The 72,089-nt window shown below is 36.8% G+C and overlaps 1 protein-coding gene across 1 annotated transcript; it reads right to left on the bottom strand.

The window, feature by feature from the left end:
• Positions 1-50,777: 50,777 nt before the first annotated feature.
• Positions 50,778-51,037, bottom strand: COX7B2 (cytochrome c oxidase subunit 7B2; the record flags this gene model as incomplete). The annotated part of the gene is made up of 1 exon (XM_084898510.1): positions 50,778-51,037. The coding sequence occupies one exon, from the start codon at positions 51,035-51,037 to the stop codon at positions 50,795-50,797; it is 243 nt and encodes an 80-aa protein (XP_084754636.1). The 3' UTR covers positions 50,778-50,794.
• Between the last annotated feature and the right edge of the window lie 21,052 nt (positions 51,038-72,089).

Below are 72,089 nucleotides of genomic sequence, written 5' to 3'. Positions count from 1 at the left end.
CTCAGTGTTTATTAAAAATACATTTTACTTTCAATATTGAGCTATCAGCTGTTAAAGTATGTATATATTTTTTAATGTATTTACTTTTTTTTTTCTTTATTGATTAAGTGTTACATATGTGTCCTTATCCCCCCATTGACCTCCTAACCCCCCACTCATGCCTTCACCACCCTGTCTATGTCCATTGGTTAGGCTTATATGCATGCATACAAGTAATTTGATTGATCATTTCCCTTTACCCCCATCCTCTCCTGCCTTCCCTCTGAGGTTTGATGATTTGACCGATGCTTCTCTGTCTCTGGATCTGTTTTTGTTCATCAGTTTATGTTGTTCATTATATTCCACAAATGAGTGAGATCATGTGATATTTATCTTTCTCTGGCTGGCTTATTTCCCTTAGCATAATGCTCTCCAGTTCCAAATGGTAAGAATTCCTTCTTTTTTACTGCAGCATAGTATTCCATTGTGTAGATGTACCACAGTTTTCTAATCACTCATCTGCTGATGGGCACTTAGGCTGTTTCCAAATCTTAGCTATGACAAATTGTGCCACTATGAACATAGGGGTGCATATATCCTTTCTGATTGGTGGTTTTGGTTTCTTGGGATTTATTCCTAGAAGTGGGATCACTGAGACAAATGGAGTTCCATTTTTAGTTTTTTGAAGAAACTCTATACTGTTCTCTACAGTGGCTGCACCAGTTTGGATTCCCATCAGCAGTACACAGAGGTTCCTTTTTCTCCTCATCCTCACCAGCACTTGTCCTTTGTTGATTTGATGATGATAGCCATTCTGATAGGTGTGAGACATATGCTGAAGTGATATCTTCACAGATACAGCTCCTACGGCAATGGAAACTAAAGAGGAAATAAACAAATGATTATAACTACAACAAAATAAAAAGCTTCTGTATAGCAAAAGAAACAACAAGAAAGCCCACTGCATGGGAGAACATATTTGCCAATGTTATCACCGATAAGTGTTTAATCTCCAACATTTACAGGGCACTCATATAACTTAATAAAAGAAAGATAAACAAACCAATGGACCTAAATAAGATATTTTTCAAAAGAGGACATAAAGAAGACCAAGAGACACATGAAAACATGCTCAAAATCACTAATCATCTGAGGGATGCATATCAAAACGACAATACGGTACCATCTCACACCTGTCAGAAAGTGTGTATATATATTTTTGGGGATATCCTGTATATGTCAAACACATTAAATTGTCTATGATAATTGGACAGCAAATAATCTCTTTCTTGATAATAGCCATTAAATTCAGGGATTGGGAACCAGAAATCCCTCGCATCAAAACAATCTGTAGTTAAAGTACAAAACCAGCAGTACGTCAAGCAAAAGTTATGGGGCTGTCTTTAACTAAGATTTATTCATGCTTGAGAGCATTTTTCTATTTCCAATCTATTTCTGGAAGTTTCAGTTGGAGAGCTTTAGCATCCCAGTACTTCTGAGATTAATTTTGACAAGTGCTTCCAAGAACACCTTCCCAAGAACATTTGGTCAGTTAAGCTATCAGCTAAGGGATACACAAGAGAAGTGTACTTGATTCTGGAATCCCCATACACTTGACTGTGAAGCTACTCATTTAAGACCTTTACTTTCCACCCTAATCAAAATCATGACTCCTCTTCTTTATAGTTGTTTTTGTTGTTGTTGTAATTGTTGTTTTGTGTGTTTGTTTGTTTGTTAGTTTGTTTTAGAAAAAAAGGACAGTACACTTTTTCTGCATTCAGATAATAAAGTCTTAGCATAATATGGTTCTTTTGAAGATGCTTAGGTTGCGCTAAGCTATAGTTTCATTACACAAGCTTACGATGCCTTGGTTTTCAAAAAAAAAAAAAAAGAGGCATACTTAAAAGCCATTTCTAATTGGTTGACTATGACTGTCCATTGGGCTATTTCTGTATCCAGCTCTCTGTCCTCACTGTGTAACTGTGTCAGATTATTTTTCTTCACATGATTACCCTTCGTTTTTTATTTCCTGCCTAGATGTATAAGTTCTAAGTCCTTCCTGCTCACTTTCTCCTTCAGTAAGTACAAGAAACTTCTATTTCTTACTGTTTTCTATACCTGCCAATTTCTGAATGGAAAGACAGGATGTCGCATGTCAAATATAAGCCCAACTTCAGAGCAAAAGCACCCCAGCATTCCAGGCCATAGTATTTTAAGCTTTAAATTATTTTCAGTGGCACCGTGCCTAAATTCAAGTTCATTTGGTCCATAATTTACATTACACAGCTTCAAAAAACATTACTGAAATTTCAATGCAAATGGTGCTTAAAGCGTCAATGATTAATTTGGTTACATCGGTATGTTTGCATCTTCAATATTAATTACTAATAACAAAGATGGGGAATTTAAAGAAGAGAGAAAGGCCCTACAGTGAGTTTACATGTAGGATTGGAATTGGTGAAAATTGATACATCTTCTTGGTAAAGAACATATTTTTTTATATTATATTGTTGGGAGAAGATATGGAATGATATTCAGCACTCCTATGAATAGCCCTCCTTTGTGTGAATGTTTGTCTGTAAGATTTGTACTAAGGTACTGCTTCTCTCAGGCTCACCCTCACCCCTGACTAATGGAAATCCTAAATCACCCATAAGAGGAAAATTTTATCAGGAACTTAATGTTCACAAGTTGAATTATAAACTGGCTTTGACTTTCCCCACATGCATCAAACTCTGCTTGCATGCACAGAGTTGTTATGGGTCAACTAGGACAATGATCATTATAATTCAATTATTAATCATAAGAGCAATCCATAAGGATGATAGTATAATAATTACAATATGCATTAAAAAACATAGTGGCAACAGACTAATGGCTAACCTATGGTCTGGCTCAATTATCAAGGAGAGTAATAAAGGCAGAAGGAGTGGACTATATGTACTGAGAGTATCTGCAGATTGGTTTATTTGTATTTGCATTTATATGGGATGAAATGGGTTGAAAATTAAGTTTACTGATTAACAAATGACCATAGAGTTTTTGCCTTAAGAAAACCAAAGGCACCCTTACTGATTTGATAAGGGTTTCTAATTCACTAGGTCTTAGATACAGCAACAAATTAGAGAAACCACATGTCTGACTGAGTATTGACCTTTGACAATGGAAAGAATTTTCACCTCAGCTACACCAGATCAGTTCATTTGTAAATGCAACATCTTCAACTCAAGCTCAAATGTTTGAACCTTGCCTGACAATAATTAATCACAAAGATAGGAGAGATCCGGTCAAGAATCTTAGACTTCAACAAGAGGATTCTAAGAAAAAATTACTTGGAGATACTTCATCCACATCCACACTGAAGTTAAGATGTTCCTCCTCTTAGCAATGCACAGAGAGGGCCACCTGAAACATATTTTGTAACTATAAACTGTTGGCACAGAAAGATGCCCATGTGCCCATGTGAGCATAACTGAATTTTAGTCTCTTGAAAATTAGATTACTCTGTCCTGTACTATGTATAAACCTAAATTATCTTTTCTAAGTTTTCTTCTTAGGGGCAGAAATAATAATCATGTTCTGTTAACCATGGTTGTTCTATTCTGAGTAGAGAAAAGCATATTCTAGCTTGGCTGAGAGTTGTAAGCCCCAGGACATGGGAGTTAACCTGGGAATGTGGTCCATTCATCTGAGAATTGCATATCATCATGGAAGATTAACAACTTCTTTGCTAAAACAATATGGTCCCTGAGGCACCCACTAGCCCCTATTGCCTATAATCGGTAACCATTATATCTTGCCTACTTCCCCATGCCTATAATTTCTACTTTCCACTATAATATTTGTGTTTCTACTCAATATGATCAGCTGCCTTATAGGGAAGGATAGAACATTTTCCTTGATGACCTGCTGCTCTCCCATACTGCCAGCATTATTGGAATAAACCCTCATGTATTGGCTCAGGTAATGACAGATAACCTGGACCCACCCATTGGTTGCCCAGTTTCATCCTCAATTATAAAACTATTTCGCTTATATTTTACATAACCACTTACTTTGTGTCTTCAATTGTTCATTTGCTTTAATCCTCCATGATCTCCTTCTCTGGCTTTGGCTTTTTGTTCAGTTTCTGAGCAGCTTGTGTTTAGTCTGATGCACTGCACTCCTGGTAGCCTGCCTCCTCAGCTTAGCATCTCTCCACCCACATCATTATTGGGAGTTATTAGCCCTATAGAAAACTGTGTGGTACATAATAAGACTCTGTCATTCTCTGTCATTCTACCTACCTCCCAGGCCTTCAAAAATTTATCTTTTCAAAATCTACACCAATATATGATTTGCCCATCATTTTTATTGGATAGAATGAAAAGTAGGTAGGTAAGTAGAAAAATATAGTTTATATTTGTATTATATATATATATATGTGTTAAACTTTCACATTTTTATAATTTCTGTATTCAAAGTATATCAAGAACTAGAGGAATAGATCAAGAAAAAGAATTTAGATATAAACTGAACTCAGCAGTACTATATTCTCTGAAAGTTTGACTCATTCTAGCCAAGACAGAAGCAGATGATAAAGAGCCTGAAGGACTCAGTGGTGTTTATGCTGGTGAGACTCCTAAGAATACTAATCAGTGCTTCTCATGGACCACATTATGCTGATCCTCAGAGACCAGTTGGAATTCATATTGTTTTAAGCATTACCTTCATGAGATTTTTATTTTTTATTTATTTTTTTTTGTCTAGCGTCCGACCAAAATGAAGAAATTTAAAAAGGGGAAGGGGACAGTAATGAGGCAGGTGAAGAATTTAAAATAAATAATTAAATAATATTTAAAGTGGTAGTGTGAAAGCTACAACTACAGCAGAAAAATACTACTCTCCCATTTTTTTTTTGCTTCTTTCCTTCAATAAACCTGTACATTAACAAGCAGAAAGAACATTTAATAGCTGCCAATAGTCTACAGAGAACTAAAGTTGTTTTGTTAAAAACCTTCACTGTTAATTACCTATGAATTACCAAAAATCTATAGAATTTTTCTTTTCTTTATCCTCTATTACGTTTGTAACATTTTATTCTTGTGACATTCATACACCACATTTTCCAAGTCTAAGCATATGATAGTACTAATTTTTCTTTATTGTTTCATATATGCAATCAGAATATACTGTCATGAATGGATCTTATCCATCCTAATGGCTTTAAATAGTATATACTGATCAATAAAAAAATTTATTGTACCAGCTCCTACCATTCCTTGAGACACCAGGTGACAGTTTCATAAAATCTTGTGTCGTGATAAACCGCAATCTCCAGTTGTTTCCTTCTTTATTTGATACCTACAATGAGGCTGCTGAGCCAAGTCACAAATTTTAGTGTTTTCTTATACCCTGTTTCCCTGAAAATAAGACAGTGTCTTATATTAATTTTTCTCCCAAAGTTGCGCTAGGTCTTATTTTCAGGGGATGTCTTATTTTCCGGGAAACACGGTAGTAGCAGCCCCCCCCCTCTTCTGATATAAATCTCTATATTAGTTAGTGTAACCTAGCTACTGTAATAAATAAGCACTGAATTTCAGGGTTTAACAGAGTACGAAGGTATTTCCCAATCATGTAGCAGTTCTACTAGATAGTACACGTATGTTCCTTCACATAGTGGATCAAGCACTCAGGTTACTTCCATGTTATGGCTCTCTGTCTCCTAGACATTACAGTTCTCTGCCTCAGTCTGGTGGATATGTTACAGGATTCCAGGGCAGAGGAATAGGGAAACTGATGCAGGAAAGTTAAAATAAGGCCAAACAGTGTGCAATTTGCAGCCAGCTGGTAACTAACAAGCCATTATCTTCCCCAGCCAAGGATACAGAGAAATGGTTTAAAACACACCCACACACACACACACACACACACACACACACACACACACACGCACACACAAAAATCACCTCCCTAATGAGAGCATGCAGAAAGGGAGGGGGTAAAGGAGAAGGGGAAAGGAAAAAAGAGCTATTATACTCCCTGAGCAGAGAAGCCAGCAGTCTCAAGGCCTGGCAGGATAAAACTGTCAGGTGCTTTTCATGAATTCTGGGAAGGTCACGACTTATAAAAAAAGGGACCTTGAGAATTAATCTGTACCAAAATGGTCAGCAGAGGAATTCTGAGGCCTATAGTCAGGAAGGTATATGATGCCTCAGATCCCCGCCCAGCTTGCCCTTCAGATGAGCTGAGAGCCCAGCTGTGCTCCGTAAGCCCCACGCACAGGTTTGCTGCTTTCTTTGCTTTTTCCATAAAGGTGCGTGCTTTCATGAATCGGCTCTTCACAAAGCAGTCAAGGCCTCTCGTATGATTTCATTTATATGACAAGGATTGTGGCTGGGGACAGCCCTCTCCCACTGACTCACGGGGCTGTCCAGTGACACCGCTCTGGTGTCAGTGAGAAGTGCCTGTAACACACATGTGTCAAACACAAGGCCCGCGGGCCAAATCCAGCCCGCCAGGCCTTGCAATGTGGCCCGCACCGCGCTGTCATCACTGCACTCCGCTGTCAGTTTATGACATTGTCAGTTTATGACTGTTCAGTAAACCATTCGGCCCGCGATTTAGGCTGGATTTTAGATTTTGGCCCCTTCTCTGATTGAGTTCGACACCCCTACAGTGTAACAGATAGACAAGGAGTATGAGAACTATGTATCTGAGGACAAAGAGCTCATCTTTATAACATCTATTAAATCTTATATAATAAAAGACTAATTAATATGCTAAGTGTCTGGTCGGCCATTCAACCAACGAAAGTGTAGTATGCTAATGATATGCTAAGGACGCTCAACCACTGGTTATGATGTGCATTGATCACCAGGAGGCAGACAGTGTACTAGTTGACCAGTTGCTATGATGTGCACTGACCACCAGCGGGAAGACGCTATCACCAGTAGGTGAGCTTGCTGCTGAGATCCAACTGTTTGGGACTGAGTGAGACAGGCCAGACATGCCCTGGAGCCCTCCCGTGTTCAGTTTCAGCCCGATCCCACAGGCCAGGCCAAGGGACCATACTGGTGCACTAATTTGTGCACTGGACCTGTAGTTGTTAACAACAGCATAAAGCTTGATGTCACATTATCATTTTTATAGTAGGCTCACATTCTATCATTTTTTCTTAATGTTTAATCCTATTTGCTATCATTGTTACTTCTTTTTGATAAATAATAAGTTAAACACTGGTATCTCAGTGTTGGCCTTTCTCTGCTGCTATAAGGGTTCAAAATATCTGGAGAAGGGTCTGATGTAAATTAATAAAGACACTAGAAATATAATATAAATTTATAATCCATGGGGGAGTCAAAGGAACTTAGCTGTAGGAACCAAGTTCTCTCTGTCTCAGGACCCCTCAGCTCTTTATTAACACAAATTGTCCTAAAGCAAAGTAGATATACATATCAAAAAACAAGGTTTAATATAAAGAGGCGTTGTTGGACTTGGGGAACTGCCTTTGGCTGTTGAGGTGTTTGGCCAGCAGGAGGCAATAACATGTAGCCCTCAGCTATCTGGTAACAGGCAATAATATATATGAAAATCTGTAGGTGTGGGGAAATGCCCTTCAGCCATTCCAGTAGGTAATAGCATGTATTCAGCCTTGCTGAATAAGCCCCAAGATCCATCAACCTTTTTTTTAAAAAAAAAAAAAATATATATATATATATATATATATATATATATATATATATATATATATATATATATATATTATTGATTTTTTATAAAGAGGAAGAGAGAGGGATAGAGATTTAGAAACATCGATGAGAGAGAAACATTGATCAGCTGTCTCCTTCATACCCCCTCCTGCCCACAACCAAGGTACATGCCCTTGACCGGAATTGAACCAGGGACCCTTCAGTCTGCAGGCAGATGCTCTATCCACTGAGCCAAACTGGTTTCAGCATCCATCAACTTTCTGATGAAACTTCTTACATTTATGACATGCTGGAATTAGCTTCCGGCACATTAGGCTGTCGTCAGTTTTTCCTCCTGACAACTTAAACTGGCACATCAAATATTTCTAGGTCTTAAAGAAAACCTCTTCCCAACACTGGACTTTCCCATGTGCCTCTCGTTTGCCTGCGCCTTACCTCAACATCAGCCCCAACCTAAGACCCTTATTTCCGGAAATGTTTTTACATTTACTTTTACTAAAACTTGGCAACTTACATATGTACCAAATGCCCAGCTTTTCTTATCTTCCACTCTCTCTTTGCACATAAAATTCTGTGACTCACCACTACTTTCCCTGGCTTTCTGCCTGCCATATATTTTTAAACTTTGATATCTTTATGTCAGAGTTCTGCTCAAGGTCAGTCCGTCTTATAAAAAATCAGAGATGATAGCCTTTCTTCAAACCACTCACTTATGATCAATAACCTTTCTACAATAATTCATATTGTCTTCCATTTGGCAACTTTTGAATCTATCTGATTTATCAAGAAAACATCAATTTGTATCATCCTATCTGTACTAGAACATAAATTTTTATCATGCATGGAGAATGGAACTTAAAGAAATTGGTAATCAGAAAGCCAAAGAATACCACTCAGAAAGAAAGAAACCTAAACACCTAAATGTGCCACTGTGCCTTTGAACCATACTCCAATGGTGACATCGTGAGAATTAATATCCTTGTGAGGCATTACATACTTATGAGTAAATTATCACACACACACACACACACACACACACACACACACACACACACACACGGTCCCAATGATCTAGATGAGTATTCCCTGAGTCTGTCAGTGCCTACTGTTTTCGCTGGGGTGTTTCAGAGAAATAACTCTTTTCAGAAATGCAAACTGGATCAAATACAGTTCCAAAAGCGTCAGCTCTGGGGGGGAAAGTACAGAACCCAAGCATACGTAGAGATTTCAGAGGCCCTGCAGCCCATCTCTTAGACTTTACAGACGTGATCTAGAATTTTGCCACCCAGAGTGTGGCCCACAAACAGCAGGTGGGCGCTGTTAAAAATCTAGAATTGCAAGCTCCACTCCTTTTCTGGTGGAAAGGAACCCACATTTTCACAAGATCCATGGTTATGTATAAGCATAATAAAGTCTAAGAAACGCTGGCCTATAGACCGATTCTAGACTGGCAGCTGGCATCAGAGATGGTCAGGACTCGGGCATTAGGTCTCCCAGGCCAGAACCTTACCGTCATGGCCCACTGTCCCCGGGGCTGGCTCCTGGGTCTTCACTTTCCACCACGGTGGGTTTGTGCAACCTCTGTGATTACTGGTCGGCTTCCTGATGTGAGACCATGACTGTCAGAGAAGCTGAAACAACATACCGAGCACAACTCGGCTAAGTGCATCAGAAACCAGCTTACAAGAAAGGAGTGGACTTCCCCGGTGCCTATTCACACAGCTCCTGAGGACCAGCATGCATGCCTCTTTCCCTAAGATGAGTTCTACCTGTTTACAGGGCCTGACCTAATGGAACTGAAATAATTAATGGCTGGATGTGAGCAAAAAAGCAGGCAATGCCTGGAGGGAGTAATCCCGCAGAGGGACAATGTAATTTAAAGAGTTCCTACCAGGAGAAAGAGGCAGGTCAAAAATTAGACTCTAGTACACGCAGAAATGGAATTAATATAGGTAGCAGATCGGTTAGAAATAAATAAGGATTCCTAAGCAAGCTTGATGGATGAGTTAACATTAAAATCTAATTTTAAAGTTAGATTAAACAGGACTGTGAACCACTTCTGTTCTCTGAGATGTTCCAAATGAGCCACTTACACCAAACAAACAACAACTGTGAGTTTAGTGCTGATTTCAGAGCTCATGAGGATATCACCTATCACGTGAGAATAAACTGTATCTCTACCTTGGTTGGGGTCACCCATTGGTGGTCCTTCGTTGCACGCTTGAGATAAGAGCAAGGAGAGTTACACTGTTCAAGATCTGGCTGACTTTTCCTTTTATGCCTCTCCCGTCCTTATGGACTACTGTTTGGCATCACAAAAGAGGCAAATATTTTTATGTACCTGGCATCAGTACAGTTCTGTCAGGAAACCCGCATGGTTTCAACCTCTTGTTTTCACAACCTCACCTACCACACACTGTGTACAGATGTAAAGGAAGTGATACCAAAACAATGTTTTTTGCAGAATTTTTTTCTCAGAATAAAATATTCTATACACTAAAAATATTATGGAGTTTAAACGTTTTAAGCATTTAAACAAGCAACCAAATCAGACATGACCTTTTCCTCATGAGTTTAATATTCTATTATTTTCATTGAATTTATTGAAGTTACACTGGTTAATAAAATTATATAGGTTTCCAGTGTACAATTCTGTAATACATCATTTGTATATTGTATTGTGTGTTCACCACCCAAAATGTTGTCTCCCTCTATTTATCTCTTCCTTTAACCTCTTCCATCTCCCCATCCTCCTTTGCCTGTGGTAATCACCATATTGATGGCTGTGTCTGTGAGCTCTATGAGTTGATTTTGTTTTATTTTTGCTTAATCCCTTCACCTTTTTCACCCAGACCTCTAACACCCACCCACCCCACAGCTGTCAGTCAGTTCTCTGTATCCATGAGTCTGTTTGTATTTTGTTTGCTTATAACACTTGCTCATTCTATACTCAGCTGAGCTGGTATAAGACCATTTTTTTCTCATCTTAATAATACATAGATGTTTTATTGTTCCACCCATCCAAAGCAGTCTTAAATACAGTAGAGAAGGAAATTGTATATTCTTATCACCTAATGTGCACACTGTTTGTAACCATATGTCATGTGTCTAAGCATTAAATTGAAGTTATTTTTTAAGTTGCTTTTGCAGAAGCACTATTTTTTTTTTTAAATTCTCTTTAGAGTAATCCAAATTCTAGGGTTGTTGTTGTTGTTTTTTTTAATTAAAAATAAAACTTCTCAGCTCATTCCCTTTTAAATTACCCTTAAACAATAACAAAGGATCCATTTTTCCACTCAGTTACCCTAGGAACTTAACATTATATTTAAGATATCTTGTAGAACGCTTGTCTCTCACTTGGGTTTGAAACAGTACAAAATTCGCAAACTATTCAATGCAACTGAAGCTTTTACTCAATTGTTTATTTAAAGTGTAGCTTTTTTCCATAATAGCTAAAGACTTGAAAATTGTTCAAAATGATTTCCTTTATAATTTCAAACCCCAAATAATTGCTTTTTTTGTCTTCCAAATGTATTTCAAAATTGGCTGTGTGTTGATGTGTTGAGTGGAGTCAGAGTACTGACTGTAGTAAAATTGACTAGACCTTTGCATAAACACATGATTTTTGTAATTAGAAATCTAATTCCACTTTCCCTTTGTCATTATCCTCCAGCAGCAATACATTTTTATCACTTCATAACCTTTGTCCCAAGATGTGTGGCCTCCATCTCAAATCCTATCTCAATTTATTTTTTACTGGTAAAATGTTTTTATTTTTCTTTCATGCTAAATTCTAATTAGTGCTATTTCTTTCCTTTAAAGAAAAATCTATTTCCAAGAACCCTTGTCATATGCCTGGCAACTCTTTGCTCCAGCTCCATAATTTGGTCTTCTGGCAATCTATTAGTGACAGTCCTGGCACGCTCCTTTTCATGTGCTCAAGCCCTCCTTTGATCATTGCTCTTGAAAACCTTAGCCCCTTCAATTATGCTGCTTTCTTTGTGGAACAAAGTCATGTTGCACATCTCAGTCATATTTTATCAAAGCATCGAGTACCTGACTTGTGCCTTCCTCCATCCCTTATTGATTATTTTTTTCACATAGCAAAAGAGGCAACATCTTTTGATGTGCCTGGTTTCAATAAAATTCTGTCAGGAAAAGGGCATAGTTGAAGACTTCTCTTAAGTTCTAGTACCGTGATCTGAGTAGCTTGTGTCCTTGGTAGCACGGCTCAAGGATCTACCTGATTCCCAAGACAGCTTAGTGAATAACTCAAAGGGATGTCAAGTTAAGTGTCAAAATGCCATACTGTGGTAGTTTTTTATGGAAGCATTTACTTTCCCTTCCAGTGTCTCACAAAACAATCTCTTCAGTCAAGGTAAAAAGATAGTTTCAGAGAAAGTAATCATAGGATACACAGAGGCACTGGCTTTAAGTAAGCTTCAGTCACACGAAATTAGGCAAGTTGCAAAATCTACGTTTTATTGTTTGCCCCACAGGATTGGAAGTTTCCTAATCATTATGTATCTCTAGGTAAAGAAGACCCAACCGCCCATAGCAAATGGACAGATGCAATTTTCCACCACCAGTTTGGGAATTTTTGAAGTAAGGAACCATGTCATATTCACTTCCACCTTAGTTCCTGGCAGAGTACCACACAAAACATGTCGGTTGAATTCAAGCTAAAGTCCTCTTGACACATAGCTGGATATTTGTCCAGAAAAATTAGTTTACTCCAGAACAACAAAGAATTGCAATTCAGCATATGCTATCTAATGGTGAACTACAGAGAAGTCCAAAGAAACAAATGAAAGGAATGCTTTTTTATGGATTTGGGAGGGAATGTTAACAATGAATCCATTCTTAAAGTCAAAAGAATAGTGACTTTTCATTGGCTGAGCTATGGCAGCCTCCCATTGGCTGAGCCTTTAATGGGCAAGAGGGAAATATTTTCTCTTTCTGCTGAGGTAATGTAGTATCACTTCCTATTGGAAATGCAAGGTACATCTCTTCCCATTAGGGTCAGTTGTGTGCCTTGAGTGAGGTATATGAGAGTTCTCCCTTCTAACCTCCCTGATTCCATTTTAAATGAGTTTCTTTTTGTTTAATAACTTTCACATTACTTAAATCTTTAAATTAATGATCCCATAACTTAGATAATTTGATTTTTTTTTTACAAATATTGATATGTTTGGAAATTTGTGCTACCATTGCTGCACATAATTCCCAGTTGTTTTTAACATCATAAATTCATGGTGCAAGTAAGAAAGCAATGGAGAGCAAGACAGATGGAGCAGATGTTTTGGTAAACAGTTCTTAACTTAGAGAAATACATGACAAGTGAGATCTTAAAATTATGAAATTACTAGTATGTGACTTTAAACAATTACACTCAACTGAAAGATCAGTGTTCAGCCAAAATTTTGAAGTACTTCTATGAAAACTAAAAGAGGTTGTTATTTTACAGTAATTCTATTTGAGAAGTCAGTACAAGAATAGCATCTTTCTTCTTAGTCACTCTTCCATATTTTTACCACAATATATTTTAGATATCACATGAAACACTTGCCTTGGTATTTGAGCATGTTTGAAAGGTTTTAAGCCTCAGTAAATTTTCTCAGTGTTTTTTAAAATGGAAATCTTTTATATAGAATGGAAATCTTTTCTTTCAGCAGTTTGAATGATGCAGCAATAACAGTCTCCATGGGAGAGTTGAAGAAGCAATGAACTGCAAAGCATGAACTCAGATGGTTGGATGTGGAAATCAGAAGAGCTCAGATTTCAAATGAACAAGATCTACACATATTCTAGTTCAAATAAAAATGTAGAAAGTCTGAGATTACTAGATGTGTTTTAATTAAGCTACATATAATGCAAATATGCATAGACAGACTCTCGATGTTAGGTTTTTTTTTAGGATTTACCTCATTCAATAATCCCCAAACTGGGAAGAAAGTATAGTTTAAAGAGGTCAGGTATTTTAATGGAAGGTACCTAGCCAATGATAACAGAGGTGAGACATAATTTTAGACATGACTCAAAAATGGAGCCGTTTCTCCTGTCTCATGCTATCTCTCAATGAAGACAGAACAATTATCATAAATTTTGCATTTTCCACTCTCCATAAAAGGCTTGCCCTGAATTCAGGAACGATGAACTGCAATAAGGGCTCTGACAGAATTTGTTTGACACTGAGCTTAACATCTTACAGTTAGTTTCCTCATCTAAAATTTGAAAATCTGCACTAGGAACTTTGAAGATCTTTCATGTCCAACAGTATGTACTATAATATTTGGGAGGTAAGATAATAATAAATAAGTAGAAGTAAATATAGATACTTTATAATGCAATTAAAATTAAGTTTTCAGGGAAAACAATATACTTAATTCTATTCACTAATCCATATTTTTAAAAAACCAGAAAATTTAACTTTTAAGCATTTTAATACTTTTATATAATATTTATGCTTATAACTCAAGGAACTCATACTCATTGTAAAAAAAATAGAAAATTCAACAGAAGGTGTTGATTACCTCAATTTATTCATTTACTCCATCAGCATAAACACATTAATAGGTTCCTAAAAGTATGACAAGCTGAATTCTCCCTCTATTGGGCATTTTCTAGAATGGATGTAATAATTCTATTTGAGAAGTCAATATTTTTGTCCTCAAGAATTCTATTTAAGGATTGCAAAGGATCTATTGTGTTAATTGCCAGAATCATTGGTGTCAGATGTGCACATTACTATAATTATGATTTTTGTAGTAATTAACTTGGTCCTGCCCAAAAAGATTTTTTGCTTTAGTCCTGGGATTCTAGGAGGCAACCTCTTAAATTCTTGGAATTTCTGAAGTGATAGGAATGCACTACTGTTCCTTGTGGGACCCTCAGATTATACCTGATAGTTTGTGCTAATAAACCAATCATAACGTGATTAAAGCAGCACTTATGTATCATTCTTATGACTCTCTGCCTTAAATGAAATTTTCAATTGATTTATTGTCTTTCATCATGAGTGTATTAAATAAGAAAGCTTCCATACCAGAGAAATCCAACCCTATCCTCAAAATTAAAAAAATAAATGTAAAAAGCCATCATCATTTCAGTACCTAGAGGAAAAAAATGTTAACATTTGGGTAGAGAAAGACAGAGACAAAGAAGAAAAAGGAACAGAGTGATTGACTTGAATATTTAAATTTGAGTCTAGACTATATCCCAGTATTTTAATGGATATACTAAATTTACCCTAATTATCCATGAGCTCATCCTCTGAATGCTATATGAAAGGCAATTTATTTGGCATCTGGGGCTTTTGAAGATGAATAAGATTAAGTACCTTATTTTAAGATGCAAATAGAATCTAATATCAAAGATATTTTGTTAAAATACATTTTATTCTTTTAATAAAATTTATTAAACATGTGCTATGCAATTCATCTATTTTATCATTGCAGATGGGCCAATAAATAAGAGAGGCAGACATGATCCTCAGAATAATGGAGCATTTATCTTATTGAAGGATATAAGAAGAGACATAAATAAATAATAATATCTCATAGTGGCTAATCCTCTGAATTAAAAAATAGTGAAAATAAACAGTAATAAGAAAGAGTGACTGGCTTGCTTTTCTAGATTGGTGATGAGGGAAGGTACTTATAAGGCTTACTTTTATATTGAGTTCTGAATGATAAGAATCCATCAGCCAGACCCAAAATTGGGAGGAGCATTCCAGGCAGAATAAATAATTAGTGCTAATGCCTTAGTGTAGGAATAAGCTTAACATGTTTGATTAAAAAAAAAACATCAATAATGCTAGATAGTGTGTTGTCAGCCAGTAGGCGGATGTATGAGATCAAGTGTGAGAAGTAAGAGAACAAGATCAGGTAGAGAGTTTAGCTGATAGGTATGATGGGAAGCCATTAAAAGTTATGGGGGTATGGATAAAGGTTACTAGTATATAAGGGCAAGAGCCAAAGTCACAAGTCAGTTAGGGACCAGGGAAGAGTCCAGGGGAGAGCCTAGAGTGCCTTAGTGTAGGGGGACGGGATGAAGATAAGCAAGTCCATTTACTCTTTGGTTTTAGGGCCCAGAATTGCTGATGATTCAGATTTGGATTTGTTGAGTAAATGAAAAGCAACATGTGTATTTTCTGTGATATCCTCAATGAAACAATGTCTGACTTACAGTAAGCACTCAGTAAATATCTGTTGAATCATTGAACTTCTTCCTTCTAATGCTCATTGACATTGTCCTGATTTAGATTCTCACCAACTCATTCTTAGCCATCTGCAACCATTTTCTAACTTGTCTTTTTTTGTGTGTGTTATCCTCCTAGCATTAATAATTTTTCTAAAGTTATCTTTCTGGATCATAGCTCTGCTCATATTTCATGCTCAAAAACCTTCACTAACCTGTACTGGCAAAGATGGTTGTGTGTGTGTTGTTTTTTTTTTCAAATACCAGAGTACAACAGCATCATTTGATTCTGCAACCTTAAAGATCTTATTTAAAACCTAAAGAATTTTTAGAATGAGGCCATGATACCTAAAATATTTTAAAATAAAATAAAATGTGAGGATCATAAAACCTTAGGAAAGTCTCCAAACTTAGGAAAGCCGGAGGGTGGGTGGGGTGTAAGAAATTTGACCTCAACTTACCTTTCTAGTTTTCTCTCTTTCTTTGCTCACTGTCTCCAATGCATGAGAATGTGTAATAGCTAAATAATGTGTGGCATCATATTAGAGGGTGAGATTGTCACATATGAGAAAGGCAGTATATATAAGCTGGTTAAGGAAAGTAACAGGAAAGGGCACTTTGTTTTTCAGAGAATGGAAAATTGTCCATGATCTTTAATATTTAATGTTCCTAACTAAATCAATAACTCTAAAGGAACTGTTAGGTTAAAAAAATTCCACTTGGTGAAAAAACATGTTTCCAATACAACTTATAATTACAGTCAATATAGAGGATTGGTTAAAATCGACTTATTTTAAAATGAAATAAAAAAAATGTATTAATTACAACTAAATAATTAAATTTTGTATTATAAAAATACAAATGGAAAAATATATCATTTATTTTATTTCTTCTATCATTAAAAATTGGTTATTGATAACATGAATTTGAAGCTAATTTTCAGATAAAAAAATCTCTATATTTATAAATTTGAAAATTTCTATAGTAAATATAAAGCAGATAACAATATATTTATAACCAGATGATATTACAAAGCTTATACATGGAAGGTTTAAATTATTCATTCTATAATAGAGTTATTAAAGCTGTAACAATATTACTATGAACTATAAAGGTAAGATATCCATCATAAAACTCAAGGCATTTCTAGTGGACTTGAGTATATTTGGTTTCTCCTAAGAAGTTCTTTCTACTTCCTTCCATATGAAATACTCCTTCTCTGCAGAAAATATTTGCTCCCGCCATGTATTCTGTACTTTGTTTCCTGTTACTTGTGATTTCATCAGTTTATGTGTTTAAATTTTAATCCCATTCTCAACAGGCCATTTACTTCCCATTAGTATTCCTCTATAATCTGGTACTCTTGTCAGCATATGAATCAGCAGCTCTACTTATAGTGCAATGGCTCAGCCAATCTGGCTTCCTCTAAGAATCTTTTTAAAAATTCATTTGCTTATAGTATCCATCTAGCCTTCATATTGTAACTGTACTATGCCAGAATCCCTGGAAGAGATCTTTCCAAATAATATGTGACTGATATATAACCAGAGATAGCTGAAAAACTGAAACCTTGAATCAAGATGATCTAATCCACAGACAGGGTCTCCCATACATTTCTTTACTAGGAATTTGGGATTTGAATACTGAAGGACTGAGACATTAATTATAAAATGGGGTGGGGGTGGGGGTGGGGGTGGGGCAGGGAAGGAGGAGCAGTAAGCATAGATAAGTGAAAATAAAATAAGAGAAACTAGAGTGAGGATCTATAAAAGCCAGTTGCTGGGCACTTAGAGCTAAACTCAATTCTTGACTTTCTAAAGCCTAGTTTTTCATCCTTTGTGGATCTCTATGAGATTTTTTGTATCCTTTCTCTTTATTTGATCAATGCTAAGTGGATTTCTGTTCATAATCAACCAAAATATCCCAAAGACCAAAATACCACATATTCATTAATCCTGCTATGTATGTGTATGTGCAATTTGTGTGAATTTTTCTGTTTTGTTATGTTTTATGTGATTATCTATATTTTCAAAAAATATATAATTATTATATTGAATTAAACTGAGCAGAGTATGTTATTGCTTTGGTTTTGTTTGTTGATTATTTTGCTTTCAGAAATTTGTGCTTTAGTATTTGATGCATTTTCTTAACATATTAAAATATTTTTCAAAAACTGTGAATTTCTCCCTAACTAGAGGGTTAAATGGTTTGTTTTTTATGCCAATTTCTCCATCCTTTATGTATCTCTCAAGCAATCAAAATAGCCTGACCGCAAAGCCCATACCATCTTTAACAGACACCAGGTGATAGTTTATAATGGAAAACACAGTACTTCAAAAAAGTAAGGAAATGCTTATAATCAAATCCTGAAATCAAACTTTCCCTGCTGTCAGAAAGCCTTGACCAACTTCTTATAAATCAAGAATATTTCAAAGCAGATCTTAGGGTGGCATAGAAACTATATAAGCATCACTTATTTTAAAATTATAATTTCTTTGCTGTTATAATTAGCTCACTAATATTAATAATAGGAAGAGAGCAAAGGGGGGGCCAGACAGCTTCACCAGGAAGAGAAAGATGGGTGCATGCACAATAAAGTCAGGTGACATAGGGGCGGCGCTTGTCTGTCAGTCTCCTCTGGAGAACAATGGGTTAGGTAGGGGGTGGACTGCATCAGAATCCCACCAATCTTGGAGAGTTAATTGGTTAGCTTGAAGAAGCTTCTGGTTACATTCCCCAGACAAAGTGTTCCCTTGCTCTGGCTCTTTCTTGTTTTCTCTGGCTTCATGAACCACACTCCCTGTGCCCTTGCTGCTCTCTCTCCAGAGTCCTGTGGCCTTAAGTGCTGCATGGCCCATGGCTGTGTGCACCGCACATGCAGTGGGCTGAGCGTGGGAAACACAAGCTAAGCTAGCAGATGCTCAACTGGACTGGACTTTCATATGGAACAGAAACCATGGGCTGTGGCCTTTATTCTGTCCCTGCTGAAGACAAGATTGGACTTTTTCCATGGCAAGACACACAGAGATGGGACCTCATCCTTCTGGGAGAGCCTCAGGAATTTTTTTTCCTCATGGCACCCCAAAAATTCCACTTCCACCAATAAAAATGTCAACAACAACTTCATTAGAAATATAACCTCACACCCAACAAGTATATCTGAACACTGACAAAGGTGCAATATAAGGTAAAGTGACTGTCTACATGATACCAAATATCTAGATATTTAAGATTAGGTATAGAAAACATCTAATTAAATAATAACACTGTCATTTTTTATTCAGAGTATTAAATAAAAAATATTTCCATTTACACTGAGATTGTAAAAAGAAAGTAGTTCAAATGTAGAGATAATCCTGTTGCTTAACCCATTTATCCTTCAATTATCACTCTAAGAAAATGTTTTTCAGTGTGTGGTTGCTTGAGGATCTGAATATCACCCAAGAACTAGTTCCAAGTGAATTTCTCAGTCCCCAAACTTACTGTATTAGAACCTATGGGGCAGAGTCCAGGAACCTCGACTTCTAGTAGTTATAATGCAGCTAACATTTGAGGAGCATTGCTCTGGGAAAGGATTGCTGAGTGTGCACATTGTACCAGATGAAGAAAATCAAATAATTTACAACAGAATATATGGTCATACTATAAAAGATATTGTCACTGTCCCCTCATTTCAAAAAAATCATTTAAATACATTTTGTCACTGGAAAGGGACCAGGCTGAGGCAGGTCTGCTCCATCATGGTCTGCAATGTGTAAACCATTTGCTCCTAACTGTCCTTGGTTAGGGAAGATAAGCTGGCTGTAAATTGCTTGGCTTCTGTTCAGCTATCTGTCTCAGTTTCCCCATTCCACTTGCCAAGGAGTTTTCTTAACTTCCTATCCTTCCTCTATTTGATGTCAACATGTTTAGACTGAGTGTTTCTCCAATGCATAACTCAAAGAGGAACCCTTGACATCATAATCTACGTGACTGGCCCTCCTACACTCCCACTGACAAAGCACTTTACAAACTCCATTCTCACCTCTCTGTATATTCATGAGGGGCAATATTAAAAACAAAACACACACACACACACACACACACATACACACACACACATACACACACACACACACACACACACGATAAATGTGACAGCATCATGTCATTCTTTTGTTTTAAAATTTGCATGTTAAGCCTCTTTTACTTTTGAGTCTATGCATCTTAATTTATGTTCAAATCTTCTCTCAAGTATGTGTGCTCTTTGTGTGTTCCTCATGCATGAATTTAAAAGAACATTTTTTTCGTTTTTGGACATTTGGTAAAAATCAGAAGAAAAAAAAAGCTTCACGTGGCTATTTCTGTTTTTGGGATATTCTAAAAAGAATCAACTTGAGGAATTGGCTACCTGAGTATATCACAACCATCTAGCATTCAAAATCAGCCTTGGAATTTCTACTTTCTCTCAATAACAGTTTGGTAAGGACAGGATTTGGCTGCAGTCTCAGGAACTCCATATGTTTGATTTAGAATATTTTCCATGTTGTCACTATTTTTTCACAGATGCACAGATGAGAGGCAATGTGGATGAAGCTGCCATAAAATACTAGGCTGTATTTTACAACAACCACACGATGGCTACCAACGAATCCCTGCTGAAAACTGTCATGGGCAGTCCCTTCATTTTTGTCTTTCTACTTAGGTAGCACAGAAAAAAAGAGAATTGGAAGCAACTCAAAGAAGTCATTCAGTATCTCATCCTGTCTCTAATACAGCTTGTACTTTGATCAACCCAAAGAGAAAGTTAATTTATCTCTTTGCTTTGAAGTGCACAAAAAAAGTAAAACTTGATAACATTCCAGCAGAAAGGTCTTTAATTAGCTTTGAAACCTATTGATTACCAATGCCAGATATGAACAAAGGAAGATAAGTCATGGCCCTTAGCCTTAAAATCCCATCATGGTCCCAAAGCACATTCAGTGAAGAACAACAAATGTCACATACTTTGTACACTGAAGAGGCTTCACAACATTTCTGTGGGATGGGTGTTATTAATACCTCATTTTATAGAAGAGGAAAATGATTTTCCCCAAAGTATCCTACCAAATTTTCGAAGTTAAGATTTACACCAAATTATTCTCCTACTAAAGCCCATTCTTATTCCAACGTATCACTTTGCCACTGAGCAGGCGCCATCACTCTGACTGCTTTGCATGGCAGTGACAGTGAGCAGTGAGCTGGGTTTGGACACTAACACGAGGCAGAAACAGTTTTGGGTGTGTCTGACTCTCCAAATATGACTTCTGGACACATACCATCTAAAGCAGTCACTGAACATTCACACAGTTTTTTAATTCAAAGCTGATCCTGCCACGACCGGTTTGGCTCAGTGGATAGAGCATCTGCCTGCGGACTGAAAGGTCCCGGGTTCGATTCCAGGCAAGGGCATGTACCTTGGTTGTGGGCGCATCCCCAGTAGGGGGTGTGCAGGAGGCAGCTGATCGATGATTCTCTCTCATCGATGTTTCTAACTCTCTGTCCCTCTCTCTTCCTCTCTGTGAAAAATCAATAAAATATATATTTTTTTAAAAATACTGATCCCATCTATTTCACCTCCTGAACTCACAGCAGACATGGTATAAAATACATTCTTCCTGAGAATTTCTTATGACGAATCTTTCTTTGATTTAAGTAACCCTCTGCATTCCTTGTGTTAGTGTGGATAATTTTAATAGGAGACTAGAAGTTAAATTTAGGTCACATCAGCTTGAGCCAGGAGTAGTGGGTTTTGGAGTAGAGGTGTTGAGTACATAGCACTCTATTTAAAAATTTAATGAAAACCACTATTTATTTGAAGTGGTGAAGACTCATGCAACATGTGTGAATTTATTCAAGAACAATTAAATGCAAAAAAATTTCATAACAAATTATCTTGGCTAACGGCCCTCCACAGGAGTTTTGCAGCCATTCCCCCATTGGAATATTGTTGTAGAGTAGAGCGCACACAGAGCTAGAGATTTCTAACATCCCCTAGACCTCACCGTCTGGAGAATGTCATCCTTTGCCCAGATCAGCTATTCCCTCCCATCTCTGCCTTGAGCCCTCTTGTGCTGTGCTGTGCAATATAGCCATCATTCGTTCTATATAGATATTAGGCACACAAAGTATGATCAGTCTGAATTAAGTGGTCTGTAAATGTTTTAAGATACTATATTTCAAACATTTTCTATACAAATAATAATCTTAAATTTCTCATTGACAAATTTATATGGATCATATATTGTAATAATATGGTAGCTATACTGAGTTAAAAATCTATTATTATAATTACTTTCAATTTTTCTTTTAAAAATGTATGGCTACAGAATATTTAAAACTATGTGTGTGGTTGACATTATATTTTTATCAGGCAGTTCTGCACTCTGATAATTTCAGCTAAATTTGTTGATGAAGCTGTCTTTATGAATAATATCCTAGATTGTAACTTCCTTTACAATGGTACTACTAATTAAAAAAAAATAGCATACACCTTCCATCCCCAGAAGAACTTAGAAAGACAAAATTTTGGCTGTCTTAGAAGAGACAAATTGAAAACAGCACACCTCTCTCTCTCCCTCTTTCTCTCTCCTTTTTCCTTGAGGAGTATCTAGTGAGAAATAAAGTGTTAGAATTTCTCAGAAGCATCTCAGAACTATCAGCACAATGGTAAGATTTAAATATCCATCCAAGCTTTAAAAAAAAAAAAAAAAAGTTTCTCCATTACACCACACCGCCTTTCGGTTCTGGGTTTCAGTTCTCATATTTCAAGCACAGAAGAGGTTCTTAAGCTCTTTCCCATCTAGACCCCCGTGCTCTCTGGAAACCATGACCTTCCTTTCCAGGCCTTTAGACAGAGAAATAATCAGGTTTCACCACAGGTTTAGCCTTATATCCCATAGAAAGTTAAACATTTTATCCTGACACAATAGGCCATGCCAGGTATATTGGTTGGCAGACTATGGCAACACAGAATCCAATTATTTTTATTATTCAGAAAAAAAACTTCCCCCAGTTTCATTTGCATGTTATTCTCATCAAACATAGCTCTCCTACTCCTTAGATATCATTTCAGTCAAGTGATTTTCCCATCTCTGTTTCTACCTGTGGATTCTGAGCCCTCTTGGGTTTCATAAAATGGTATGATGTTTGTGACTTGGGTGGTAGAAATACAATGATTTGATTCTGTGCTCAAGTTAAACAGTATGGAAAATGACTCGCTCCTGAAGGTGGATGCATTTTTTTCTTTTTACAATTAAATCTGATGATCATTTTAATCGCCATCAATACTCATTTTAGAAAAACAAATAGAAATGGGTTGTTATTGAAATTAGCAATGCTTGAAAAAGTCTGGTATTAATTGATGTCTACAGTCTTCCAACTTATGCCTGAAAAAATTCCAGAACCTAGTATTTTGTCTGCATTTCATAATATATTATAAAAGTATTTATTTTAATTTATTTTTAGTGCTTAATATTCCAGAAAACATTACATTTCTAAACTAATATCTCATATTGAAAACTTATCAAGGTTGATATGACTCAGCTGCAATTCAACAAAGTAAGATGTTATCCAAAAATTTCCATCTTGGGGACATTTCAAAAGATATTAGTCTATTAATCTAAACTGTTGTTGTTGTTATTTTCTGGCAAGTGTTTACACTGGCTAGTTCCATTACCTTGTTTATTTATGTTTTATTTATGAATTCTAATGTAAATATTATTCTATTGGCACTTGATATTTTTAATATATTGACATCTTTCTATTAAAACATTAAGCCAGATGGCTATTAACATTTCATAATAAGAGGTAATACATAATGATCTTTAATTTCTATAGAGGGTAATAAATTTTGGGGGGCAGAATTTTATCTTGGAATAATATTAGGAGAATTACATTATAGAGTGACTATACAAAAGCCTTTTCTAGATATATTTAAGAGTCAGCAGGTTGGTGACTGTGGTTTAAGAATAAATATTTCCTCTATTGCCTTTATATCTGATACATGGGTTTTTAATTTCAGATAAGATAAGAAAACATAATGTATTGTGTCCAAACAAGAATAATTAACTGAGTACTATTTTAGTCATCTAGGTTAACTGATTGCTCAGTTTATATGAAATAAATACTACAAAAATATTTTATTGAAACTGCTAAATAGAGTAATCTGTACTAACCATCTCTAATCCAATATTCGCCAACCCAGTCGATTGCTCCTGCCATAAACTTCTGCTGAAATAATTCACAACACAACCACCAGCTCACCCATGCTCTCCAAGTATTGAATACTAATTTAGAGTACTGCATTTATTGAGGGCATTGGCAAGTGACCTCATTAAATGCTCAGTAATTTAAATTCTCTACTTCATTTTCTAAATGCCTTTTATGGTTTTCTTCTTGTACCTCTAACTTTGTTCATTTGCAGATTTGTGTGCTTCCTGTCTTAATGTTTTAAATAAAGAAATGACCAAAGGGAATATTTGCAGAAGTGTTAGAAGAGTTAAGTTAGCAAACTATTTTTTTTTAAGTTAGCAAAAGAGAAAGAGAGCAACTCACAAGAAAAGGCAGCCGCTATCACCTCTGGGCCATAGGGGAAAGGGGAAGACATTCATTCCTGGAACCCAGAGAGAAATGGCGCATGGAACAGAGCCCTACTGTGGCTGCTCTCGTTGCACCTGAGATGGAAGCAGCACCATGTAGGGTGGGAAGTAGGACAAGGAACTGTTTCAATCTCTGATTTCTCCCTCCCACAATCCCAATGCTTCTTTTGGTCAAACTTGACTGCAAGAAAAGCTTGAGAGATTCAGTTTCTGGAAGGGCAGCTTCCTGGGGACCAGAGCTGAGCAAAGACGTCAGAGGAGCCATCTGGATTTTGGGTGGAGGCAGACAGAAAGCCAGGGATTTCGGGTATTCAATTGCCCTTAGAAATAGAGTAACCCCAAATTATAAACCACAAAGAAAATCTACTATCATTTTGTATCGCCAAACTTTTCTAATCTGATAGGTAAAGAATAGAATGTCATGATAATGGATATTTTGTAGTAAATTTATCCATGCACTTAATTTTTTTCTCTGTAAACTGTTTGCTGGTTTATTTGTCCACTTTTTAAAAAAAGTTGTTAGTATCCTCACACTTATAAAAACATCTTGGAATTAAATAAATTAATTCTTTGCTAACTATGTTGGAAATACCCCATCCCACCACTGCACAGAAGCACCAACTATTAGCATTTTCATATACATTCTTTCAGAAATTTTATATCCATACGCAGCCATATATATGTACACCTTCTTCATATAAAGCTATGCCCTTTAACATACATGGAAGCCTGGCTTGCAAATTCTTCTGTATTTGCTTACATCCTTATTTTTCTTATTTATAGTACTAGAGCAGCGTTTTTCAACCGCTGTTCCGCGGCACACTAGTGTGCCGCGAGATGTTGCCTGGTGTGCCGTAGGTGCAGACAAGACAAGAATTTTATAATTTTTCACTATTTTGTTTACTTAATATTTCATAATAAAGTAATTATAAAATACTTTCTTTGTGTTTATTTGATTCCTATTCAAGAGAATTACTTTATATATAGTCAATATAGGCACAGAGTTAAATTTTTTAACATTTTCTAATGGTGGTGTGCCTCGTGATTTTTTTCATGAAACAAGTGTGCCTTTGCCCAAAAAAGGTTGAAAAACACTGTACTAGAGGTCTGGTGCATGGCCTGCCCCCTCTCGCAGTCCAGGAGGCCTCAGAGATGGGAGGTGACCCAGCAATCAGGGAAAGGCGATGCCCATCACACCTCTATTGCTGCCACTGTCAGCAGCCCAAGCCTCGGCCGGCCCTGGTTATCTGAGCCTAGGGTGGCCCTGGGTGGCTGGGCAGCCACCACCCAAGGATCGCCTGCACCTTGGGCCAGACCTGGGTGGCTGGGGGGCTAAGAGGACTGGGCACCTCCATCTTGTGGTTGTGGGCACCACCAGTCAATTAGCATATTCCCTCCTTAGTGTCTGTGGGCACCACCATCTTTGTGATGATGTGAGGGTTAATTAGCATATTCCCTCTTTATTAGATAGGATATTTTAGAGCAGTTTTCCTTAACAATATATATCTAACTCACTTTTTAAAAAATATATATATTTTATTGATATTTCACAGAGAGGAAGGGAGAGGGATAGAAAGTTCAAAACATTGATGAGAGAGCAACATCTATCAGCTGCCTCCGCACACCGCCCACTGGGGATGTGCCTGCAACCCAGGTACATGCTCTTGACCGGAATCGAACCCGCGACCGTTGAGTCCGCAGACCAACACTCTATCCATTGAGTCAAACCGGTTTCGGCCTAACTCACTTTTTTTAAAGGCCAATAACATTGCATTGTATGAATATACAATATTTTGTTAAAAAAATTCCTTACCACTGTTTCTGCTCTTTGATATTACAAATAATGCTATACATTGTACATGTATTTTTAATGTATAGAGGTATATCTGTAGGAAATTATTGGGCTGGAAGATATGTACAGTTTTATTCTTGAGAGTTATTATGAACTGTTTAATCAAAGAAAAAGTTCCAATTTATATTCCATTGGCAGTAAGAGAGAATCTGTGTTAATCAAAACACTTAATTTTTGCCAAACACAGTAGACCAGAAATGAGATGTTATTGTAATGTTAATTGGCATGCCTTTGATTCTGAGTGAAGCCGGGCACAGTTAAAATTTTTCTAAGGTATTTGCGTTTCTTTTCTTCTATACACTGTCTATATAGAATCATTGCTGGTTTTATGAATATTTGTGTATAGATATGAATATTTATATAAACTCTACCTTATTAATGCCATGTACATCTTTCACATTTCATAACTTTAATTCCCTTGATCCTTCTTGGTGTGTGGAAGGTAGACAGATCAAAGGACAGAACAGAGAGACCCGGGATGGAAGCTAATGCATTTGGGGATTTAGCCAACAGCAAATGTGGCATTTCACTTCAATAAGGAAAATAAACATTTTATTTTTCTTCCAGTGTATGGAATGACTGCTAGCCACTTGAAACAAATAAAGCTTATCCCAACATCATCCTTTCACGAAAATATCTTTGAGAGAGATCAAAGTAAAAAATGTAACAGTCTCATAGGAAATAGACAAAAATATGAGTGCAGCTATTCATTACCTTAGAATGGGAAATGACACTCTTCATGAGATACTCGTCCAAGAAAGGACAGAGAAAAAAACACTGTTAGAGTTGCATCTGCCAAAACTGTTCAATGTCAGTGCAAAAGAAATAATATTATACAAAAGTAAAAATGGCAAATAAATAATAGGACTATGTTTCTTAAAAATATAAACCTTTTCTATGTATTGAAAGAATAACTCAACAACCAATTAGAAAAAGTGAGTAGGTTATATAAAGAATTATTACCAATTTTTAAACCTCTCTCATAATAAAAAAAATGCTCTTTATCTTCCAGGTCGACAAAAGTAAAAATATTTATTAATATCAATGCAACATTCTCATACAGTGGAAGGGAATAAATTGACTCAACCTCTTTGTAAAACAATTTGGCAATAAGAAAATGTAAAAAAGATCTTATTGTCAAGTCAGAGATCTTACTTCTTGGACTTATTCTTATATGTACAGGGCATGTAAAAATATATGCCCTGAGGTTGTTTGGCAATGTTGTATCCCATCAGCCTGCTGCTAAGTGAGGAACACAAAGCACTGAGCTACATGAAGGGGATGCTGCTATTCGTGTTGATATTTGATACATGGGCCTTGTCTGGAACGGAAACTTCTCTTGATTAAATGTTAGCATTTGAATGTGTTATTTAATGAATAGTGATGCAAAGAATAATAAGATTTTTACTATCTAGCATCCTGACATTTAATATTATGGTATGGTTTCTCCCATGGAGAAATGGACTGGTTATCCAGGAGTACTGAAATTTTAATCTGCACTACATCAGCCTTCTCATAAGATATCTATGCACAATAAACAAGGCAACAGGGACAAAGAAGCTTTTAGCAGATGCTATCTTTGGTCCTGAACCTAAAATCTTGTAACCCTTTTAAGTTGGGAACTTTGAAACTTAACCTGTCACCTTCTCTATTTTACTCAAGTTCTCCTCTCACATATACCTCCTCAACCTAAAGCAAGTTTTTAATATTATTACATTCTAAGTTAATAGCAGGAAGAGGAAGATGTGCCAAAAGGGAGAAGGAGGCTCCTGAGTTGCTGAGATGACCAAGCTATTGACCTGTAAGAGTGGAGGAGGCAAGGGAGAGACATTCATTTGGTGCTTGCCATGTACCTCATGGATTAGCTGTACTTATTGCCTGTCACAGCTTGTTCAATCTGACATTCTATAAACAGGAGAAACAAGGAAGAGAAGGGTAAAATTTTGGAATCCTTTTTTCTCCTAGAAACTACAAAATGACAACTCAAGTTTATATTGCAAACTCAGTCCTATATTCAGAGGCCCGGATATTTAATTGAATCAGAAATTAAATTCAAATTTAATATCTGATTAAATTTATTGATTTGTATATACCACCATTATCTCAAAATTAACTTGTCCCCAATTGAACCTATAGTTTTCTCCTAAATCTGTTCCTCTTACTATGATAATCCCTGTCCTGGTTAATGGTAATATAGACACTTAAGGTAAAAATGTAATGATGTTCCTCCAAGCGTCATTGACCAAGGCAAGAGAAACCCTGTACTGAGCCGTACAATTTAGACAGCCCTCAATATTGTACACACACACACATACACACACACACACACACATACATGTGTACATGCACACATGTGCACCCAACTGTACACACTATTTAAAAAGGTGTGGGCATCTCTGTAACTCTGAATCTGGCACTTAGACTGGCACAAGATGGACTGTTTCACTAATATATTTTCTTTTGATAAGTACCTTTCAGGCACCATAAAAATGTTCCTTATATACCCTGTCTTATTTCTGAAACAAAAGAGAATGATGGGAAAGTGCAGGGATTGTGTCATTTGAATGATGGGAAAGTGCAGGGATTGTGCCACTCCTGGCCTCAGAGAGGGGCTTGGCTGTGGAGAGGAAGAGGATTTAAGCTGTGGACATGCTTAGGGAAATAACAAGGTCAATTACTGAACTCATCACATGCTCCTGCAGACAGCATGTGTTCTTGCAATAATGAAACAGCATTCCCCTTTAGCTCCAAGCATCCATTTCCTTGTCCCCTTCATGTTCCAATTTGGAGATCCAGAGGTGCTCAAGAATTAGTATTGCATTATCTACTCCTCAAAGAACATGGTAGAACATTTAGCAATATTAACAATTCATACTGATTTTAATTTTTTATAGTAAAAGTCTAGAGGAAACATTCAAGAAACAGGATACACTGGAAACCAGATAGATGTTATATCCTACGATTATATTTTAAATTATGATACTATCATTTTCATTTTGCATCTTACTTTTAATAGATTACTTAAATTGTTTTTGAAGAAAAATCCTAAAAATATGAAAGCTTATTTGTTAAGATTACCTAAATTTACCATTTTATTAGAAATATATTAAATTATATATACTTTGAGTACAATTACATTTTAGTTTTTAAAACCTTAAGCTATTGATTTCATAAAAATTGCTAACAAGAACACAAGTATAATTAAATTTAGCAAGCTTTGATATTTGCCTATACTGTTATGTAAAATCATAGATTATAGTTAATCTGTCAATATGGATGTATAAAATTCATAGATTAATTCTATGTTAATCTGTCACTCTGGAATTATATTTTTCAGGATAGGAAGATAGAACGTATTTTAGTTTTTGAGTTGTTAACTTTATAATTTTTAAATATTCCTGGTATGCTGGCCTGCATTGGCTTATGCTTTGGGATCTTGATATGTAAGAGACCAATCTTGTCTTTCTAGTCCCCTCCTGCTCCCTCATCTTTCACATCCAACCCCTCACCAAGTCCTCCTAGTCCAGGTATTAGTGCATTTTAAATCTTTCCCCTCTTTGATATTGTTTTGTTCCTGTCCTCAGGATTTTAACCTGGCTGATAACAATAGCCATTTCACTAATCTCATTTCCTCTGCTCACACTCTCATCAACTATTTTTTGAAGAGGAGCTTTCTACATGTCAAACAAGTGATGTCACTGCCTTGCTTCAAATACTTAAACACCTTGAGGGCATTAAGCTAACTGAGATAAATCAGACAGAAAGACAAATAATTTATTTGTGGAATCTAAAAAAGCTGACTTGTAAAAACAGAATAGGATGGTGGTGACTGTAAAAGGAGCCAGAAGGTGGTGGATTTGGGGAGATGTTGTTTAAGGTTCATACTTGCCACTGGAAAGTGAACAAGTCCTGAAGACTCAATGCACAACATAGTGACAACAATACGTATTGTAATCTTCAAACTTGTTAAAGAACTTACTTGTTCCTACCACAATGAAGAAGTGATAATTATGTGATATGATAGAAGTGTAAGGCTTACGATGGTAATCATATTGCATATAAAAATATGTCAAGTCAACAAATATCTTTTAAACTTCATAGTGTAACCTATCATTGTATCTTAATAAAAATATATTTTAAAATAAATAAAATGAAGTTGGTAAACATTTAGAAAAGAACACAGAGATTATTAGGAATTCCCAGTGGTTATATAAGGATCAGAACACTATTGTTAACAAGAAGCACAAACAGAAATAAAAATAACTATGTAAAACTATGCTGATTGCTGCTGTAGAAGTTGTGGTAGTTGTAGTGATAAAGGATGATATAATTATCAGACTGATAATATGAGTGGTTCTATGTATTGAGTGAGACTTTCAATAGTCACAGAATATCTGAGATTAAAAAAAACACACATGAATTTATAATCAATTCCCAAATGACTTATGGATAAATCAGAACATGATATCACGACAGTCAAGGACACTGCATGGTATAACTTCAATATATAATTCTGTCATTTTTCATATACCTTATTCCTAGTGTACTAAATTATTTTAATAGAGTTTATTATTTAGAGTTTTAGTTTCATAACAAAATTGACCAGAAAATACCACAGTTCCTATTTACCACTTGACTTCACACATGCACAGCCTCCCTAGTTATCAACATCCCAAATCAGAGTGGCCTATGTTATGATCAATGAACCCACATTGATACATCACTAACACTCAAAGTCCATAGTTTGCATTGAGAGTTCATTCTTGGTGTTGTAGATCTATGGGTTTTACAAATGGGCAATGAGCTATAGCCAGCGTTACAGTGAAAGGTCTCATAACCCTCTGTACTCTGCCTATTCATCTCTCTCTCTCTTCCCTAGTCCCTGACACCTCTGATCTTTTTTTCTCTCTGATCTTTTCAATGGCTCCATTGTTTTGTTTTTACAGGTTTTTACTTATTAAGACAGAGTGACAACTTTCAAATTCCATAGATACCAGGTAAGAAACCTCCAGATGTTATTTTCTTAATGTGTCCTGGTATCTCTCTCACCTCAATGCACCTACACTACTAGTAATTACTCTAGTTAGTCGGGCTTCTATGTACTCACTACCACTGTCTATAATAACCTACAATGTGTGACAAGAATTTATTTTTGTTCGTTTCATTTAAAGACGGAAGCTATATTCCCAGTGGCTATATAAGGCATCAGAACATTATTGTTAACAAGAAGCAGAAAACCAACCCAAATTAACTCAAGCTCAAAGGGAAATATATTGGCTTATTTAGTAAGAAAATACATGCAGTGGTTATTGCTTCAGGTTGGCTATTATCAAGAAGTTACTGTCATTTCATTCTCACAGTGTACCCACATTTTAACTGTATCTGTCTGGACTATGAATTAATGACCTTTATATGATGTATGATGACTTTGTAAGAACTGCTGGTATTTGTCTAACTTTAATCTGAAGAGTTTTGACCATTTTTGACAGCATCAGTTAATAAATACATCATTTTTGAAGGAGTGCTGTAGATATGATTATTTTCAATAAAACAGAAAAACTAAAACAAAGGGAGAATTCTTGATCTGCCTTATTTACTTTCCAAATGGCAGAAAAGACTGGAAGGAGGAGGAGATCTCATCACCAGCTGTGTCTGCAGTCTCTGCTTGCTCATAATTCCCTGACTCATTCATTCACAAAATATTTATGGGGTGACAGGCTCTCAGCAGGTGCTGTACAAGATACTGCACTTCTTTGCATTCCTTGCAATTGTCTTCCAATTATTTCTCCTGTGCTAAAAATAGAACTATTACAATTCTTGCTATGTGTTTTTTTATGCTTCTATTGTGTTTATGATTTATTTTTAAAATATTGGCAACATGTATAACTATATGCAGATGATAACAGTATCCACAGAAAACTTAACTGGACATTTCCAAAATAAAACTAATAGTATATAGGAGTATTTAGAATAGAGAACAAATTTCAGTTTATTACAAAATTCTAAAATGTAACCTTTACATATCATGACTGCAAAAAATCAGGAAAGGATGCAAGCAGATGATTCATGAAAGAAGAAACAAAAGCAAATAAATAAAATTTAAAAGCTTCAACCTAGTTAATTATTAAATAAAAATCAAGTAAAACAAGATGCAGTTTCTATCTATAATACTGGCATTTAAAAAATTAGTACTATATTATATACAATCATACATGAGAGGAGCCCCTTACATACTGCTGAGTGATACATTTTTTTAATGAGAAAATTGTTGAATTTTATATTTTTAAAGTCTGATTCAGAATATTTACTTTTAAAATAAAACCCCCAAAAAATAACCAGAGGTGTGAATAAATATTTATGTAAAGAATGTGCATTGTAGCATTACTTCTAACAGTGAAAAGTGACAAAATATCATAAGTTGAAACCATGAGGAAACAGTAAATTTATTATGATATACTCATGCATAAAATTGAGAATTATGTTTCATTTAAAATTTTCTTATGAGTAATTATTCACGTAGGAAATTCTCACTAAGTAATGTTGTGATCAATGTTGGATACGGCCGAAACCTGTTTGGCTCAATGGATAGAGCGTTGGCTTGGGGACTGAAGGGACTCAGGTTCGATTCCGGTCAAGGGCATGTACCTTGGTTGTGGGCATATCCCCAGTGGGGGGTGTGCAAGAGGCAGCTGATCGATGACTCTCTCTCATCGATGTTTCTAATTCTCTATCTCTCTCCCTTCCTCTCTGTACAAAATCAATAAAATATATGAAAAAAAAAAAGAAAAGAAAAGAAAGAAAGAAGGAAGGAAGGAAGGAAGGAAGGAAGGAAGGAAGGAAGGAAGGAAGGAAGGAAGGAAGAAAGAAAGAAAGAAAGAAAGAAAGAAAGAAAGAAAGAAAGAAAGAAAGAAAGAAAGAAAGAAAGAAAGAAAGAAAGAAAGAAAGATCCTTTAAAAAAAATGTTGGATTCGATGATGTGATGCCATTGTAATTAGCTATTATTAATAAAAGAAAGGGAACAAAAGAGAGGTCAGACATTACAGACATGTCATTCGGGCAGTTTCAATTTCACACTCCCCAGGGAACCAGGGACCGGTCCCCATGGATTACTGGGGGAAGGGACCATAAAAGAGGAAACGGACACCGGGGCAGTAAAGTTGGGATGACATAGGGAAAACGCCTGTCAGTCAAACCTGGGAACAGAAATCACTGGCTAGAAGGGGTGGAGCCAATGCAACCCGTGAAAATTTTCTATACATAATCCCCAAACAAAGGAATTCTCTTGGCTTGTGTGTCTTTCTTTTTGTTTTTAAGTATATTTTTATTGATTTTAGAAAAGGAGAGGGAGAGATAGGAACACACGCCTCCTGCATGCCCCACAGTAGGGATCAAGCCTACAACCAGGCATGTGCCCTCAAGTCGAACCGTGACCTCCTGTTTCATAGGCCAGCTGGGTGGCTTGTGAGTCTTTCTTGTTCCTGTTTCTTTGTTACTGTCTGTGTTTCCTCCAAGCCATGAGGCCCTGTGGACCCAGATGCAATGGACTAATGGACTACAGCTAGGAACACAAAGCTAGCCAAATGCTCAAGTGAACACTACTCCAACATGGAGCAAAAACTCTGGACTCTGGCTCTGATCCTACCTCTGCTAAAGCCACAGCCACATTTCTTCTATAAAGGGATAATAGAGTAAAAATATAAATGAAAATGATACAGTGGGATGAGGGCTTTTAGCCGCCAGCCTTGTGAAATATGGAAAACAGAGGAGAACAAGCATCCTACAATTTAAGAAACCAGAAATGGAGGAAGCTGAGTTTCCAGATACAAGTCTGTGTTATATTGATGAAGGTCTGAAATAATCTCCATTTACCGCTAGGCCCTAGGCAGGTGAGGGGAAGGATGACTTATTTCTAGTGAAACAGAAGTGCTTCCTGCTCAGTTATTCTAAAGCCTGCCAGTTGATAAGCTCCATCAATACACCAAGCTATGAACCCTGAGAAAAAGAAACCTACTAAGAAGGACTTGGTGGCTAACTGGGCTTAAGTTTTAAAACAGAGCCTAGCAGCCATTTCTACACAGGGGCCTCTCACACAAACGGCACTTCAGGGAAAAACCTGAATTGAACTGCCCGCCTAACACTGAGTTTCTGCTATCTGAGCCAGCCTTTATAAAGGAGTTTCTGCAACCCTATTTCAACCAGCAGGACTTTCTCATCCAATTGGAGCTGTGTAGCTCTGACCCTCTATATTGACCAATCAGGACAGTACCTTTTGGACAAATCCAACTGCAAGGATTTGGAGTCATTTGCATGAGGACAGACCAATCAGGGACCAGGGGAAGGAACTTCTGTCCATATAAGCCAGCTCCCCTCAGTCTCTGGGAGTGCACTATCGCTTTGAACCAAAGATTAAAGACTGCATTTCCCAGACTGAATGGCTGAGAGGGGTAGGCCAGAGCAGACTGGCCCAGAACAGAGCAGACCAGCATAGAGTGGGCCACACCATTGAGGAGCAAAGCAAAGCTGTGTAGCTGGAGAAGGATCTGGCCCCTGAGCTACCTGGCCCCAGGGCTGCCTCACAGTGGTGCTGTGTCATAATTGAGCTGTTTTGCACTGAATATAGTTTCCTTTTTTACCATACCACAAATTAGGGATTCCTGTTGGCACTGAATTCCAGCCAAGGACCATTAGTTGACACAGCATTGCCAGTCATTCTCAATATGGAATGATAATAAAGAATTTCCAGAAACTGAAGAAAAACCTTTTATCAAAAGAAAGATCATGATAAAAAATGAGAAAAAGTTACAATGGTAAAAATATAAATTACCAGAGACTTGAGAAAAACTATTGAAAAAAGAATTTTAACTCTAACTTGCAAAGGTTTGAAAAGATTTGCCACCCCCAAAATGGGAATAGGGTAGTATAAGAAAGGAACTATTGAATACTCATCTATCATACAAATATATCCATTGACAATGACTGAAATAGATTAATCAAGAAATACCCATTTATGTTTATGATGTAGAGACACAAGAAGAAATAAAAACAGAAAAACAAATAGAAAGCTATAAAATTATTATAATGAGAGACCTAAGAGAAAAGGAGGTGTATGGGAGACTATTGTGTTTGTTTTTTTTTTAATTTATTTCAAACCTCTCTATGCTGCTTGAGTTTTTAAAAGCATTTAGTTGTATTATTTGTTACAAATAAAAAATAATGTTAAAAATAGCAGGAAATATGTTTCAAAATACTTCTTAAAATGAAATTTCCTAACAAAAACCAGGCCTCAAAATTCACACTTGCTTTAAGTCTCCCTCTAATTATGAGTAGTAGAAACAGAGATGAGAAATCATCTCTGAAGTATTAATGGAATGATTTATTTTGTTGTCATGAAAATTATGTACTCTATGTAAATTAAATATTGAGAGGAAACTTTTTTTTTTTGGGGGGGGCGGATTTCAGAGGTTTAGATAAGCTATGACCATGATTGAATTCTCCAAGCATTTTGCTAAATATCTCTTATGCCATCATTAAAGAAACAATGCCAACAAAAATTAAATCCTACTTTAAAAACATGGATGCTTTTCAATTATTTCTCCTCTGTCTTTTCTACCAATGACTTCAAAAGCCATGTGTGTGCTCACTCAGTAAGAAAACGGTGAGTCTCTAGTCACAAACTGATCAGCAGCCTTAGACTGATTATGAGATGCTCCTCAGCTCAATGATAGGAATTCCCTGCTGAGATCAGGTTCTCTGACAGCCAGGACTTTTCGCCAATTTAAAGTACAAAACAGCTTTGGACAAGTTGGTCCAGCTTTGCACTGCCTACAGAGCAGGCATGACAACATGTCTTTCCTGACCCAAGGTGGCAAAGAGCTTGGTACATTCAAGGCTGTGAAAGGAATCAGTTGAATAGAACATTTTGGACAAAGGAGAGAATTACGTGTCAAAAGCAAGTCAACTAATAAACATCTCCATCAATGCTTCTCTGATGTTGTGATCCCAAAAGACTGCCCCAGCAGAAAAGATCACTGGAAAAGGTCACAGGAAATGATTGATTAAATGACTGCAACAAAATAAAAAATTCACCTGTCAAAATATCCTGAACGATTTAAAAGGCAAATAATAAAATAAAACATTTGCAGCATATATGACTAGAAGAACTATCACTTTACCATACAAACAAAACAAAACTCTTGTAACTTAATAGGACAAGAATGTCAGGGAAAATACATATGCACACATTCACATACAAAATGATCTTATTTTAAACCTAGAGGCCTGATGCATGAAATTGGTGCATGGGTAGGGTCCCTAAAACTGGTTAGCAATCAGGGCCAATTGGGGCCTTCTGGCTGCCAGCTAGGGCCTTCCTTCATTTTGCGCCACCCCCTGGTGGTCAGCGGATGTCATAGTGAGTGATTGAATACCTGGTCTCCGGATGGAACTCCTAAAGGGACACTTTGCATATTCTCCTTTTATATGTATACAGATATCTGATGCTTGCCTTGGCCAGTTTGGCTCAGTTGGTTGAGCATTATCCTATGCACCAAAAGGTTGCCTTTCAATTCCTGGATCTAGCCCTGAGTGTAAGCTAGATCCCCAGTAGGGAATATGCAGGAGGCAAGTGATTGATGACTCACTTTCACATCAATGTTTCTCTGGCTTGCTCTCCCTCTCTAAAAGTCACTTAAAAAATGTTTAAAATATCTGATGCTATACGCCGAAACCGGTTTGGCTCAGTGGGTAGAGCGTCGGCCTGAGGACTGAAAGATCCCGGGTTCGATTTTGGTCAAGGGCATGTACCTTGGTTGCGGGCACATCCCCAGTAGGGGGTGAGCAAGAGGCAGCTGATCGATGTTTCTAACTCTCTATCCCTCTCTCTTCCTCTCTGTATTAAAACAATAAAATATATTTTTAAAGAACATCTGATGCTATAGATCAAATAAATGAAAATTAACATACAAATATGAATGTTATTTTTCAATGTTCAGTTTTAATTTTGCTTTTAAAAAATTAGGTTATTAATGTGACTAAAGTATATTGAACTCCATATAGACTGATGGAAGCTGGCAAAATTATTCTAAAAAACATCTTGATAATATATGTCAAAAGTTTAAAAATAGTTATGCCTGGAAATGTTTCACATAAGACTTTACTTAAAAATATCAAAAGAGCAGATTAAAAATGTGTGTATAAGGCTGCTTAATACATTATCATATTTCTAATAGTAACAAAGGAGGAGTTTATATGTCTGACATAAGAGTCTATATAGGTAACTCTCAAATCATGCAAGCTTTCCAAGCACAATAAAATACATTTAGTTAATAAAAGTTCTACTTCATAGGGTAGTTAAGGGTATCAAAGAAATAACATACAACTTCCTTAAAACAATACCTGGCACATTATTTATTTAACAATCATTAGCCATCAGTATTAAAAGAAATAACATACAACTTCCTTAAAACAATACCTGGCACATTAATTATTTAACAATCATTAGCCATCAGTATTAAAAGAACTTCTTCATTGATAAACTTGCAACTGAAATTTTTATCAAATTTCACTCATTATATAGAATGGCTGAAAGGTAAGTAGTTGAAAGAGTAAGGGCTGTAATATCAAACAAATGAGAATAATCATACAAATATTACATGTTTATTGGAGAATTAAAGAAATAATGCATTTGAAGTGCATTTATGGGGATCAAAATACCATAGTACTCAAATGAAGGCATTCTGTCATCATTATTAATCACAATGATTACCAAAAAAACACACTACAAATGAATAACCTAAATGTACTTATTTCTATTGTGGAAAATTTCAAAATCTAAATACAAAAATAGAATATAGAAAACTAATTTCCATGAACTCATGAAATTCTAACTTTGAATATTTTCAAAAAATGGCCACTCTGGTTTCACTTCTGAGGCCAACCCTCTGGATTTTTAAAAATATATTTTATTGATTTCAGAGAGGAAAGGAGAGGGAAAGACAGAAACAGCAAAGAGAATCATTGATTAGCTGCCTCCTGCAGGCCCCTGACTAGGGATCGAGCACGCAACCTGAGCCTGTGCCCTTGACCAGAATCGAACTTGGGACTCTTCAGTCCAGAGGCCAACACTCTATCCACTGAGCCAAACCAGCCAGGACCACACTGGATTATTTTGAAGCAAATTCTAAAAGATGTCTTAGGGCATATCTCCTAGGGTGTAATACTAATCTTTTATTTTTAATAAGGCCATTACAACTAAAACAACATTTAATATCATCACATTTTCAATCAGTGTCCAAATTCCCTATTGTCTTATGTATTTAGTCATTTCTTTGAATCAGGATCCAAGGATGATCCATAACAGTAAATTTTATGTTTCATTTAATATATAGCAGGACCCAAAAATGTATACACACATTTTGAAGAACTATAAAGACAGTATTTATTGAAACACATTTCATTTTCAAAGTTGAGTTATTAACTGTTAAAGCATACATTTTTTGGGGGACACCTTGTATATATATTCCCATTCACTGTATGTCTTTCTTTGCCATTTATTTGCAGAGGACAATGGATATTTGTTCTATTCAGTTTCCTAGTTTTGATTTTGCCTACTATAGCTCCATTGTGTCCAAAACATTGCTCTAGCTCCTTAACTCCTTATTGGTAGTTATGTTTACATTCAACCTTTTTTTTTGGGGGGGGGGGCAATAGTAATTCATAGAAGGTATATTTTCTTCTACCAGTAGACATATTATTTCTCTTTTCTTATTTTATAATATTAGTAGTCATTAATTATTGGTTAAATCCATTCTTTCATCTAAATGACTATTTTAAGTCTCATTTTTCTTTAATAGCTAGAATATAAAAAGAAACAAGTCCCCATTTGTTTATCCTTTGTTAGAATTCGAACAAAAGAGGCAAGATAAATGCTAGATTCCTCTTTACATATATTCCAGTTTTCAAAATACTGAGATAATTTCCTAATATCCTCTGAAGGGAGTAGTTGATTCAATATTAGAGGTTTCTTCTGATTCTCACGAACAGATTCTTAACATGCTCTAACAGACAACAAGCTTGCTAGCAGCCCTTCACTGGATGCCAGTTCTGTAGAACTTCAGACTCAAAGGTACCAGCATGCGCCATGCAGTGCCTGTTCCTCCGAGGTCTCAGTACCAGTCCTGTTGACCCCTCTTTATGTTTTAAAGTTTCAATATTACAACTTTCTCCCTTTGTTTCCCTTGTCAGAGCTGGTTGTTGTTTTCTATGGTTACTGCTCCTGTGATACTTTAATGCTCCCATTTTCTTCCACTTTTATGATTTAATTTCTAAAATATGTAAATCTCAGAACAATTTGGAATCAATCCTGTGAAGAGTGCCAGAAATGAAATCAGTTTTATCTCTTTTTCCTGTAGTTAAACAGTTATTCCAACACCACTTATTGAAGAGTCCAGGTTTTTTTAGGTATTGTTTGTTCTTCCATACGCATTAATATGACAAGCTCCAGACAAAAGCAGTTAGTACACGAAAAAGGCAGTATTTAAATCAGTGTGGAACAAATTCTTATTGCTGGAGTGGAGAAATGTTGCTGTTGTGACACTCAAAGGAAGAGAAGGCAAAACAGAAAAGCTAGCTAGCATCCTTTATTCCCCCATCCAGAGCACCTGTCTCAGAACAGTGCCCCCTGCAGGCAGAGACTAACAAGTCAGGAGTCAAACAAATGTCAATAGAGGCCCAGACTATACTTCTGGTCAGTACTACCGTGTTTCCCTGAAAATAAGACCTACTTACAGGTTTCCTTCTGAGTGAAATATAAGGCATCCCCCGAAAATAAGGCCCCCCCAGGCTAAACATGAGAGGTTTGGTCCACTGATTCTGAAAGAAATGGAGTCACAAGAAATTCACCAGGAAATTCAGGAATTGGATTGTTATGATGATGTTCCAGAAGATGATGACATGATTGTCATTGAATAAATGAGTAAATTCTTGATACTGTAGGATTCACAGTTTGTCTGGTTTGTGTTGACAACTACCGTACTACCGTACCGTATTCAGGTAATAAATTTCCTTTATTTTCATTTAACAATAAATGTGTACCGTATTCTTCTTCATGGAAAAATAAGACATCCCCTGAAAATAAGACCTATCGCATCTTTGGGAGCAAAAATTAATATAAGACACTGTCTTATTTTTGGGGAAACAGGGTATAATACAACCAGTGGGTTTTGAGGCTAAGACAAGAGTTTAATAACTAGCTATTTACAATATTTTGTTATTGCGAAAGTGTTGGTATGAATAGCATTCTGCATATATGTTTTCATGTATTTGCCAGTGCATTTTGAGATAGATTACCTGAAATGAGGGTGCTGGGTCAAAGGATAAATGCAGAATGTTGTCAAATTCTCTCCCAGTGAGATTTACCATTTTGTATTTCTGACAGCAATGCCCAGCAGTGCCTGTTTTCCCTCAGCCTCATCCTATATAATGAAGAGGTAATATGCAAATTGACCATCATGCCCTCGCACAAGTGGCCACCCACATATGGTCACAAGATGGCCACCAGAAGATGGCTGACAGGGTAGCATAGTTGTGAGCAATCAGGCCACTTGGAGAGGACAGTTAGGAATGACCAGTCCTGCAGGGAAAGGCAGTTGGGGGACTAGGCCTTCAGGGGAGGGCAGTTAGAGGCAACCAGGCCAGCAGGTGAGGGCAGTTAGGAATGACTGGGCCAGCAGGAGAAGGCAGATGGGGGCGATCAGACTGGAAGCGGAGTGGTTAGGGGGTGATCAGGCTGGCAGGCAGAAGCAGTTAGGGGCAATCAGGCAGGCAAGCAGGCAAACAGTTAGGAGCAAACAGTCCTGGGTTGTGAGAGGGCTGTCCGACTGCCAGATTAGGCCATATCCCACAGGGATTGGACCTAAACTAGCAGTCAGACATCCCCCAAGGGGTCCCAGATTGGAGAGTGTGCCAACTGGGTCGAGGGACATATACCTCTCCCCTCAGTGCATGAATTTTGTGCACCAGGCCTCTAGTTAACATATAGTCAGTTTGGGATTTTTCCCCAGTCTGGATGATGAGAAAAAGAATCTTAGTTTTGCTTTAACTAGCACATTTCTTTTATTATGGAGTTATATTTTTATATATATGAGCAATTTGCATCTCTTTCTCTGTGAACTCTCTGCTCACATCTTTTGCCCCCCTGATCTTCTTACCTTTCTCCCTTCAGAAGGCTTTTATGTATTAAGGATAGTAGCTCTTTATACTGACAAGTTTTAAACACCTTTTCCAATTAGTCATTGTATTTTACACTTTGCTTATTAAATTTTTTCAATACAAAAATTATTCTTAATATGGTTAAATTTATAAATATTTTAAATAATTTTTCTTGTTCTCAATTTCCCCAGGTTTTCTTATTTTATCATCTGAATCTTTTTAAAACTTAGAGCTCTAAACCAGTTGGAATTTATCCTGTCAAGAGTGTTAGAAATGGATACAATTTTATTTTCCTTATGATTAACTATCTATCCCAACACTAATTATTAAAAGTTCATCTTTTCTCCAGTTTAAATACTATCTTTGTCATTTATTCAGTTTTCCTATACAATTAGGTCTATTTATTGATTCCCTGTTTTTTCATATCAGTCTTTCTTACATTTGTTCACAGCAGCATAATGCTTAAAGAATAAACTCTGGAAAATATTTTAATAACTTGTAGAGTTGCCACTATTTCCGTAATTTTCATGTGTGGCTATTATTTGCTCTGCTAAATGAGTTTTATATTAACTTGCCAAATTCCAAAGAAATATAGTTTTTCGGTATTTTCTTGGGAAAGTTTTAATGTTATAAATTTTCTCAGGGAAGCAAACATTCTATATGACATTGAGTCTCCCATCTAAGAACACTGTATGTGTTTTTATCTGCTCATAGAGGCCAACATACACTTGTTGAATATAAGTTTACATATATCTATTTTATGTGGTTATTTTCCCTTTGTCTCATTCCTGTCATCTTACTGAATGTTGGTTTTATGAATTTATAATCTGATATCATCCTAAAATCATCTTATCATATGTAGTTTCCCTACCAATTCTATCACTTTTCCCATATATAATTCTGTCATCTGCAAATGGATGCCTCCTGCTTTCCAATACTTATGCCTCTAATTGTGTTTTTCTTGAATACTTTTATAAACTAACTAGAGGTCTGGTGTACAGATTCATGCAGTAGTAGGGTCCCTCGGCCTGGCCTGCACCCCCTCACAATCCAGGACTCCTTTGGGGGATATCAGAGAGCCAGTTTTGGCCTGACCCCTGCTGGCCCGATCCAGACTAGATGGAGCCCAATCCTGTGCACTGAGCACCTGCCTGCTGGAGGTCAGTGTGCGTCATAGTGATCAGTTGACAGGTTCAAGGGTCAACTGGTCAAACAGTCACTAAGGGATGGATGGATGGATGAATGGATGGATAGATAGATAGATAGATAGATAGATAGATACCTGAAATTAAAAAATGTTAAATAGTAATAAAAGTAAAGAAGTTGAAATTAAGGTGTTTTTTTCTCTAATATATGCCCCTCATACATATTACAATGTGTTTCATTGAGAAAAAGGTGTGTGGCCAAATACAGTGTACTTAAAATTTGACATGCCCTAGCTGTTTGGCTCAGTGCTAGAATGTTCAGCCTGCGGACGAAAGAGTCCCAGGTTCAATCTGGTCAAGGGCACATACCTTAGTTGCAGGCTCCTTGCCTTGTGTGCAGGAGGGAACAAGTTAATGTGTTTCTCTCACATCAATGTCTTTCTCTGTCTTTCCCTCTCTAAAAAAATCAATGGAAAAATATCCTTGGGTGAGGATTTAAAAAGAAATTTGACATAACTGCAATCCTATGTTAACCTGAGGAATGGAAAGTTTAAATATAGTTCTGTAACATACCTGACATACATATAAATTATCACATGGCTTATGAATCTTTAATTATTTCCTTAAAAACAGTTTGAGAAATTCTATAATCAATGTAATTCATATGCTTAAAATACTTTTGTTAATACATATGACTTCTTAACCCAGAAAATATGCATGTTCTTACTGCTTTCTCTATTTCTTAAAAAAGAAAATTCTGAATTCATGGAAGTTTGTCATACATTCATCATTTAGCATGTGTTTCAGCTGAAAAAGTTTAAAAGCTGTTTAATGTTAATATTGTTTCCATGGTAATATAGTGGAGTCACATCATATATGCATTTAACTTAATCAAATTTAACTACCTAGGCTTGGAGACAAAGAAAGAGAGAAACAGAGGGCTGAGACATAGATACAGAATAACAGAGACAACAAAAAGTTAAAACATGCATATAGGGCAGATCATTCCATCTATTCCTCTGCTCCTGAGTGCTTTATCACTTTGATTGTGCTCTTACAAAAGGGCATGCCCTCACACTTTTACACTACATTTGTCATGCATACATCTCATCAATGTATTTTGCTATACACATTCTATTTAAAACAGAAAACCACAATAAACAAATACTGTTTTATGTGTAAAATAATTTTAAAATACAATTTTTACCTTGCAGCTTTACAGCCTATTCTTACATGACCGAAAGTCCAAAAAACAATTTTGAAAATGAAGATTTCAAGATCTGAGTTTTAAAATACGGTTAGCTTTTATATGTAATACCAAAACTAAATCAAGCAGTGGCTCGATATTGCAGAGTGTAGCATTCATATTTAGTCTCTATTTCCTAGAGTAGTACTATTCCTTAACAGTTCATTAATGGGCTGAAATCACCCTCATCACTCAACTTCCATTACACATTTATCCATTGTACCAGATAAGAATTTATAATTTTATTAAACATGTAACTTATTAAATCTGCAAATTCTGTAAATCAAGTATTATTTCCCTCAACTTTATAAGAAATTAGGAGAGATGAGGCAGCTAAATGGGAAGAGCTAGACTCTAAATATAAATCTTCCTGAATTCAAAATCTATACTATTTTAGGAACTGCCTTTACTGTAAACATCCAGAAAAAAAACAATATTTTTAAAAAGTGATAGATCATTGTTTCAAAACTGTATCTTTATTTCTGTAGTTGGCATCATACTTACCATTTAAATTTTCTCATTTATAAGGTAGTTTTAAAATTGTCCTGCACGTATTATATAACACATCCATATACTTTTTTGTTGTTGTTATATTTATCAGACACCCATCAGTTATGGGTGTGTGTCTGATTGGAAGATCTTTCATTTCAGGAAAATGTGAAATGTTTCCATGGAGATCAGCTTGATAGCCCAGTGACGAACTTCTTAGCTATAATTTCACATTGGTTTCTATGGTTTCCAGATAGGGAAAGAAAATGAAGTTGCAGATTTTTTTTTGTAATGTAAAAGGTTATTGGAAAATAAGAGATACTGCTCAAATTAATGTCATCTCCCCAGGAAATCAACTGCTGTTACAGAAAAACATGAAAAGTTTCATGATGTTGTACATCTATGTACTGTTCTATACTTGTAACAAGCGAGCAATTGTCATATTTTAACAGTTGCCAAAATTAGCAAAAACTTCTCTTAAAAGGAGTGAATTCATAATTGAAATCTCTTTTTAAAATAGTTACTAATAATTAGCTTGCAATGTCCCCTTCATTTTCATTACAACACATCTTTAAATATGTTACACAGTGCATCTGTTAAATCAATTAAGGACATGAGTGAAGGCTCTGACACAGAGATATCTCCTCATTCATTATCCTTGAGACCAAATGATTTTGAGGGCCTTCCATGGTTCCCAGCCTGATGTTCCCCACCCTGATCTAAATACTTAGAAGGATACTCAGCAGAGGAATACTAATTATCACATGGATAAGATAACCCCTTCTACCTCAGCCACTCTGAGCCTCCACAATGGCTGAGATAAAATGGTCATGGCAGCAGAAATGGAGGTTATGAATGGGCTCAACAAAATGAACATGCACTCATAAAGATTAATCTGTTTATAGTCATTGTTCAGTGCCCACTCTACCAAATGGACAGATCAATACTGTACCTCCATTTGCAGTATTCCTTGGGAGAAGGGAAGGAAGCAGGTAACCATCAGTGCCAGATGAATTTCATTGGACCATTTCCATCAAGGAAAGGTGGCACTTTGTTCTTTGAATAGTTTCTAACAATGTAGTTTTACCTTATCTCCTGTGACTTTTCTGTAAATATCTTCTTCTATGAAGTTGCAAAATGCTTCATTTAACACCAAAGCATAAAACAGAGCAGATTCTGGTCAAGAAACATTTTATAGCAACGAAGCACATTAATGGGCTCATGCTTACAGGAGTCACTGGGCTCTTGTAAATATAGGTACGATGTTTCCCGCTGCAGACAGAATGCTATAATGACATTTTGAAGTTACAGCAATAGCTGCACAACATCACCTTGCAAATCTGAGGCAGTGTCTTCCAGATGTTGTATATGCTCTAAATAACCAACAAATACATGGTGCTATTTTTCCCAGAGCCAGGATTTATAGGACTGGGATTCAAGAGATGGGTCTGGAATGGCTGCTCCACAATTATCCTTAGTGCTCCACTAGAGAAGTTTATTGTTTCCTCTTCCCATGACTTTGGGCTTTGCTGGTCTACCAGTCTCAGGCTTCTACTAGGGATCACAGCAATGGGTCCATTAGACTGGAAGCTGATAGTGGTACCCTTCAATGGGAAAAAGGACTTTGTGAGAATTAGTTTTAAGAGGAAAGTTTCATTGTTATGTGAAAACATGTTTTGCTATTGTATTCATTGGAAATATAGGTACAATTAGAAAAAAAATACACTGATGTCAAGTTGACTAGGGGTAAATTACTATGGTTTCTAAGTGTAAACTTAGTTAAGTATTAGTTCTAATCCCCATAATTAATCCTATATTATATACTGCTTATACTGGTCCTATTCTCTGATTTGTCCCTAATACAATTAGTATGCAGAATATATAAAAAGCTTCTATAACTAAGATGAACTAAACTGAATATAAAAATGAACATAAATGGCACATGAAAGAAAAACAAGACAAAAAGCTAATACAGGATGTTCAAATTCTTCAGTAATCAGGGAAATACAAATTAAAGCATAAACTACTACTGCACACTGATCAAAGTAGCAAATTATTAACATGACTGAAAATTCTAAGAATGAGCTTAGATTATCCCAAGAGTAAGTGGTAGACATTGCTTGGTGAGAACATAAACTATTTAATCACTATGGGAAATACCCTGTTTCCTGAAAATAAGACAGTGTCATATATTAATTTTTGCTCCCAAAGATGCGGTAGGTCTTATTTTCAGGGGATGTCTTATTTTTCCATGAAGAAGAATACAGTACACATTTATTGTTAAATGAAAATAAAGGAAATTTATTACCTGTACACGGTACAGTAGTACGGTAGTTGTCAACACAAACCAGACAAACTGTGAATCCTACAGTATCAAGAACTTACTCATTTATTCAATGACAATCATGTCATCATCTTCTGGAACATCATCATAACAATCCAATTCCTGAATTTCCTGGTGAATTTCTTGTGACTCCATTTCTTTCAGAATCAGTGGACCAAATCTCTCATGTTTAGCCTGGGGGGAGGGGCTTATTTTCGGGGGATGCCTTATATTTCACTCAGAAGGAAACCTGTAAGTAGCTCTTATTTACAGAGGATGTCTTATTTTCAGGGAAACATGGTAATTAACAATACTGATAAAGCTAAAAATGAGTATTCACCAAGACCTACAAATTCTATATCTAGGAAGGACTCTAGAGAAACTTTCACAGACTAAAAATAAGTAGAAACATATAATATCCTGTATCTAGAGAATGATGATAGAATTCAAATATACTGGAGATTGAGGAACAACAGTTACCTTGAAGTTAGAGATGATATCCATTGCCAACTATGCTTGGCAACCTAAAAATTCCCAATGGTCCCTTGTCCTCAGGTAATTATATCTTTGTATAATAGCCTCTCCTCCTGTATGGCTCTGGTTCAGTGACTCACTTCGAGTGAGAAAAACAAAGCAAAACAAATCTTCACTTCACCCTAACTGGTTTGGCTCAGTGGATAGAACATTGACCTGGGACTAAAGGGTTCCAGGTTCAATTCCAGTCTAGGGCATGTACCTTGGTTGTGGGCACATCCCTAGCAGGGGGTATGCAGGAGGCAGCTGATTGATGTTTCTCTTTCATCAATGTTCCTCTCTATCCCTCTCCCTTCCTCTCTGTAAAAAAGTCAATAAAATATATATTTTAAAGACACTTCACTTCAAGTAGTGGGGGTGATAGAATGTCGCTTGCAAGACTAGACTATAAAGACTGTGGCTCTTTCTTCTCTTACTTTGAGGAATGCCAGCTGCTACACTGTGAGCTCCCCTATGAAAAGAACTACATAACAAAGAATTGATATTTCCAACCAACATCCAGCAAGTCCTAAGGCCAATCAATAGCTTTATAGAAAGTCTGGATGGGGATCCTCCCTCAGCTATGCCTTGAGATAATTATAGGCCTGTCTGAGGCTTTGACTGCAGAAGTGTGAGATCCTGAACCAGAGACCTCCAGCTAAGTCATCCTCAGATTCTTGACTCATAGAAATTGAGCTAATGCTTATTTTTTTAAGACATTACATTTAGAATAATTTGTAAAATAGCAACAGATAACAAACATGAGCTCCTATAATCATTGTAAACCTACAGTGGTAAACAAATTCATCATTTTCAGACTAACAGGGACCCTGAATTATTTAAAGGCACCCATTAACTCATCTAATAATTTCTGAAGGCCTAATCTATCAGGCTTTGTTATAGGGGTAAAGTCATAAAAAAAAAAGCTGCCCACAAAAAAAAAAAAAAAGAAAAGAAAGAAAACAGCCCCAAACCTATGCTTTTGTGGAGTTTTTCACACAGATAATAAACAAAATGTATCTTATGCCAGAAGACAATGATTTCTATGGAGAAAAATAAAGCAAGGAAGCAGGACAAAGCCTGATTTATGTAGGGTTTGCAATTTTTTTAAAAAAAATCCTCACCAGAGGATATGTTTATTGATTTTAGAGATGAAAGGAGAGAAAGGGAGAGAAACATTGGTATGAGAAACACTAATCAGCTGCCTCCCATACACACCTTTAGGGATTGAACCAACAACCTAGGATGTGTCCTGGTTGGGCATCAAATCCCCAACCTTGCAGTGCAGTTAGTTAACCAACTGAGACACCAAGCAGGGCAGGGTTGCAATTTTTAAAAGGATAGCCAAAGCCTTCTCTGAAAAGAAGATATGTGAACAAAACCCCCAAAAGTGTGAGGGAGCATGAGTCATACAGGATCTGGAGGAAGTATATTCCAAACAGAAGAAAAAGCAAATGGAAAAGTGCTGGAAGCTACCCATTGTCTACAGTCCAATGTTTCCCAAAGTGTGGTACGGGAAGAGTTTGGTGGGGGTACGCGTTGCACCGGAGTTTGGTGGGGATATGCACTGCACCGTGCTTAGCTGTGCCTAATTCTACATTCTCATGAGTACGAGGGGTACTCAGCGTTACAAAAATTATAGAAGGGGTACACATATGTCAAAAGTTTGGGAAACACTGGGTAGGCTCTACACTATCATGAAAGCGCAGCTGGGAACACATAGGCTGATGGACCTTGGGCTTTAACAAGAGCTAAAAGCCATACACTGATTGTTCTGTCAAGACAATGGTGGCTCAAGGCAAATCCCTAACTTGATAATCTTTTACCGTTTACCAAACCTTACCTTTGACATGTATGTTTGCTTTGCTAAAGGGAAAATGTATATTGTAGTAAAAAAGCTATGGGTCCAGAGATTTGAGGAACCACTCCACTAGAGAATAAGGCCTCCACCTGGCTCTCCTATGCATTCTAAATTTATATTTCTTGTCTAATATACTCATTTATGTGCAGTCCCTTCTCCAGACCCTGAATCCTTGCTGCAAAAGACTGTGGCAGAAAAATTTTGATGCAGGACTGAAATGAACCAGTACATAATTTTAAGTGGCCTGTGCACCTTTCTCAGGATGTTAGCTTTACCTCTGCTATGAAATAAAAGTCATTGAGTTTTGCCTGGCCGTGTAGCTCAGTGGTTGAGCAACGACCTATGAATCAGGAGATCAAGGTTTGATTCCCTATCAGGGCACATGCCCAGGATGCTGGCTACAGCCTAGTGGGAGGCATATAGTAGGATCAATAATTCTCTTTTATTATTCATGTTCTCACTCTCCCTTTCAGAGAGGAAAGGGAGAGTGAGAACATGAATGTATACGCGCGCGCAGACACACACACACACACACCCACACACACACACCCATATACATACACGCAGTATATATACTAATAAAGGGGTAATATGCTAATTAGACTGGACATCCTTCTGGACAAAGCCACAATGGCGAGGGCTGAGGCAGAGGCAATTGGGAGAGATCAGGCCTGCAGAGGAGAGCAGTAAGGAAGCAATCAGGCTGGTAGGGGAGAACAGTTAGGGAGGAAATAAGCTGGCAGGGGAGAGCAGTTAGGGAGTGATCAGGCCAGCAGGGGGAAATAGGTAGGGAGTGATCAGGCTGGCAGGGAAGCAGGTAAGAAGCAATCAGGCTGGCAGGCAGAGGTGGTTAGAGACAATCAGGCAGGTAGGGGAGCAGTTAGAGGCATCAGGCTGGCAGGCAGAGGTGGTTAGCGGCAATCAGGACATCAGGCAGGCAAGCAGTTAGGAGCCAGCGGTCCCAGATTGCAAGAGGGATGACTGACTGCTGGCTTTGGCCCGAAACCAGCAGTCAGACATCCCCCAGAGGGGTCCCAGATTGGAGAGGGTGCAAGCCGGGGTAAGGGACAAGGACAAACCCCCACCCAAACTATTTGTGCGCTGGGCCTCTAGTATATATATAATTTTAAAAGTCATTGAGTTTTGAGAAAAAGAGTAAACATTCTAGCTACTGTGCTTAAAAATTATTAGTGTGGAATAGTAGAGGAAACAGGCTTTGGGGGACATCAAGTGTAGAAGCAAGGAGACCAGCTAGAAAGTTTTTATAATAATCCCAGGGAGAGTGTGGTGGTTCAGACCAGGAAGAAAGAAACGAAGGGTGTTAAATGGTCAGATCATGAATATGTTTTAAGAAAGATTCAACAGGATTTGCCAGACTATTCATAGGGTAAAAATGTGTGTATATCCACTGAAGGTACCTAGTATAAATCATTAAGCCAGAAGCACACATGCTTTGTTAACTCTTCTTTCAAATATTTGTTATTCTTAATTCCCTATAATCTATACCCACTCTCACAACCATGTTTCCAGGCATTGTAATAACAACTTTCAATGGATTTGAAGGTTTCAAAGTATTTTAATTTTTAAATTATGCTACATTTAAATCAGCAGCAGAGTGCTTAAATGAAAGGTTGATTTTGAGCAATTCTGTTACATTAACTGGGATCGTTACTAATCTTTCCACTCTTGTGGAGTGACTCTGCGAACAGGGGACAGGTTCCATTCTACTCCAATCTGTGTAGTTGTAATTAACCATGCAAAAACACAGAAAACGGAGCCACCGGCTAGTATAATGCCACCATGTTTGTCATGAAAATTTTCAGAGTGTTTCTTCTGGCTCTGTTTTGCCCTTATTTGCTGAAAACTTTGAATCTTGACACTTCTCAATATATTTCTAGCCAAGGGAAACATCATGAAGGTGTGAAGGGATAGCAGTTGATTGCAGCTGCTGAGCTATTTCCTTGTAGACACCTGAAAAACAAAAGATGAACAATGACTTCTGATCTGCATTCATTTACTCTCTCTTTGAAGGTTTCTCCCACAGCACCTCTCAAGTGTGCTGGTCATGTGAGTTTTGACATCATGATGTTTCTATTTGAGTCTCAGCTCTGCATCTGATTAGCTGTGAACTGGTGCAATTATTTAACCTCTCTTTGCCTTAGTTTCTTCAGTGGCAAACTGAGAGAATAATGTTCAACTTCAGGGGGTATTGTGAGGATTACATGTGATAATCCATAACAAAAACAACCACAAAGTAAGCACACAACAGCTATTAGTTTTTCTATTCTTTGCAAATAGCCATTGGCTTGCTCAAGAGAGAAATTCCAAACTCATCAGCATGGCTGATAAAATGACTAAAATTCCCAACTTGCCCCACATGTCCAATGACATGCATATTTACAACAAACTGATTTTATTGAGAATTATAGGCCATTCTCAGAGTATGTCCTCCTTCTGCTCCTTTTCTCCCTTCCTATTAACCTTCTCCTTCTCTTCCTTTCATCTCCTTCTGTACCTGTAATTCCTCCATGCACCTTCCTACAGGTAAAAATCTACTTATACTTTAAAGCCTAGTCTAAAAGTCATGCCTTCTGGGAATTTTTCTCCAAAACCTCCCTAGGATAAGCTGCCACTTTTCTACACTACTCTTCTTAAAATCCCTCTCTCATAGCATGATTCACTGGCTTTATTATTTTTAAAGGCTTTATTTTTTAGAGCAGTTTTGGGTTCATAGCAAAATTGAATGGAAAGTACAGAGAGCCCCCATGTATACCCTGACTCCACGCATACATAGCTTTGCCCTCCTGTGCCAGAGTAGCACATTTGCTACAATCAATGGATCTACATAGCAGTCCTTGAACAGAGATGTCTTTTACAAGTATTTTCTTCCAGCCTGTGGCTTTTCCTGTCATTCTTTTGAGGAATTATTTTATATTCTCCTCCAGTAAGCTTCAAGGTCTTCAAGAGCAAGAGGTCTAGCTTTACATACACAGTAGCTGACAAAAGCAGAGAAATAACTTTGAACCAATGTGAAATATAAGTATTAGTATTCTCATAAACATCTAAATCTGATAACAAATTTAAAATCAGGAAATTAAATGTACATGTCATAAGAGCCCTAATTATTTTATTTTTTAAATAGTTATACTGAGAAGTCTAGAAGCAGAAACATATGAAGGAGTTCTATAAATTTCTCCTCTTTGTACAAACTATCAAACAGTGTTCTGTCTCTAGTAATGGCAGGAGCTAACTAACTGTAGCCCACATGCAAGCAACATGGATACAAAAGGGCCTGAGGTCAGTGTTGTAACTGTTCACCAAGATTTGCCAAGTCAAATGACTTTATTTCCAACTTAGGAAACAAGACCCTAAGGTTCTATTCAAACCACCCAGAAGGTAAAATGTCTTCAAGATTGTGACAAAAAGGGCAAAACCCAAATGCATTTCTTCTGAGGTTCCAAATATTCAGAGTGTTTTTCCTGTTAGTCATGAATCTCTCCTCCAAAAGTCTCCAAGGTTTTAATTTTGTATTGAATTCAGAGAATAGGTTGAAGGTGAGATAGGTCCAGGTGTGACAGGTGCACCCTTAATCCAATATGAAAGCACTGTGGCACACATCATTTCCAGTCTTTAGGGAGGCACATAACCAAAGAATAATGTGTGATAACAGGAATCTCTTGTGGGTCACTGACTCCTGCCTGCTACTTTATGACAAATTGATTTCATTAGTCCCATCCTCACAATGTTAAGTTGAAACTCAGATACTTTGTCTCTAGTGACATTGATCACATCCGTTTGTGGCTCAGTTCATCCTTTGGCTATTCCCACATCTGAGCAGCCTTTCTTTTCCATCTAGCCTGAGTTTTCTCATACTGACAAATGGCCATTACTTACAATTTCCCTTGAAGAACTCTTTGTGTAGTTTCCATTTCATTGTATAATAAACAAAATGCAGGCATTTCATTCCTTTTTGGTTTTTCCTTGTCAGCATCAGCTATATCTCAGTTGCTTTTCTACATACTTATATATAATTTTGTTTATAATATACACTTAAGAGCTAGGAACCCACTGATTATAGAGTATTACTGAACTCCACATGATTTACTTCTACAATAGATTTTGTGTTACAGCAGAGCCCTAAGTTATTACCCAAAAAAACTGAAACAACAGGTTCTAATATCTATACAAAAGCATAAAAGGGGGACATACAATGAAATAATAAAATGTAGGCAAAGAAAGTATTTCTTAAAGTAGATGCTTTCTGATGAAAACAAACTACAAAAAGATTGCAGAAGACAGATTTTATTAGATAATATGAACAAAGTAAAGTTCCTCTCATGTTTATGGCAAAAAAAGAAATATGTTCTGAATATAAACAGTTCAAGGGAGTAGAGTAACCTATTGAGGATGAAAAGGAGAGATTGAGTTGTCTATTTTATATAGTAATTTTGAAGTTCAGTTCACAAGAAAATAACTATATTATACCTCAATTTAACTGGGATAAGGAGGTTCATATAGATTTGAAGTTTCACTGGTAACAATAATCATTTCAAATCATTAAAGGCCACAAAAAGAAGTAAAGCATTTAATATGGAAAGGAAACTAATATTTATTGAATATACACTAGGATTTTGCACATCTGCAAAAATGGTATGAAATGGGAATTATTTACCTGTACTTCAAATAGAAGAACAGATAAGACAAGATGTGAACTCAATCAATTCCTTTGATTCTAAATCTGGTACATTTTTCAGTTATGTCATGTTTTAAAGCATATTTAATTCTGAGTGCTGGAAACAAACAACTTCAGTGTGGTCACCACAGATGACCCTTTATTTGAAAACTAGAGGCCCAGTGCATGAAATTCGTGCACAAAGGCACCCCTCTCATAATCCAGGACTGCTGGCTCCCAATTGCTCACCTGCCTGCCTTCCTGATTACCCCTAACCGCTTCTTCCTGCCAGCTTGATCACCCCCTAACTACTCACCTGCCATCCTGTTTGCCCCTAACATCCCTCCCCTGCAGGCCTGGTCACCCCTAACTGCCCTCCCCTACAGGCTTGATTTCCCACAACTGCCTTCCCTTGAAGACCTGATCCCTCCCAACTGCCTCCCTTGATGGTCATCTTATGGCAGCCATCTTGTGTCCACATGGGGTCAGCCATCTTGTGTGTTGGAGTGATGGTCAATTTGCATATTACTCTTTTATTAGATAGCATAGTGGCCTGGTGCACAGGTGGGGGGCACCTAGTTTGCCCTGAAGGGTGTCCAGGATCAGGGTGAGGGTTCCCTTAGGTTAGGGTGTAGTGGTTTGCAGGCTGGTCATGTGGAAGCCCTGGTATCTGGGATTTATTTATCTTCTATAATTGCAACTTTGTAGCCTTGCATGGAGGCCTGGGCACACCAGGGCAGGAGGAAAGCTTGGCTTCCTCCATTATTAGGGGCAACCCAAGCCCTCCTGTTCTCTCCATGGCCACAGCCATCTAGGTTGGGTTAATTTGCACACTCGTTTCTGATTGGCTGGTGGGCGTGGCTGGTGGGTGTAGCAGATGAATAGACAATTTGCATATTACTCTTTTATTAGATAGGATGGTTCAGTTCAGTTTACTGTATATTTATTGAGTTGCTACTGTGTATCTGGGCCTGGCATGGGGGTCAGGATACGATGTGTACTCCTGAGATTATGATAAAATGAGGAAATAAATGGTTCCACTGTCCTAGGGGAGGATATAGGCTAGATATGAGAAGTACATTTCAACCTGGGACTCCAGAAATAGGTTTAGAGGAAATGATACCTAGGCTAGACAAATTTTATCACAATGAAAGCACTTAATGCCATATGTATATGTATATATAGTCCAGAACACCATATTGACCAGAACGACTGGCTGCTATGATGCCCATTGAGGCCAGCAAAGCTCAGAGACAAGCCTAGAGGGATGAGGAAAGGGTGCACATTAGGTCTTTACATGCCTCACCTGGACATTATTGACATTTTGGTTCAAGTAATTCTTTGCTGCAGTGGTATGTCCTGTCAGTGCAGGGTATTTAGTGGCATCCCTGCTTCTATATATTATATATCAGTAGTACCTAACTCCCTTAGTTGCGACATTAAAAATATATCTATGGGAGAGGGAGACAAGATGGCAACTGATCAGAGGGATTTGTTCTGAGCCTAGTCCCAGAACAGATAGAATGAGCTTCTAAAACTCGCTCAGGAAGTATAGATTGGCAAGCTAAGGGGTAGCAGAACTCAAAAAAAAAAAAAAAGGTAAGGGTCCCCGGACAGGATTTCCTGACCAAGCAGCCAGCACTGTGGCGGCGGAGACCTCTCCCGGAGCTATGGGCTCAGAGGGAAGGCTGTGCCATCTTACCAAGAAAGCAGGACCTTTTCTGAGGCCTGGAAAACCCACAGCAGAGGAGACCATCGAGCAACTGTGACGCCCCAATAGGCGCAAACACCTGGATTAAAGGGAGTTCTTCAATCACCCACGGAAAGGTCAGAGTTTGCGGGGAAAACGTGAGGGTTCTGGGTCACCTCGGCGCAGGCAGTGACTGTACCCGCGGCGTGCCCCAGCGGCGCGACTCAGCAGCAGCGACCCAGCTGCCCCACTCCACGAGCAGCCCTAGCCCCATGCGGCCCTGCACCACCAGCTGCCCAGCGCCAGGAGCTGCACCAAAAGAGACAGTGGCTGCAGAGAGAATCGCATCGCGCCCTGCAAGACCCAGTGCTGGGTTTGGCGTGATCTTCCCCCAAATTGGGTCTTTATTAAAAACATCAAGGGATGCGGGACAAATTGTTAAGAATTGGGACCATCCCGCCAAAAGCAGAACATCTGGACACCTTGGCGCAGACCCATCCTGCATCTGATCCCTTTCACCCCCTTGCTTCTAAGTACTAGGGAAGGACTGCACAGTTTGGCATATCCTGGAAGACTGCAGGGAGAAATTACCTTCCTGGAAACAGAGGATCAGAGCAAGAAGAGACAGTCTGGGAGCCAGCAACCTGGCAACTACCATGACAAAACATAGAGCCATAGAGAAAGAAGGCTAGAGCAGCCAAAAAGACTGGAAAGTCAACCCAGAAACACTGCCACCTAGGGGCTGAATTACAAACTGACTTTTTTTTTTTTCTTCAGTACCATTTTATTTTACATTGGAATTAGTCTTCATTCTATTTTAATCTCTACTATAGCATCGTTCAACCTTACCTCAACTCGACCTTTACGACATCACTTTCTTACTAACCTTTACCCTTTTCGTCTCGTTTATCTTATCCCTTTCTGGCTTTAGTTTTTCCCTATTCTTTCTGTATACCCCCTGCTAAAACTCTCACCATATTTTAGACCTAATTTCCAACCCCCTGCTCCAAGTGTATAAATACCACTCTCTTCACAATATTAACCAGTTTAAAAAAACAAACAAAAAGAACTGTTCTCTCTATCCTTTTATTGTTGTTTGCGTGAATATTGATTATAGGGAATTTTTATGATTTTTAGTGAAACTGTTATGCTTATTCTTGTGTTGTTATTGTTGCTTAGTATTTTTAAAATTCCTTTGTTTTTTACTTCTGTTTATCGTAGCCTTGCTTAATAATAGTGGATATTGTATTTGTATTAATCTCCAAGTATTATTGCTGGCATTTGCTGGGATTAGTGGTTGTTCTATGGGAATTTTCTCCACATACACACACACACACACACACACACACACACACACACACACACTTTTTTTTTTTTTTTTACCTTTCTTCTTTCTCTTCTATCCCCTAATTTGCCTTTCTCTAGTGGTCACCTTTAATAGAGATTATTAATATCACAAATACATTCTTGTTCAGCACTTTTTGTGTTGTACCTGGTAGTGTTGTGTTTTGTGCCTTTAAATCAACGCAGGAGAAAAAAAACCACATAACCAGACATTCTGAAAAGAGAGACCATGGGCAGACAAAAAAATAGCCCGCACATGAAAGAAAAGCAGGCATCGCCAGAAAAGGAAGTGAACGAGTTAGAGGCAAGCAATCTACCAGAGCAGGAATTCAGAGTAATGACCATAAGATGGCTAAAAAGAATGGAAGAGAAATTTGACAATAACCAAGAAGAAATGAAGAAGAACCGTGAGGAACTGAAGAAGAACCAAGAGGAAATGAAGATGAACCAAGAAGAAATGAAAAATGACATCACTACCATGAAGAACTCAATAGTAAGTATCAAGAGCAAACTAGAAGAAGCAGAGGACCGCATCAGTGAGCTAGAAGACAAGATAAAATACCCAATTAGAGCAGCTTCTAAAAAAAAAAAATTAAAAAGCAGGAGGAGAGCTTAAGCGAACTTTGGGACAATACAAAACAAAACAATATTTGAATAATAGGGGTTCCAGAAGGAAAGGAAACTGAGGTAGACATGAAAAAAGTATTTCAAGAAATAATGACATAAATTTTCCTGAGATAGAGAAGAAAAAACCCACACAAATCCAAGATGCTCACAGAGTCCCAAGCAAAATGAATCCCAGAAGACTGACGCCAAGGCACATTATAATTAAATTGGTAAACACCAACGACAAAGTAAGAATCTTAAAAGCAGCCAGAGAGAGACAGAAAGTTACATATAAAGGAACCCCCATCAGACTAGCAACTGATTTCTCAACAGAAACTCATCAGGCCTGAAGGGAATGGGATGAAATATACAAAGTCATGCAAAGGAAGGGTCTGAATCTAAGTATACTGTACACAGGAAGGCTATCAATCAAAATTGAAGGGGAAATCAGGAGCTTCACAGACAAAAAAAGACTAAAGGAATTTATCTCCACCAAACTAGCAATGCAAGAAATGCTAAGGGGTCTACTGTAAAAATAAAGAAATAGGAAGCAAAGAAGGAACACAGGGGTATAGAATAAAAATGGTGGCAAATGGGTACCTATCAATAATAACTTTAAATGTAAATGGATTAAATGCTCCAATCAAAAGACATAGGGTAACAGATTGAATAAGAAAACAAAACCCATATATATGTTGCCTACAAGAAACCCACTTCAGAAAAAAAGACGCACACAGACTGAGGGTGAAGGGATGTTAAAAGGTTTTCCAAGCGAATGGAAATGAAAAAAAAACCTGGGGTAGCAATACTTATATCTAACAAATTAGATCTCAGAGTGAAGGACATAACAAGAGATAATGAAGGCCACTTCATAATACTAAAGGAAGCAATCCAACAAGAAGAAATAACCCTGGTAAATATATATGCACCCAATTCGGGAGCACCCAAAAACATTTAAAAAAAATGCTGGAGGACATTAAGGGAGAGATTAATAGCAATACAATCATAGTAGGAGATTTTAATACCCCACTGTCACCCTTCGACAAATCATCTAAACAAAAAATCAGCAAAGAAATATCAATCCTAAATAACTCACTAGACCAGATGGACTTAATCGACATCTTCAGAACATTCCACCCCAAAGCCACAGAATATACATTCTTCTCAAATGCACATGGGACATTCTCAAAGATAGACCACATTTTGGGACATAGGCAAAGCCTCTTCAAATTCAAGAAGATAGAAATTATATCAAGCATCTTCTCAGATCATAGTGGCATAAAACTAGAAATTAACTACAATAAAAGTAATCCAAAGAAATCAAACACATGGAGACTAAAAAGCATGCTATTAAACAAGGACTGGGTTACCAGAGAAATCAAGGAAGAAATTAAAAACATTCTGGAAACAAATGACAATGAAAACACAACAATCCAAAGTCTATGGGACACAGCAAAAAAAGCAGTTTTGAGAGGGAAGTTCATATCCCTACAAGCCTATTGCAAAAAACAAGAAAAAATGGTAACAAATTATCTAACTCTACAACTCAAAGAGTTAGAAAAAGAGCAACAAGAAAAGCCCAGTGTAAGCAGAAGGAAGGAAATAACAAAAATCAGAGCGTAGATAAACAACATAGAGACCAAAGAAACAATACATAAGATCAACAAAACCAAGAGCTGGTTCTTTGAAAGGATAAGCAAGATAGATGAACCTCTAGACAGGTTAAACAAGAAACAAAGAGAGAGGACTCAGATAAACAAAATCAGAAAGGAAAGAGATGAAATAACAATAGACCCCGCCGAAATACAAAAGATTGTTACAAAATACTACGAACAACTCTATTCCAACAAACTGAACAACCCGGAGGAAATGGACATATTCCTAGAAAAATACAACCTTCCAAAACTCAATCAGGAAGAATCTAAAAATCTCAATAGAACAGTGACTTGGGAAGAAATTGAAACAGTCATCAAAAAGCTTCCAGCAGGGTGACAGTGGGGCTTCACAGGAGAGTTTCACCAAACATTCAAGGAAGAACTAAAACCTATCCTCCTCAGACTATTCCAAAAAATTCAAGAGAAACACTTCCAAACTCCTTCTATGAAGCCAGTATCACCCTAATACCAAAACCAGATAAAGACAACTCAATGAAAGAGAATTACAGGCCAATATAACATAGATGAACATAGATGCCAAAATCCTCAACAAAATTCTAGCAAATCGGCTCCAGCAGAACATCACAAAGATCATACACCATGATCAAGTATGATTCATTCCGGAATGCAAGGATGGTACAATATCTGCAAATCAATAAACGTGATACATCACATAAACAAAATGAAAGATAATCATATAGTCATATCAAGTAATGCAGAAAAAGCATTTGATAAAATCCAACACCCTTTCTTGATAAAAACTCTTAACAAGGTGGGAGTACAAGGATCATATCTCAAAATAATAAAAGCTATATATGATAAACCCACAGCCAACATCATACTCAATGGGCAAAAACTAAAACCATTCCTTCTAAGAACAGGAACAAGACAGGGATGCCCACTCTCACCACTCCTGTTTGACATAGTACTGGAAGTACTAGCCATTGCAATTTGACAAGAAGGGGAAATAAAAGGCGTCCAACTTGGTAAAAAATAAGTAAAGTTATCCTTATTTGCAGATGACATGATATTGTACATAAAAAACCCAAAAGACTCCATTAAAAAACTAATTGACTTAATAAATGAATTTGGCAAGGTAGCAGGATACCAAATTAACGCCAAGAAATCCATAGCATTTCTATACACCAACAGTGAACTTACAGAAACAGAGACTAAAAAAGCAACTCCATTTACCATCGCACCAAAAAATTGAGATACCTAGGAATAAACTTAACTAAGGAAGTAAAGGACCTATATGCGGAAAACTACACGACACTGAAAAAAGATATAGAGGAAGATGTAAACAGATGGAAGAACATACCATGTTCATGGATTGGTAGAATCAACATCATCAAAATGTCCATACTTCCCAAAGCAATCTATAGGTTCAATGCACTCCCCATTAAAATACCAACAGCATATTTCACTGACCTAAAAAGAACTCTCCAAAAGTTCATTTGAAACAATAAAAGACCCCGATTAGCCACAGCAATCCTGAGGAAGAAGACTAAAGTAGGAGGGATCTCAATACCAGACTTCAAGCTGTATTACAAAGCCACTGTTCTCAAAACAGCCTAGTACTGGCACAAGAACAGACATATAGATCAATGGAATAGAATCAAGAACCCAGATATCAACCCAAATCACTTGCTCAATTAATATTTCACAAAGGAGGCACAAATATTCAATGGATTCAAGACAGTCTCTTCAATAAATGGTATTGGGAAAATTGGACAGATACATGCAAAAGAATGAAACTAGATCACCAACTTACACCATACACAAAAATAAACTCAAAATGGATACAGGACTTAGACGTAAGATGGGGAACCATAAAAATACTGAGGCATCCACAGGCTGCAAAATCTCAGAAATATACTAAAAGAACTTCACTGATACTGCCCCTAGGGCAATGGAAGCTAAAAAGGAAATAAACAAATGGGACTACATCAAAATAAAAAGCTTTTGACAGCAAAAGAAACCATCAACAAAACAACAAGAAAGCCCACTGTATGGGAGAACATATTTGCAAATGTTATCACTGATAAAGGTTTAATCTCCAACATCTATAGACAGCTTATACAACTAAATAAAAGGAAAATGAATGATCCAATTAAAAAATGGGTAATGAACCTAAATAGAATATTTTCAAAAGAAGACAGAAGGAAGGCCAAGAGGCACATAAAAACATGCTCAAAGTCACTAATTTTCCGAGAGATGCAATTCAAAACAACAATGCGGTACCATCTCACACCTGTCAGAATAGCCAACATCAACAAATCAACGAACAACAAGTGTTGGCGAGGTTGTGGAGAAAAAGGAACCCTCGTACACTGCTGGTGGGAATGCAGACTGGTGCAACCACTTTGGAGAAGTGTAGAGTTTCCTCAAAAAACTGGAAATGGAACTCCCATTTGACCCAGTAATCCCACTCCTAGGAATATATCCCAAGAAACTAGAAACACCAATCAGAAAGGATATATGCACCCCTATGTTCATAGCAGCTAGAATAGCTAGAATCTGGAAACAGCCTAGGTGCCCGTCAGCAGATGATTGGATCAAAAAACTATGGTACATCTATCTACACAATGGAATACTATGCTGCCATAAAAAAGAAGGAATTCTCAACATTTGCAGCAACCTGGATAGAATTGGAGAACATCATGATGAGTGAAATAAGCCAGTCAATGAAAGAGAAATACCACATGACCTCACTCATTTATGGATAATAAAGAACATTATAAACTGATGAATCAAAAAAAAAGATATACAGACAGTAAAGCAACAAGCAGACTGTCAAATTACAGCGGGGAGGGTAGTGAGATCTGGGGGAGATAAGAGATCAACCAAAGGACTTGTATACATGCATATAAGTACAACCAATGGACACAAAACTCTGGGGAGGGAGGGTATATATGAGATGGGAGGGTAATGTTAAAATATGTACACAGATAACAATTTAATAAAAATAAATAAATAAATAAAAATAAAAATATATCTACAGATATTGCCAGATATCACCGAGGAGCAAGTTCATCCCTGGTTAAGAACAATTGTTGTACACAAAGCTGTGTTCTCTGTCACCTTTCTCCTCAATCTTTCAAATGACCTTGTTCTATAAAATACAGAAGGTTTAAACTCTAAGAAAATGCACTCTCTCTTTTCCTGCGATAGATGCATAAAGTTTTCCATCAACATTTTTTCCTAAACTAATCTCAATTATAAAAAATGTTTTGCAGTATAGTTTACATAAATTGCTCAATCTATCAGGGCATCTGCTTCCTCACCCATAAAACAAACAAACAAACAAAAAATGGAACTAATTTAGCTTTACCCAAACATGCCTGGCTTAGGGTCATCTGCCATCTTTGTTCACAGAATATAGACTCCTGGGCTTCATGTCAAACTTACTGTAACAGAGTATTCAGGAAGTAGCCAGAGAATCTGTATTTTTAAAACAAGTTCTCAGGAGAGTTTTGTCATCAGAAAAGTTTATGAGACACTGAATCAGATAATCTCTGAGGTCCTATCTGACTCTAACACTCTAGACCTTTCCAAAGAGAAAGACATTTTAGGAAGACATTTATTCTTTTAGGCCGCTGAAAAAGTACAGTAGTAATTGAATTCACCACCATGGTAATTTAGAAAGCAGTACCTGAGTGACCTGATAGAGTTATAGGGACCCCGTGGGAATAAGCTAGTCAACAGGAACATTTGGCAACATTTACAGACAGTGAAAGCACTAGTGTTACCGGTGTTTGGCTATATAGTGAATGATGCATTTTGGAAGCAAAGGCTCCTGTACCATGTAAGTCTACTGTTAACACCTTCGTTTCCACCTCCTTTCATTTCTACCCTTTTTTTAATAGCTTTGGACTAACAGCACAAAATCAGAAACAAGAAAAAGACAATCTCGAAGTGAAAATGCACATAACCTGCACTATCTTCCATTTATTTATGTATTTCTCATAAGACTTTGTTGCTCTAGAAGAGACGAAGTATACACAGTGCAAACTGTCTCATCAGGACTACTTAAGCCTTCAGCCTTTTTGTAATAGGAAATATGGAAACCCTGCAGGAAGCAATGCTGCTGCTGGTGGCAATGCTGAACAATGGGTCTATTTCATATGTATTGGCATCATCTCCTGAGTCACTGAAATGATGTATGGTGCAGCCTTGTGCTTAAGGCTTGGTATTATGTCACTATATTAAGCCCGAAAAGTCACATAAATAAATGCTACCTGAACAAATAAAAAGGAGGATTACAGCAGTGAAGTGTTATGCCAGAAGGGAGAAATAACAAAGTGGACACCTTCTGAGTTGATGTCCTCAAATGGCAAATGTTGCCTGAAGGATGATGGGATAGAGGGATGTCCTCTCCCTCATATTCTTCGCACTGTCAGTCTAAAATGAACAGACTGAAAGTATTCACCTATCTCCATTCTGGGAATGATCACAGCGCTCATTCAGGCAGTTCCTTGTACAGACCTCCTTATATTAATGTGTTTCACTCATTAAGTATCCATTATATTTCCTTTATTCACAGAAGTGCTTTCAACTATACTATTTCCCCCTTTCTGATAGCTATGTGTAAAAAAACAAAACAGGCTTCTCTCCCTGTCACATTGTAAGTCAGTGGCATTATTGTGCAAAATTCTTATTTTGTTTTCTATTAAACTTTAGCAAGCCCAGCAAATTTCCTCATCAAAGTATCCACAACAGCCCTCTTTTTAAAAATTAATACATTGTCTGAAATAACAGGGTCACCAATTTCCAATGTTTGAAATAGATGGTAACATGAAAATACTTTGACATCCACTATGAGGAAACTTGCTGCATTCAGTGGCTCATAGATTGTTGCATAGTCAGGTCCTGCTAGAAGGACCTATTTCAGTGAATTCAGCAAGTCAAAATATCTGGATAAATGCATTCCATCTTCTCCAACCTAATTTTGGAAAAGAAAGAGATCATGGCTGTGCTAAATTCCAGAAACTTTAAAAAATGTATCCAGAAAATGATAGGGAGTCATTGAAAGACATTAGGAACATGTCTACATGTTCTATGTAAGAGAGCTACACTATCTGATTTGTGGTTTAGATATTGCTCTGGCATGTGAGTGTGGGAAGGTATTGCAGGGGGTTACTGCAAATGCTCCACGGATAAATGATAAGGACTTGCACTTTTACAGTTCATGCAATTAAGGTCTCAAAATGAGCCAGTCCCTATTTCTGCGGTCACCATATTTCTGCATTCAACCCTGGGCTTTGCACAGCCAGACCTAATTTCTCTTGCATAGACACCAAATAGTGACAGCCTCTGAGAACCCACCTCATGCCAAAGAAATTCTCGGAGCCTGATATGAACTTTAAAAGAAGGTTATTCCATTGCAGTGGCTTGAAATACATGTTACTTTTAGTGTTACTAGCTTGACACTCATTCAACTAGTAAAGTGATCCTTTATCAGTATTTCCCCAAACATCTGCCTACTTTATCAGTTCTGTTTGGTCTTAATGGGTATTACTTTAAAAAGGGGCTTCATTTGGATTGTCTTCCTTTTGTTAAGTTTTATGAGTTCTTTATATATTTTGGAAATTTAACTCATTATCAAATGTATCATTGCCAAATATGTTCTCCCATACAATACAGTAGGATCCCTTTCCATTTTGTTGATGGTTTCTTTTGCTGTGCAGTAGTTTTTTTTTATTTTGATGTGGTCCCATTTGTTTATTTTCTCCTTAGATTCCCTTGTCCTAGGAGATGAATCTCCAAACATACTGCTATGAGAGATGTCTGAGGTTTTGCTGTCTATGGCTTCTTCTAGAATTTTTATGGTTTCATGACTTATTTTTACGTCCTTTATCCACTTAGAGTTTGTTTTTCTGTATGGTATAAGTTGATGTTCTAATTTCATTTTTTAGCATGTACCTGTCCAATTTCCCCAACACCATTTATTTAAGAGACTGTTTTTTCTACACTGTTTGCTCATGCCTCCTTTGCCAAGTATTAATTGAGCTTGGGTCGATTTCTGGGTTCTCTATTCTGTTCCATTGATCTATATGCCTGTTCTTGTGCCAGTACCAGGTTGTTTTGATTTCAGTGGCTTTGTAGTGTAACTTGATATAGAGTATTGTGATCCCCTTCAACTTTGTTCTTCTTTCTCAAGATTACTGTGGCTATTTGGAGTTATTTTTGGTTCCATATAAATTTGTGGAGTATTTGTTCTAGATCTGTGAAATATGCCATTGGTACTTTAATAGGTATTGCATTAAATCTATTGATTGCTGTGGGTAATATGGACATTTTAATGATGTTAATTATTTCAGTCCATGAACATAAAACAATCCAATTAAAAAATGGACAAGGACCTAAATAGACATTTCCCCAATGAGGATATACTAATGGCCAAGAGACAACTGAAAAAATGCTCAAAGTCATTAATCATCAAAGAGATGCAAATTAATAGAACAATGAAGTATCACCATGCATCTGCCACATGGCTACCTTAAATAAATAAACAAAGAAAAAGCACTAGTAAGGATGTGAAGAAAAGGGGACCCTGGTACACTGCTGGTGAGAATGCAGACTGGTGTAGACACTGTGGAGAACAGTATGAAGAGTCCTCAAAAAATGACAAATGGAACTTCCATTTGACCCAGTGATCTCACTCCTAGAAATATATCCTAACAATCCTGAACACCAGTCAGAAAGAATATATGCACCCCTATGTTCATAGCAGCACTATTTACAATAGCTAAGATATGTAAATAGCCCAAATGCCCATCAATAGATGAATGGATAAAAATGCATTTACACCAAGGAATACTATGCAATTGTACAAAAAGAAGGATCTCTTACCCTTTGACACAGCATGGAGGGACCTGGTGGGTATTATGCTAAGTGAAATAAGCCAGTCAAAGAAAGACAAGTATTACATGATCTCACATATATGTGGAATCTAATAAATAAAATTAACTGTTGAACAAAATAGCTCCAGAGATATATCGATAGAAGCATGGAACAGACAGTGGATTCTCAGAGGGAAGGAAGGAGAGGAGGTGGGAGGAGGTTAACCAAATAACTTATATGCATATACGCATGCCCCATGGACACAAACAACTGTGTGGTGAAGGCCTGGGAGAGGGTGAGAGGTGGAAGGGGTCAATGTGGAAAAAAAGGGAGGTCTGTAAAACTTTCCATTATAAAGATTAAAAAAATTAAAATTCTACCTCAAATGGACAAGTAAATAAAGTATCAGAGATTGTGCCCTGGGGAAAAAGGGGGACTTCAATTTCACCCAAGTTTGCAAAATATGCAGGTAACAATGTGAAATACTTCTTCATTGAAATATTTCCCAGACCTCTTCATGCTAATATTCCCAGTGATTCTCTGAGAGGGGTGGTATATAATGCTTTCCCAAATTAGCTGAACATGCCATACTTTACACGCACACCCAGGACTTATCTCCATATTAGTATTTTCCAGAACACACTTTGGGGAATACCAAAGGGTATCTCCTTGTTCTCAATGCTGTTACATGATTGTACTCATCTCCAATGGTTTAATAGTTCCAGGATGTATTTCTTACACAGTAAGTGCTTCCTTATGGGGACTTTTAACATATAACCCAAGGAGTATAGAGTGGTTATAATACTCACAGTAGCAATTAACTGTAGCCTTCATTATGTGATTTTAACTTCTGCAGCTCTAATATTTGTGCAGACATTTCACTCCTCCCCACATCTGCCTTTATTCATTAAACATGCTATGAATAGAAAGACTGAATGATTCTCCAGTGGTCATTACACTTGCATCAATGACCTCTAATTGCAGAATTTGAAACTTTCATTTTAAATCTTAATTGAAAATGTACAAGTCATTTCTGCCTTTAATCTAAGTATGCCACTGATATAATTATGCATCAGTGTTTAAAATGAAAATGTTTATTAACTTTAAGATATCAAAAATATTTTAATTTTGAAAGACACGTGTATCAAGTATTTCTATTTTTTCATGAAGTTTGTTTGCTTTTTCCAACCAGAAATTAGGATAGTAATGGTCTACTCCAGAAGATAATTTTTACCAAATTCCAAATTCAGATTGAAATATTTAGTGCTACAAATAGTAGTTGTTTTTGTTGTTGTTGTTGTTGTTGTTCTTTTTTTCTGAAATCTCAGAGTTTTCATTTCTAACTTGGACTCTCCCTCCCCTCCTAAACTCTGCTCAACATATAGCTGAAAATAGAACCTTTATGAGTAAGTCTTTTGTTATTGCCATCACCTGGGCAACTTATGAAGCATTTGCAGAGAGATTCCATTTGATAAGAAGAGCAATTAACAGCCCCGAAGTAGTGGCTGTGATTACTTTGCAAGTTGTTTAACTAAGACAGTTCTGTATTTCAATGCAATTATTTTTTTTCTTTTCACTCTCATAAATTATGGAAACTTTAGAAAAACTTTTAAGAAGGTGTTGGTGTTTTACTTTTTTTTCCTTCTGATTTATATTCATTATTTGAAAGTGAAAAATACTTTGGCCAGATGCCTCAGAAGAAAGAGGGCCAGGATGCACTTTGCCAAACCTTGGGGCAGAGAGCCTACTTTGGTGAACTGATATTTCATTTTAGTTTTTACAATTCCAGAGGAAAGAACGATAAAGAAGAAAAACAAGTCTGAAAAAGGTTACACATCTAAACAGAAATTTAGAACACAGATTCTTGTGCTGAAATCCTAAGATTTTCAATTAAAATTGTGGTTTCAAAGAGGTTTCTTTAGTTTCACTTTACTTAATCTAATGGAGTCTAAAATTTTATAGACGAAAAGGCATTCTTAAACTAAATTAGCTTAATTTAACCATGGGAACATTTCTTAATTGGAAAAGTATGATTTCTATGCAAATAGGCTATGATTTTGATTACATATACAATTTATACAGCTTAAAACCACTGCTGATAATGGAACTGTGGGTTTCTTTACATTGGTAACGTACTTTTTCACATTCATGGAATATAAGTCATAAGACCCAGACATCACTTTAAAGTTGCCATTTAATGTTTTTAGTAATCTTTTGGCCACTCTCCCCTTATGATATTTTAAACATGCTGAGGAAGAAACTGGGTAGAAACAGAAGGATGGAGAGGAGAGAATATATACATAGATCCAGATACTCCCTTCCTGGATTCACATGATAATCGAGGGAGAGGTGGAAAAGAAAGAAACTCACATATGCATTTTTTCTAATGCAAGTTAGAAACAGAGACACAAAGACCTATGTTAGAAATAGGTGAGGGACCTGAAACCTTTGTCCTGTTCTAGAATCAGGGCAATGACTGAGAATGGAAGATGCTGGCTTCCTAAGAGTAATAGGATGCTATTACCAGGAGGAGGAGGAATGTGTACTGAAAGGGAAAAAACAATGTCCATTATGCTGGAAAAAAAAATTTGATCCAATTTAATCATCATTGGGAATGGAGAAAACTAAGATTTGCTCATTAAATGACAGGGACCAGCGGACTGGATTCTCTCTAGTTAATCTCCATTTTGTTTCTACCATCAGAAGTTTTAAATAACTGTTGCACTGGCCAGGAGAAGTCAGTGGTAGGAACAATTAGTATTGTGTAAGGATGGTATAGGTACACTCTTCTGCTTTTTAATTCTAAAATTGAAAATGACACTTTCCAGTTTTTTGCATAATGAAAAGATCTTCTAAAAAAAAATAAAAACCTCAGTATCATTGCAATTATTTTCTATGACTTCTATAGAAGAGAGGGGTGTGCCTGGATCCTTGCTTCTCTAACTTCTTCAGAAGAAACAGGCATGCCTCCATCCTTGCTTCTCTGTCTTTATAGAGAAGACAGGTGTGCCTGGGTCCTTGCTTCAAAAAAAAATTCAATTAAGCATTTTTGAATTTTACTTAAATATTGAGATCCTATTATGTGACTGCAGCCTGCTAAAAACTAGAGTGTTCTATCCAGGAATGTTCAATTAGCAGGAGAGACAGACAATCTTAAGGTTTCAATGTGCAAAGTGTTATAACAGATATGATGTGTATGCTACATTACCAAAAATAAGACGCACCTTTCCCATTCTAAGAGCTCATGAGAGCTTCCTTGGAGCAATGAATGAATAAGCTAAGTTCTTAACAGGCTTAACCAGATGAAAAGAAGTGGAGGTATAAAGGTTTTTGAAGGGTTTTTCTCCAAATATCAAGACTAAAATATAATTTTCAAACACTTCGTCTTTAAAAGTGACCTTCAGGTTCAATCATATATAAATCAAGAGACTCTCCTTTAATGTCAAATTCATAGCAACAGCACATGTAATGGTGGCATATAAGCATCATATTGGAATAAAACCCCTATGGCTTTTTGCCAATTCTGTAATGCATTCTTATTTTGCTTGAACGTCACATTGTAGTCAGTTTGTTTTTAACGTTACTAAGTGTAATAGCAGAAAAGCCTCAGAGACTTGTTTAAGGACAAATGTACATAATTTTGAAGACTCAATAGGTACAAAGTAATCTGAGTTAAAATAGAATATAATTGTGTTTAGAATTAATAACATATAAGGTGAAGCCATTTCTCACATTTACTTTAGAGTTCATAATGCTGCAGTATCACCTATAACTTTGTAATTTACATTGAAGAGCCAGAAAATCTTGGAATCAATACTGGGAAAATAAATAGTGGCCATGCTTTATCAGGACTAGATTTAAGCTAGGTTATTAGTATGCCTTACAACCATTGTCACGTTATCTCAGAGCCTACAAATGGTAACTGCTGACATACTAGAAAAGTCCAAAAATACTGTTACAAAGTATACCCAGTAGCTAGATGATGCTGGGAATTCCATACATAAAATATTAATATATTTAACTGCAGAAAACCATCATAGAATGAAAAAACAATACTTAATGCCAAAGCATAAATTACATTATGTAAATTTGTACAAAATATGAGAATGTGTAGAAGGACATTACCCATGAAAAAAGGAATCCAGTTTCAAAAACTACATACTGACCCAGGGCATTTTCTGAGCTTCCATTTATTCTTCTTGCACTCCACCCTGTTTTCACCCCTTCATTCCATATAAGGAGGTATTACAAAGGTCAACAATGGCCTCTCTCCCTAAAATGGATAGATTAAATCATTTTTCTTGACTTATTAGCTACAATAACACTAATGTGTCCATCCTCTTGATACCTCTTCTTCTGCTACCTTTTACAGTATCCCTGTAAGTTTTCTTCCTATTTGTATGGCTACTTCTTCACAAGCTCATCTTCCTCTAACACAGTGGTTCTCAACCTTTCTAATGTCGAACCCTTTAATACATTTCCTCATGTTGTGGTGACCCCTAACCATAAAATTATTTTTGTTGCTACGTCATAAGTGTAATTTTGCTACTGTTAATGAATCCTAATGTAAATATCTGTGTTTCCTGATGGTCTTAGGCTCTAGAGCAGCAGTTCTCAACCTGTGGGTGGGCTAAAGACCATCGGAAAACACACATATTTACATTACGAGTCTAACAGGTCCTTAATGCAGGAGTTTTTTATGATTCAGCCCAGGCTTCCTTCTATTTTCTCTTTATATGCTCTTCCCTTTCCTCCCCCCACTTCTCTACGTATTCTTGGCCATACTAATAAACTTAATTATTATGGGCAATTAGTACTTCCCAAATTATATCTTCACATATTAACCTTCTTCTTAGTTTCAAGACAATATATTAAATTGCCTTAACATCTTTAATAAGATAATTCAAATTCTAAGATATTCAAAAGATAATTAAAAGATAATCTGATGTCTGCAAAATAATAGGCCTAAGTGGTATACAACCATGTTCTTCCACTCCCAAACTTGGTCCTTACCAAGTAAATATCACCTCTTGTTCATGTAATTGTGCAAATTGAACTTAGAAATCATTCTTAATACCTTCAACTCCCTTGAAACATTTAATACATCATTCGATTCTTTTAATTTTTCATTCTGAAATCATATCAAATCTATTAAATCCTCTCTGATCAAACTGTTTCCATCATAGTTCATCTTCTCTTCACATGTTTCCTTAAATGGTGTTTCCGTAATACCTATGCCATTGGATTCTCTCCACCCTGGAGATTTTTTTAGGTATAATTGATATATAATATTGTATAAGTTTAAGGTATACAATGTGATGATTTGATATATGTATACTTTGTGAAATGATCATCACAACAAAGTTGTTTAACACATCTATCACCTCACATAGTTACTCCTTTAAGTGTTTGTGTGGTGAGAGGATTTAAGATCTAATCTCTTAGTAAATTTCAAGTATACAATATGGTATTAACTACAGTCACCAAGGAATACATTAGAGCACCAGAACTTACAACTAAAAATGTTTTCCTTTTAACTAATATCTCCCCATTTCTCTAATCTCCTGTCCCTGGCAAAACCCCATCTACTCTTTATATCTATAAGTTTTTTAATTTTTCCCCCACATATAAACAAGATTATGAAATACTTATCTTTCTCTGTGTGATTTATTACACTTAGCATACTGTCTTTCCAGATTCCTCCATGTTGTCCTTAATAGCAAGATTTCCTTTCTTTTTTTATGGCTGAATAATATGTCACATATAGATAGACGTACACATTTTCTTTATGTATTAATTTTCCAACAAACGCAAGTTGTTTCCTTAACTTGGCTATTGTAAACAAATCTAGAGAAGTGGGTGGTTGGCATGACCCATGGACAGACTCAGTCATCTCTTTCTCAACTAGCCATTATCTCAGCCATATATTTGGCAGGAGTTTGATGATAGTCAATTTATGTCTCTGCATCCTGGCAAGTGCCTAAAAATTTAGATAGTCTCTGTGTGTTTTTTATTGATGTAAGCTTTATATATTTCCATCAGCAGAAGTACAAGTAGCAAAGCTGCTATTACATGAAAAAAAAAAGATAAAACATTCTACTTCAGCAAATAAATAAACAAACAAACAAATAAGAATAGCTCTGGATAAATGCA

The sequence above is a fragment of the Pipistrellus hanaki genome, assembly GCF_964339955.1.
Source record: "Pipistrellus hanaki genome assembly, chromosome: 1".
Classification (NCBI taxonomy): Eukaryota; Metazoa; Chordata; class Mammalia; order Chiroptera; family Vespertilionidae; genus Pipistrellus; species Pipistrellus hanaki.
This window is presented reverse-complemented; position numbering and strand designations above follow the sequence as displayed.